At 35.6% G+C, this 59,160-nt stretch overlaps 4 protein-coding genes across 8 annotated transcripts; 3 read left to right on the top strand and 1 right to left on the bottom strand.

Annotated features, from left to right (window-relative positions):
* Positions 1 to 2,104: 2,104 nt before the first annotated feature.
* On the top strand, positions 2,105 to 12,264 carry lpar3 (lysophosphatidic acid receptor 3). Its single transcript, XM_048166212.1, has 3 exons — positions 2,105 to 3,131; positions 3,630 to 4,393; positions 10,901 to 12,264. The coding sequence occupies exons 2-3, from the start codon at positions 3,652 to 3,654 to the stop codon at positions 11,230 to 11,232; spliced, it is 1,074 nt and encodes a 357-aa protein (XP_048022169.1). The 5' UTR covers positions 2,105 to 3,131; positions 3,630 to 3,651; the 3' UTR covers positions 11,233 to 12,264.
* A 3,000-nt stretch (positions 12,265 to 15,264) lies between these two features.
* Positions 15,265 to 34,460, top strand: LOC125252665 (atrial natriuretic peptide receptor 2-like). 4 transcript variants are annotated; one of them, XM_048166153.1, is made up of 24 exons: positions 15,268 to 15,566; positions 17,091 to 17,187; positions 17,687 to 17,819; positions 18,028 to 18,151; positions 19,096 to 19,200; positions 19,303 to 19,405; positions 19,634 to 19,779; positions 21,770 to 21,842; positions 21,992 to 22,136; positions 22,279 to 22,365; positions 22,508 to 22,651; positions 22,751 to 22,872; positions 22,970 to 23,114; positions 23,497 to 23,545; positions 23,640 to 23,750; positions 23,925 to 24,044; positions 25,128 to 25,221; positions 25,515 to 25,602; positions 26,044 to 26,183; positions 26,277 to 26,429; positions 27,649 to 27,747; positions 28,056 to 28,169; positions 31,157 to 31,926; positions 34,405 to 34,460. In XM_048166153.1, the coding sequence occupies exons 1-23, from the start codon at positions 15,528 to 15,530 to the stop codon at positions 31,246 to 31,248; spliced, it is 2,523 nt and encodes an 840-aa protein (XP_048022110.1). In that variant the 5' UTR covers positions 15,268 to 15,527; the 3' UTR covers positions 31,249 to 31,926; positions 34,405 to 34,460. The 4 variants fall into 4 exon arrangements, with proteins under 4 accessions (XP_048022128.1, XP_048022133.1, XP_048022110.1 ...); XM_048166162.1 differs by having other exon boundaries at positions 15,271 to 15,566; positions 28,078 to 28,169; XM_048166171.1 differs by lacking the exons at positions 31,157 to 31,926; positions 34,405 to 34,460 and adding an exon at positions 30,860 to 30,980 and having other exon boundaries at positions 15,265 to 15,566.
* Positions 34,461 to 34,560: 100 nt separating this feature from the next.
* On the top strand, positions 34,561 to 43,089 carry LOC125252683 (afadin- and alpha-actinin-binding protein-like). Of its 2 annotated transcripts, XM_048166192.1 has the most exons (12): positions 34,561 to 34,678; positions 34,966 to 35,112; positions 35,254 to 35,457; positions 36,022 to 36,132; positions 36,252 to 36,387; positions 37,403 to 37,478; positions 39,321 to 39,501; positions 39,869 to 40,004; positions 42,226 to 42,341; positions 42,454 to 42,627; positions 42,719 to 42,830; positions 42,902 to 43,089. In XM_048166192.1, the coding sequence occupies exons 2-12, from the start codon at positions 34,990 to 34,992 to the stop codon at positions 42,961 to 42,963; spliced, it is 1,431 nt and encodes a 476-aa protein (XP_048022149.1). In that variant the 5' UTR covers positions 34,561 to 34,678; positions 34,966 to 34,989; the 3' UTR covers positions 42,964 to 43,089. The 2 variants fall into 2 exon arrangements, with proteins under 2 accessions (XP_048022149.1, XP_048022157.1); XM_048166200.1 differs by lacking the exon at positions 34,561 to 34,678 and having other exon boundaries at positions 34,973 to 35,112; positions 35,297 to 35,457.
* Positions 43,090 to 50,390: 7,301 nt separating this feature from the next.
* On the bottom strand, positions 50,391 to 57,744 carry LOC125252639 (vitellogenin-like). The gene is made up of 28 exons (XM_048166103.1): positions 57,608 to 57,744; positions 57,439 to 57,459; positions 57,177 to 57,328; positions 56,834 to 57,085; positions 56,586 to 56,747; positions 56,352 to 56,500; positions 56,118 to 56,268; positions 55,865 to 56,022; positions 55,611 to 55,776; positions 55,401 to 55,526; positions 55,098 to 55,316; positions 54,786 to 55,003; positions 54,601 to 54,698; positions 54,361 to 54,485; positions 54,173 to 54,274; positions 53,946 to 54,065; positions 53,657 to 53,843; positions 53,465 to 53,567; positions 53,192 to 53,377; positions 52,981 to 53,092; positions 52,685 to 52,874; positions 52,350 to 52,603; positions 51,896 to 51,940; positions 51,551 to 51,628; positions 51,245 to 51,451; positions 50,967 to 51,109; positions 50,745 to 50,883; positions 50,391 to 50,654 (listed from the first exon to the last, which is right to left on the bottom strand). The coding sequence occupies exons 1-28, from the start codon at positions 57,645 to 57,647 to the stop codon at positions 50,511 to 50,513; spliced, it is 4,047 nt and encodes a 1,348-aa protein (XP_048022060.1). The 5' UTR covers positions 57,648 to 57,744; the 3' UTR covers positions 50,391 to 50,510.
* Positions 57,745 to 59,160: the final 1,416 nt, after the last annotated feature.

Genomic DNA, 59,160 nt, shown 5'->3' with positions numbered 1-59,160 from the left:
GTTTACAATAATTTTCAATGGACTGGATGACTAGTTGACTATAAATAATAAATAGATAGTACTTTGATAAATATTAAATGATCAAGTCCAAAATATTGAGCAACAGAGTAAATGGTAACACTTTACAGTGTTACACGTTACATAGTAATAACAGTAAATTATACTCAATTACAAGCAACTAATCCTAAACCAAACCCTAACCCTATAGTAATCAGTGTTTGGGGTAACGCATTAGAAGTTATGTAATCAGATTACTTTTTTAAAAGTAACTAGTAAAGTAAAACATTTACAACAAAATATCTGAGTTACTTTTTCAAACCCAAGTTACTTTTTGTTTTCCTATAGTGATGTAACACTACTTTCCATAAAAAATAACTAAGTAATGCAATTAGTTTCTTTTCTACAGAGTAACACATATTGTAACACATTACATTTGAGTAAGTACATGTTGTCATGTTGTAAATTAATATTACTCAGTACTTAAATTTATAATTACACTGTAATAAGGGCACCCTAAAATAGTGTACCCACGTAAATTAAGTCTTTATCAATGTTTTTTTTTTTTTTCTTCCAAAAAACCAATCAATCAGAAGGGTTTGGTATCGCTTCTTCTTTCTATAAGAAATGAAACTCAACCCCAAACCAGACACGAAATCTGTAATTTACCTGTGGCCTGTTGCATGAAGCTAGTTGAACAAACTGAGTTTCAGAGTAGGTTTGGAGTTGACAAATCCAGATAAATACAACCGGGTTTAGATCAGGATCAACTGTTGCACAACGTTCGGTATAAACTTTCTCTGTCAACTCAGGTTTAATCCAGAGTTTGCATCTCTAAAAAGTGACACGTGCGGCAAACAGCCAATCACACAGACCAAGGAGAATGACAGTTTGATTCACTTCTCGCAAGAGAGCCGCGCAATTCATGTCTCTTCCGAAGATTACACGATTAGTTACTTTCTTATAAAATTTTCCTGATAATTTACTCACCCCCATCTCATCCAAGATGTTCATGTCTTTCTTTCTTCAGTCGAAAAGAAATGAAGGTTTTTGATGAAAACATTCCAGGATTATTCTCCTTATAATGGACTTTAATGGCCTCTAGACGGTTGAAGGTCAAAATTACAGTTTCAGTGCAGCTTCAAAGGACTTTAAATGATATCAGACAAGGAATAGGGGTCTTATCTAGTGAAACGATCAGTCATTTTCAAAAAAAAATTTAAATGTATATGCTTTAAACAAATGATCGCCTTCCAAGTGCTTCCGCACTTTCTTATTCTTCAGAAAGTTTATGCTATATGTCCTACACCTTCCCTATTCTACTTAGGGAAAAAATGGAACTGGCGCTGTGTTCATTCCGTAAGTTGAATAGGGAAGGCGTAGGACATACAGCGTAAGCTTTTTGAAGAATACGGAAAGCAGAACCACGTGCAAGGCGATAATTTGTGTTCATAAAGCATATAAAGTTTTATCTTTTTCGAAAATGACCGATTGTTTCGCTAGATAAGACCCCTATTCCTTGTCTGATATCATTTAAAGTCCTTTGAAGCTGCACTGAAACTGTAATTTTGACCTTCAACCGTTTGGAGTCCATTGAAGTCCATTATAAGGAGAATAATCCTGCAATGTTTTCATCAAAAACCTTCATTTCTTTTCGACTGAAGAAAGAAAGACATGAACATCTTGGATGACATGGGGTCCTTTAATCCTTTAAGAGATCGTCATGCAAAATATGAAAGTAAACACATTTACAAAGCAGGAATAAACAGATTTAGTGAAAATTTGTGAAGGCAGCTGAAAGAAAATATCTGACTATATCAATGCATGTGAATCAAACAAATAGGCCAAATAATTAATATAGTTTCACAAAGAGCTCAAAAGAATACATGTAAGCTTAATCTGTTTAAAAGCTTTATATATTATGCATGAATTATATTTATTTTAATTTAAAAGCAAATTTTAATATTGTCGATTAATATAATAGGCCTAATTATATAAATATGTATTATTCATAGTTTTAATTTATTTTATATAAATATAATGAATAATTAGCAACAAAAGATGAGCAATTTTGTCTCTAAAATGTTTTCACTATAAACTGATTTAATTTGGAGTGAGAGATACAAGGGGAGTGGATCAGATGCATGTCACTTTACTCACAGCTGGTCCAGTTTTGGTTAGCCTTATAGGGTAAGTTACCATAGAAACCCGCTAAAAACCAATCCACCTTCATGAGCCCGAAATAACAGAGTTTGCGCAAACTAATCTTGAACTTATCTGGGTAGAAACTGAAACCAGCTTTGTGCAACAGGCCACCAGTAACCCATGCTGATTCATTTTATTTGACTTTTTATTTATATTTTTATTTATTTTGGTAGACAACAACTTGCTACACAAAAGATTTTACAGTTGCAATCAAGCATAAAGGTGCAACATTCTGAACAATGGCACAAAAATAAAAAAAATTGAGTAGCTGACTATAAATAATCAATAGATAGTATTTTAAAAAGTTCATAAACATTATAAAAGGTATATTTTCTGTTATCTCCATTGTCATTGTGTTTAAATATTAAATTCAACAATTAAAATATTGAGTATCAGAATAAATGAAGTCTTTATCAATGTCACCGAAAGACATTTTCCCAATTTGCATATGTTAAGTGTTGTAGACACTCCTTTTTACCTCACACACCTGAGTAAAATTGCGTAACGTTACGCAATTACGCAATAGAGGCTGAAACAAAATAGTCCACTCATAAACGCGTCATGTACAGACTGATGACATTATGACTTCGTTTGAACTTTAAAAACGATTACACCTTTCCTCTTCAAACATTAACAATGACAATGTTCACGTAATTTCAGAAAACTTCATAATGTTTTATTTACTTTTTACGGACAATTGAAAGCAGCAGCAGCATAGTTTCAGGCAGTGTGCGCTGACCACGCCCACAGTGACAGTCTGTGAGACTCCCGCTCTCCTCCCTAAAACTCTCAAGATCAAACTTCACTGAAGTTCCTTCAGCAGACACTTCACCGAGAGTCGCTTAGTGTTTGTGGAGTCACGCCGGATTTGAGAGATACGTCGAACTTCTAATGGAGAGTGAACTGAGAACCTGACGAGTCTGTCACTGGTAAGAGAGCTTTATCTAGACTAGTACTGCACATTATTGTACGAGTATCTAACATTTGGTCATGCTTTAAGGATATAATGCCACTAAAATTGATTTCACGTGAAATTTTGATTGATTTGATTTGTTTTGGTAGTGTCTTGAGGTGAAACATACATGTAAACTTGAAATTCTCAGGGAAAAAAGTTGAATTGTGAGATGAAAAGTTTCTTACTTAATACTTTTTTTTGTTTTTTATTCCATCAAGCTTACACAGAAAGGGCCATCGTAATCACTTTTATTTGTATTTTATTGAAAAAGTTTGTCTGTCATTATTCAGTTGTGTATATATGAGTGTTTGTTGCATTTTATGTTGTTTATCACATTTTTGTCATGCCATGATGACGCTTTGTCTTTGAATTATGGGTTTTCCTATAAATGACTCATATGAAAAACAAACTGAAATAATTGAAGTGTTATTATATTCCCAGACAATACACTTATTTGTTGTTTTCCTTCCAGTCATAGTTGTTTTGATATAAAGATGGCAAGGAATAACGTTTGCTACCATGACCAGCGCATGGACTTTTTCTACAACAACAGCAACACAACCTCAGATGAATGGGATAAAACGCAGCTCATCCTGGTTCAGTGTGTTGGATCCATCTGCTGTTGCTTCATCCTAGTGGCCAACGCCATGATCATTGCAGCGGTGGTGACAAACAGAAGGTTTCACTATCCCTTCTACTATCTCCTCGCCAATCTCGCCGCCTCAGACTTTCTCGCTGGGATCGCTTACGTGTATCTCATGTTCAATACAGGGAAAATATCTCGTGATCTAACGGTTCAAGCCTACTTCTTTCGGCAGGGTTTGCTGGATGCGAGTCTCTCCGCTTCCCTGACCAACCTCCTAGTGATCGCACTCGAGCGCTACATCTCTATCATGAACTGGAAGGTCCACAGTAACCTCACCAAACGTCGAGTGACCCTGTTGATTGCCCTTGTGTGGGGTATATCGATATTCATGGGGGCCGTGCCTAGTCTGGGCTGGAACTGCGTCTGTAGTCTGGACTTGTGCTCCAAACTGGCTCCCATATTTAGCCGGAGCTACCTAATCTTCTGGTCCATGTCCAACCTGGTGCTCTTTCTCATTATGGTGGGCATATACTTGAGGATATACCTCTATGTGATGAAAAAGACTGCAGTCTTGAAGGCGCACACTTCTGGATCTATAAATCGTAAGAGGACGCCAATCAAACTCATCAAAACTGTGATGACTGTACTAGGTAAGTTCTTGAGATGTTCCTTTAGATTTCAAAAGGGATAGTTCATCCAAAAATGAAAAATTCGGTTACACTTTATTTTAAAGTGTCCTTGTTACAGTGTAATTATATATTTAGGTAGTGAGTAATAATAATTAAATACATGTACTAACAATAGAGTTTGGATTAGGGTTTGCTTTAGGGTTAGTTGCATGTAATTATGCATAATTTATACATAATTTACTTATGTTGTACCAAACCTGTATGACTTTCTTTCTTCTGTGGAACACAAATTTTGGACCTCATTGACTTTTTTTTTCTCACTCTTATAACATGCATCAAAATATCTTCTTTTGCATCTTTCTGCACACTGGTTTGTATTGATGCACTAAAATTTCAGCAATCAAAGATATTTCAGCCAAAACAGAAAAAAAAAAAAAAAAATCAAAATCATTGACTAATTCTCTGATGACTCATTTTGTGCACACAACTTGGATAAGCTACAACAGGTAAGCATGTAAGCAATGTGGACACAATTTACCTTATGCTAGACTAGCAATATGTAAAATGTGCTGAAATATTGAGAGGTGACTCATTGCCAAAGAACTTTACTACAACTGGATTTAATAACCCAAAAACCTAATTTAATTACCCAAACTTTTTTCAGCTAAATCAAACATTTAATTTCAGATTCAGTTTTTTGGTAAAAAAAAAATAAAAAAATTGACAAGTTCTAGAGATGTTCCTTTAGATTTGGTCTGGCGAAAGTGAGAATTTATTTTGAAAGTCAGTGGGGTCCAAATGTGGTTTTGGACCCCAGTGACTTTCATTTTATGGTCAAAACAGTTGAAACATTCATCAAATTATTTTATTTTTTTAATGTTCCACAGAAGAGCAAACTTCATGCCAGTTTGTATTGATGCACTGAAATTTCAGTGCAAATTACAGGAAAAAAAGTTTTTTCCATTTTGGTGGAAATAGTTTGGTAGACCGAAATCATTGCCTGATTCTACAATGATGTAATTTGACAGTGTCAGCATCAATTTTTTGCACAAAGCGAGGATAAGCAAAATATAAAATTTGTTCAGCTGAAATATCCAGAAGCGACTTGTAGCCAAAGAACTTTACTACAATGGGTTTTATTACACCCTGAGAATTAAGAGTTGAACTACCCAACTACCAAAATTTAATTAGCCAAACTTTAGTTTTAAGTTTCCAGCTAAATTAAAAGTTTGGTTTCTATGTTTCATTCTATGTTTCATCACTTCTGGTTTGGAATGACATGATGTTGAGGAAATAACTGAATTTTCATTGGGGAATTATCTATTAGTATAACAATACTACATTAATACAAGCAGCCTGACAAAATGGGAGGTGGATTCATTGCAACATGTTGATTCACCACATGCATTCCAGACTGCAATATGTATCAGAATGTATCATCACTACTCAGTCACTCAAAGTTCAATGGCAATTACAGTAAATGTTGGTTTATAGTTTTCCCACAAGCCTTCACAGTTCTGATGAGTTGTCCAAAGTCCACGCCTTTAGTCTGTAAGCATGATAAACGCTCCCAGACTGCTGAATATGTTAATTTAGCTCACAACAGAGGCCTGAAAGGTCTGAAACATTTCTCAACAAACTCATAACCCACCTAAGTTTGGGTGATGTGGAATAGGGTGGGTAAATGTTTTTGTGAATTTACAGACATGGCAAATATTTAGATTGGAAGGATGTGATCTCATATCCTGTTAACCACGAGCAGAGATCTAGTATACATATACATCTTGCTTTTGAGAGTTGGAGAACTTGATTGAGGAGATGTAAACGAGAAACTGAAGAGTTAACGTACAATGAGACGCAAGTGTTAACAATGAGACACAAAACACGAAACCTCCCACCCTCGCATTAGCTGATTGCTATCAGAAGTTCGAAGGTTGGGTTTCTTTTGCCTTTTGTTTTTCTTTGCCTTTCATTATGAATTACACAATCAAACCAGCTGTTTTGTCTGCACACAGGCTAATGATAAATAAGAGTGCACTTGATAAAGAGAAAGACACTTTTTTGAATTCTAGTTTTTAGAAATGTGCTCTTTGTGTTCATGAAAAAAACTAATAACATTTTCCTTAGACCCTGAATGTGAGTTTACACATTTTAAACATTAATAAAAAAAAAGGTTTTTAAATTGAATTTTACATTTCTTAATTGCTCACCCTAATGTCGTTCCACACCCGTAAGACCTTCGTTTTGTGCGAGAAACTGAACAGTATTTATATAATTTTTTACCTCTAATACACCACTATGTCCAACTGCGTTCAGCACCCGGTTAGTGAGGTCTGATCGCGCTCTGACAACGGCAGTAATGTCTCGCACTCATTGAAGATAAAGCGACAAGAATACTTTTTGTATGCAAAAACAAAACAAAAATAACAACTTTATTCAACAATCTCTTCTCTTCCCGGTTAGTCTCCTACCCTGTTGACATAGTAAGCACAGTGCAGTGCTGGCGTGTTTATATCTGAATGCCGGCTCAGTGTTGGCAGACGCTGTAAATATGAGCAGCACGATGCATGCATGTGATGCTGACGCAGGAGCCGGCCAATACCGAGTCGGCATTCGAACACGGAAGCGCTGCACTGTGTTTACTATGTCAACAGGGTAGGACCATTCTGGACCTCAAAAGATGCAATGACGTTGCTGCCTATGTGTGATTCAAAAACCCTCAGATTTCATCAAAAATATCTTAATTTGTGTTCCAAAGACGAACGAAGGTCTTACGGGTGTGGAACGACATGAGGGTGAGTAATAAATGACAGAAATTTCATTTTTGGGTGAACTAACCCTTTAATCTTTGATTTTTTTTAATGTATTATTTACTTTATGACACCTCCCCACCTACCACCCCCAAAATATCATTATAATTTTTAAATGAAAAATTAAAAACATGCTCTTCTCATAAGAGTCAAGAGTCATTGTATTTTTTGAATAATATATTAATAGATCTGGAAAAAAATAGCACTATGTAATTGACCCAAACATATTGGGTAAGAATTACTGTTTATAGACTGTGTTGAAAACCACCAACTAGACCACCTCCAAAACAGAAAGTTGGTTAATGCTGGTCTAGCTGGTCTTTTTCCAGAAATGATGTTAGACCAATGTACAGCAAAGCTGGCTTTAGACAGGTTTTTAGGAGTATCTCTTACTGCTTCAAGTTGCAGATAGAGCTAAAGTGGAGGAGTCGTCTCTTCCCTGCACAACAGGCTTCCTCCAGGCCTGTATAATTATCTTGCACAAGGTCGCTCTTTACACTGCCTGGCATCTGAATCAAACCACCAGCGCAAGTGGCCTGTGGCCTTGAAGAGAAAGAACATGAATCTCATAGTAGATGCGTGTCTCTCTTTCAAACCAATTGCTCACATGTGTGAGAACCTGATTGTGGTCAGACGAGTTTGCTTTGAAGATATAGAAAATGTGTCTGGGAGACTTTGTATGAAGAAGATACGTGAAGATTCACAGCCCAGTACTCATCAGTTATTTTCTGGAACAAGCTGCAGATAAAAGCAGACGCCTGTTTTTCAGAAGCATGCTACATTCTTGCTTTTGTTGTTTTGTGGCATGTTTTGGAGGTAAAGGTTACATTAATCTGTTTGCAAGACTCCTCTTTTGAAAAGGGAGAAATTCTCTGTTTAAAAGGGAAAAAAGCACACCAGTGAAACACTCTTTCGTTCGTGTAAATATTAACTTCTACATAGCTATATGCTGTGCAAATGTTGACAGATTGAGATGTTTTGTTCTTCAGTTTGTATAGAGAGCAAAATTACAAGAATTACAGGGTAATTTCATGAAAAAAACACGGAACATGAAGCTGCTGTGCAACGTGACTCTGTCACAGCCAGTTACGAAATATTTTATATTTAATGTACAGTTATGAGGAACAGGATTCACAGTGGGAGGGGGAAAGAAAGAATGACTTGATGCGATCATGGCTGGTTACCAAATAAACTCAAATGTAGAGGAGATTTCACACTATACATTTGTAATCCCTTTGTTAGCATTCTTAATTTTAGCATAATTATGACATTGATTTAATACTCGTTTAATTTGTATGCTCAATCTGTATAAATGTTACCATGTAATCTGTCCAAAACAAGGACAGATTACATGGTAACATTTTCCTATGGAGCCCTTGAAGGAACATGGTGATGGAATTTTTCGATGCCCTCGTGCTCCCGCTAAAAACTTTCTTTTAAAACAAATTATATTTATGTTTAATTGTTTATGCCTGAATGGTGTTTCATCTGTAGCAGTGCTGCCATTATAGGGTTCTTCACACACTTTCAAAGTCTTCTTTTAAAATAGTTGTGGCCCCTTTGACATTCTGTGGCCCTGCGGTACCCGGCCCTTTCACCACTGCTGTTCGTTATGCTTGAAAAACATGCCATATAATAAATGCATATATGCAAAGAGTGCTTATAACACTGCACATCTGCAGCAAACATGGTGTGCCGGCCTCCTCCAGATGCTGTTTAATATGATTAAAGAGAAAGAGTGTTCCCTTAAATGGAGAACTTACTAGAAACCACAGAGGAACCCCCATTTGATGAGGTTTTGTCATAACCTCTGCATGTCCTTCTCTAGTAAGCATTACTGGAGCCAAATAAGCACATTTATCACACTTTTAACCTTACAAAAACGTATAATTAAGTATTTGTAATATATTTTTTATCAGTATTTTCCCTGGAAAACAAGGTACTTTAGTTAAACGAAATTAAATAATATTTTTAAAATATATCATGTATGTATATATGTGTGTGTTTTAAGAATGCTTCACTATTTTTACTATTAAAAAAGATAAAATACTGATTTCGAAAATGATTTTTCTCTGAAACAGGAGATAGGTTTCATGAGAAGCTCTTTCATATGAAAACAACCATCTTCTTTGTTCATTTTATTCCGCATGAGTGTTTTTTGATCTTGAAAGACGTGCCGCTACATGTTCTCCACCTGAGATCCGTCCTGTTTGTCTAAGCTTGTTTTGTGGTGCAGGCAGGATTTCATGTTAACCTGAAAAAAAAATTAAGTGGAACTGCGACTAAAGGCAGGTTTGTTGCTGTGAGTCACTATCGAGGCTCACAAAAATGAGTTATTGAACATGTTGGGGCAGAAATGCATTCTCTAAGTGTGGTTAAAAAAAACAATGATTATAATCACTGCAGTTTCTATACAGCAGCGCAAGATGCAATATGTGTTAAAGGTTCATCTTAGGGGTGCAGCAAAGCAATACTTTTTATGAGAAATTGTGGAACCTATGAAAACCTAGTTTGTTTTCATTTCCTTAAAAACAGCACCTTGATGTTTCAAAATACAAGACAAAATAAGAGGGATCATACAAAATGCATGTAATTTTTATTATTTAGTACTGTCCTGAATAAGATATTTTACATAAACAATGTTTATATAAAGTCCACAAGACAAAAAAGTAGCTGAATTTATATATGACCCCATTCAAAAGTTCATGAACCCTTGATTCTTAACACTGTGTGTGGCTACCTGGATGATCCACGACTGTTTTTATGTTTTGTGATGGTTGTTCATGAGTCTCTTGTTTGTCCTGAGCAGTTAAACTGCCCAATATTCCTCAAAGAAATCCTCCAGATCCCAGATATTTTTGTTTTCCAGCATCTTTTGCAGATTTGAACCATTTCCAGCAGTGACTGTATGATTTTGAGATCCATCTTTTCACACTGAGGACAATTGAGGGACTCAAACACAACTACTAAAAAGTTCAAACATTCGCATCAAGATGCATTAAGAGACTGGGGGTAAAAACTTTTGAATTTGAAGATCGAGGTAAATTGTTCTTATTTTGTCTTCTGGCATACATTTAAGTGTCTTCTGTTGCTTCGAAGGGCAGTACTAAATAAAAAAATAAAAAAAAGATATTTAAACAAAATAAGAAAAATTTGGACATCTTTATCCTGTTCAAAAGTTTCACCCATGACTTAATGCATCATGTTTCCTTCTGGAGCATCAGTGAATGTTTGAACCTTTTTTAATAGTTGTGTTTGAGTCCCTCAATTATCCTCAGTGTGAAAAGATGGATCTCGAAATCATACAGTCACTGCTGGAAAGGGTTCAAATATGCATAAGATGCTGGAAAACTAAAGAATCTGCAGGACTTTTTCTGAAGAATTTTGGGCAGTTTAACTGCTCAGGACAAACAAGCGACTCATGAACAACCATCACAAAACAAAAAACCACTCCACCTCCCCAGCTCCACCTGCCTAGATCTGCTACAGGATTTATGTATGCTATTTATGCAGCAGCAGCATATCTTACATGCTCACAGCAACGTGTCTCTGTATTAACAGTAACAAGTCCATACTTGCTCTGTAGCATCAACAGCAGCAGATCTAGTCCATCAAGAAATACATTAACGTTGCCATATTCAATAACATGCTAAAACTATTTTGAGAGTTGTCATGATTGAAATATAAATATAAAAAAAAAAAATGTATGTCTTTTTAGGAGCGTTTGTGATCTGTTGGACCCCTGGACTTGTGGTTCTTCTCCTGGATGGACTCAAGTGTGAAAGATGTGAGGTCCTGAAATTCAAACGCTGGCTGCTGCTCCTCGCCGTCCTCAACTCCGTCATAAACCCGATCATCTACTCCTACAGAGACGAGGAAATGTGGACCACCATCAAGAACTTGATGTGCTGCGTTCGCATCGGGACGAGGCGACAGAGGTCGTCCAAGGCCAACATTCAACGCGGCTCAGGTCGGGAGACGAGCAGCAGCCTGAAAGAGAATACAGCAGAGGACAGCAAGGTCTCCACACAGGAGATGCTGAAGTCTTGAAGGTGGGCCGGACTCGTTTGGATTCCACGATGACCATTTTTAGCAACTCGATGTGCCATTGCTCTGAAATTCTCCCACAGACTGCTCTCAGAGACGAAAAGTTAGACCAGAACTCAATGGGAATTTAATGACAGTACAAAGCAATGCACTTAGACTTGTGCAACTTTTATTGATAGTCACCCACATAGACGCCTCCCTGCAACATGTCCGAGCATGTGCACTACCCACCAGGCCACATCTTCAATAGCAATGCACTTGTAAAGTTTCACTTTACCTCATTAATTCAGCTTTTGACAACCGTTTTTCAGAATCCTCAACAGCTTTCATTAGTACTCTGTACTGGTGTAAAGTCTGTGTGAATCTGTTGATTACTTCCTAAGTTTACTGTACTGTATAAAAGGAGTCCTGTCATTTTTTTTTTTTTAATCTTAAAATGGATGTATGTAATATGTAGATCATATGTAGACATGTTGTAGATATTAATGTAAGCATTTGAGTGATTTCATATGCATTTCAGTCTTCATATGTAAGAATAATGACTTTTTAAAAGTGTGTACTGTATATTGTCGATTACTATCATGATTATGTGGTCCTACATGATTAAGTGGTCAATTATACAAATGTAAATACATAACGGTACTGCTAATTTGTGTTTGTGGTTTCATGTGTAAAAGATAAATATACCTTTTATAGCAAATGTTAAAAGTAAAGTCGTGGTTATATTGGTGTTGTTAAAGTGCTCATTAGAGTCTTTACTCACTGAAGATTCACTTTGAGTGGGATAAAGAAAGTCTTCATCAGTTTCTCTAATTATGAAATAAATTAACAATAATTTGTCATACAGTATTTACTGCAGTTATTAAGATGAATCCAAAAGTAAATGAAATGATAATTTCATTGTGTTCCTGAACTAAAATACAATGATATTTAAAAAAAGCTTGTATGTAATTTATTTTATGTTTATTTTATTCTTGTGTTTTGTGTTATGGAAGTCTGTTTCCACATCAAATTAAAAATAAAAAAATCTCAAAATTGTGATTTTATATCCTACAGTTGAGACAAGCTTTGCTATTGTCAACTAAAACTATTAAAAATCATTTTTGGTTATTGAAATAAAGGCAAATTAAAATAAAATATAAATATTTGATTTAAAAAAAATAATGAAAATGAGAATTTTTGTATTGTCAACTAAATGAACGTGTTAAATATGAAATAAAAATAAAGCTAAATAGAAGTTTCAAAATAAATAACAATCAAAATTATTAAAACAAACTAATTTTAAAATAAAAACTGAAAATATAAAAATAAAAAAGCTAATTCAAAATATCAATACATTTTATAATAGTATATAAATACTACTAAAATAACAGAGATATATATTTTTTTTAATTTCTTTTATTTTTCTTTGTATGTTGAGGTGAAAACAAGCTTCCATAATGAGAACAATTTATTACTGGGTAAAAAAAAGGAAAATAGTAAATTACTCTGCTTAACATTCTTATTGAAGTTCTCATCTTAACAACCACTCCCACTGTGCATTAAGATGATAGGCTGAAATACAAACTGCTAGGTCAGGGGTACAAAATAAACTGGTTTCCTTTCTTAATGCTTTGCAATAGCCAGATTTTCCCCATCTTACGCAATTCTGATGGAACGAGCTGCTACACATTGTCTCACCTGAGCTTCACAATCAAACTTTTAGAGTTGCGCCACAGGCTGATTACAACATGACGAAACAACTGTGCTTCAGTTTGTGAATCCTGGGAAACAAGCTTTTCCTGTTGACACTTGGGCAAAAACGTTCTCAATGACCACCTGCAGGTCCTTTTGAGAGTGTCACGTATTCAAGTATAAACAGGATGGTTTATTCTTCCGGTGTGGGCACTGATTCCATAAAGATAAACCACATCGGGATCATGTCACTTCACTGCCGTAAACAAATGTACACATCGACTATCATAGCGGCTTTTGTTTTAGTGGCTCGTAGCACCCAGTCTGCATCCGAAATTGCATAGTGCCATTTCTGATATTTGAATGCATCATCTCAAAAAATTGTGTGCATTTTTGATCTTAAAGAAAAAGTTCACCCAAAAATTAAAAATCTATCATCAACTAACTTTTTTTTTTCTTTTTTTCCCCCACCCGAACAGTGAAAGTCAGTGGGGTCCAAATAACACTATGGAGTCTAGTTTGGTCAGTCCATTTGAGTCAGATCTTCTGCAGAACATTTCATTCAGAGTTTGCTCTTTTATGCTATTTACAATGAAAATGCAGTTACATGGGTTATTTTAAAATAGATTTTTAGCATGTTTTGAACTTTTGCTTGCTTTTTGAAAACTGCACCATGCGCTAGACTATGTCCCATATTTGAATAATGATCCCAGTATATCCCTTACATATTTTTATATTTTATATGTAAATAATAATACCAATAATGATATTAATAATAATAATAATAATAATAATAATAATTATTATTATTATTTACATAATTTACACTCAAATATGTGGAAAAGTTATTCAAATCTTTAAAATGGTGTATATAAAATACTGTTAAAATGTTTGAGTTGATACATTTTTAAAAATGTTTTTAAAAGAAGTCTTTTATTCTCACCAATTTATTGAATTTTTTTCACCAATTTATTCTCACTGCTAATAATAATAATAATTATTATTATTATTTACTTAATTTACACTCAAATATTTGGAAAAGTTATTCAAATCTTTAAAATGGTGTATATAAAATACTGTTAAAATGTTTGAGTTGATACATTTTTAAAAATGTTTTTAAAAGAAGTCTTTTATTCTCACCAATTTATTGCATTTTTTTCACCAATTTATTCTCACTGCTAATAATAATAATAATTATTATTATTATGTACATAATTTACACTCAAATATTTGGAAAAGTTATTCAAATCTTTAAAATGGTGTATATAAAATACTGTTAAAATGTTTGAGTTGATACATTTTTAAAAATGTTTTTAAAAGAAGTCTTTTATTCTCACCAATTTATTGCATTTTTTTCACCAATTTATTCTCACTGCTAATAATAATAATAATTATTATTATTATTTACTTAATTTACACTCAAATATTTGGAAAAGTTATTCAAATCTTTAAAATGGTGTATATAAAATACTGTTAAAATGTTTGAGTTGATACATTTTTAAAAATGTTTTTAAAAGAAGTCTTTTATTCTCACCAATTTATTGCATTTTTTTCACCAATTTATTCTCACTGCTAATAATAATAATAATTATTATTATTATGTACATAATTTACACTCAAATATTTGGAAAAGTTATTCAAATCTTTAAAATGGTGTATATAAAATACTGTTAAAATGTTTGAGTTGATACATTTTTAAAAATGTTTTTAAAATAAGTCTTTTATTCTCACCAATTTATTGCATTTATTTCACCAATTTATTCTCACTGCATTTATTTAATAAAAAATACTTAATACACAAATACACAAAATATTGTTAAATATTATTATAATTTAAAATAACTGTTTTCTATTTAAATGTATTTTAAGAAGTAATTTATTCCTGTGATGCAAAGCTGAATTTTCAGCATCATTACTCCAGTCTTCAGTGTCACATGATCCTTCAGAAATCATTCTAATATGATGATTTGCTGCTCAAGAAACATTTCTTATTATTATCACTGTTGAAATCAGTTATGCTGCTTAATTTTTTTGTGGAAACCTTAATACAATTTTTTTCAGGGTTCTTTAATGAATAGAATTTTAAAAAGAACAAGCAAATAAAAGTATAAAATATTTACTGTATCTTATTTTGATGAATTTAATTCTTGTTGAATAAAAATATTGTTCTTGACAACATTCTGTATTCTTTCTTTTTCTAACTTTTTTGTTTCTCGATTGTAAACTCTATCCCCTAAAGGTCACAAATTTTGCGAAAATCCCTTTACGCTTTTTAACTGCACTATTTAAATAAAAACAAATTGAAGGGAGTGAACGTGGTTTAAATTTACATCCCACCAGCTGATATTCACACAGTGTAACAGTATCAGACTTCATGTCAAATAATAAGTTGTTGTTGCATTGGTTTTTGCATGCGTGCTGACAACATAACCTAAACTGCAAGTGGTGGCTGAAGGTGAGTTGGATCTCCTTGGGAGAGTGTTTATGATTAGCGTGAGCTCTCCGACTGATTGAATAATTAGGGGCTATTGAAGAAACGAAAGAAAGAGAAATAGAGGACAAGAGGCAGCCCCTTCTTGCCAAGTCAGTCCACACAGTGCATCCAAACTGACAAGCAAGACAACATGGGTCTGTGGGAAACCTGCGCTGTCCTTTTCCTTATGGTAAGTGCACGATTGTGTGGCTTTATAGTATTCTAATGATGCAGGGGAATTATTTGATCACTTTGACAGGTCTTAAAATCTGATGGTGTTTTGTTGTTTAAGATACTATGTTTTATAGCGGTAAAAATGATTGGTGTAATCAGCCAAGAAACTGTCAGTGAATGGACTGGATCAGACAGCGTCATGCTTGGCTTTTGTGGCTTTGTCAGAAACAACTGTGGCCAGAATTAGGCGGTGAAGTACAGACCTGAGAATTCATCAAGAACTGAAATGAAGGATGTATGAGTTATATATGATTTTGCACATCATGGTGTTATAGTTTTTTGAACATATACCATGGTGATACCTCAGAGCTATTGGAAACCACAACACATTCCTTGTGTGTTTGTGCACATTTGGTGAATAAAACTCATTCTGATTCTCTAATATTGAGGTACCTTGGAGTACTATGTAAATATTCTGATTAGGTACATATTAGCAACTGTCTAAAGAAATTATTTTATTTTATTTCATATGGGTTAAAAAGGTATATAACATGCTATGAAATGTGTGACAGTTTTTTTTTTTTTAAATTAAATATGAGTTACAAGATTTAACATGCTCTGAACTGTCATACAAATATAATTTATTTAATTTTATTAAATATGGGTTAAAAGATTTAACATCCTCTGAAATGTGTCATAGAAATGTGTTTTATTTTATTAAATATGGGTTAAAAACATTCTCTAAAATGCATCATAGATACAATTTTATTGTTTTATTTTATTTTAATAAATATAGGTTAAAATATTTAACATGCTCTGAAATATATCATAGATACAAGTTTAACAGGATTTTATTTTATTTTATTTTATTTTATTTTATTTTATTTTATTTTATTTTATTTTATTTTATTTTATTTCCCAGCATATATGTGGTAATTATTAATATTTTAAAGCAATTAAATAACTGGTAACACTTTTTTTTAGCAATGCATGAAATAACAATAAGCAATACTTTTTTTTTTTTTTTTACAGAATTTTGTAAATACAAATACAACAGTTCATTGTTAGTTAGCTCAGCTCCATTAAACAATATTAACAAATCTAACCTTTGATTTTAATAATGTATTAGTAAATGTTGAAATTAATATCAACTAAGATTAATAAATGCTATAAAAGTTAGTTAACCTATTGTTAGTTCTCATTTTTTACCTATAATGTTAACAAATGGAACCTTATTTTAAAGTGTTACCCTAACTATTTTTTTTATTATTATTATTATTTTAATTTTATTATTTTGGTTAAAATAGATATAATATGCTCTGAAATATACATTGAAATTATTTGGCATGCTAACATAGCCGACTTCTAAATGTTGTGTATCGAATTTAACAATATTACATTCAATATTGATACTGCTTGATTTCAGATTGAGGACTAAACAATAAAATCCCACTCAAATGCAGTTGAGCAAGACATTATTCATATGAGTTAGCATATGTTATAGTGGATAAAAACACCAGTGATTATGACATATTTTCAGAATCTGGCCGTTGAAGGATGGCATGACTTGGACAACACTGAATATGACTGCTGGCCTATAGTTGAACCAAATGATTACAACATGATTAGCTGTGGCGGTAAGTGCTTCTTTTAAGATGAGTCTAATTAGCTACACTCAATTGCTTTCATTGTTGTTGGTAATTCCTTAAAGAGACAGTTCACCCACCAAAAATTAAATTTCTCTCATCATCCTAACTTCAATCTAAACCAGTATAACTTGTGTGTTATTCAAAAATATGGTTCAGTTCATGAACAGATCATTCTTTTGATTCAAATCTTTTCAACAAATCAGTGATCCAGTTCACAAAAACCAGCCTGAATGATTCGTTCATGAACGTTTTGATGAACTGTCCATTTAAGAATTGGAGACAAGACCTTAAATGTATAAACCAACAACTTAAAGGAAGTTTCCTAATCATTAGGTCAACAAAATAAGTACCGTTAATTTGAAAGTTGATTAAATTCTGTGTGTATACCTTCTCTTCATACAAGAAGATAAACATTTGCTTTGTTACATCACTTTGATATTTCCATTCTAAGCTTCCTTAAACACTTCACACCCACATGTTTCCACAGGCTTAGAAATGGCTTGGGTTCAACGTCCACCAGAAAAGGTCACAGATGGGGAGGAGTTCAACGTTACCTATTCTGTCACTGCCACAGATTCCTTTTATGAATATGCGGTTAAAAACAAGATTTTCCAGTTTAGGTGAGCGCGACTCACAATGCCAGCCTTCTCAAATGTGCTTCATTATGTTGAGAAAGCCCATTTTACTCCATTGAAGTTTTTTTTTTTATTTTTTTTATCACATTGAACATTGAGGTCTTCTTGAATGTAATATTATGTTCACAATGAACGTAGGAATGTTGGCTCCATGTGACGGTGGTTACACTATACGCTTCACTTTCTCCCACAGTAATGCCTCAGAGGCCAAAAGATTCTGCCTCGAGCATGAATGCCCCTCGAACTGGAACAACGCCAATGAAGACAACTGCTGCGTGTATCATGCTAACATTCACTCCTGTCCTCTTGCGCTCATGGTCAGTGGTCTTGCAATCCTACAGCAAGCGCTCTTTGATTTAGTCACACTGGTGCTGAAGTCTTTGTAATAAAAAGTCGACTAAACATGGCGCATTTTGGCATGATATCAGAGGCCACAAATGATAGTATTGCAGTATGTAGGCCAATTACCATTGCCATAAATGCCCTGTGCCGGTTGCTTGTATGAGCGTTTTGAACCTACCTATGCTTTGGGGGCAAACTAATATTTGGATAGAGTTGGTTTGTATAACATACACAGCAAAATCCCCAGAGTTAAATCAACTCTGATCAGATTACATATGGTCTCTCTCTATATAGTGTTAAAGTAACACTGAAGCAGAGTTAAAGTTAATGAGATAATTAAGTGATTAAGTTATGATTGAGCATTAGTGATGAACACCTGCTGTTAACAAGCATAATCACTGAAGAGAAACACAATAACTACAAAGGACTTCCAGCCACAGCCTTAGATGAAATCAGCTGAAGATAAAAGACATTAAATCTCTCAAGATCTGATTAAACCACTTCACAAACAGCATATTATCTCATTAACTTTAACTCTGCTTCAGTGTTGTTTTAACTCAATATAGAGAGGGACCATTTGATTTAACTCTGGGGATTTTGCTGTGTTTAAACAACAGTAGAAGTCTATAGTAGGTCCATATATTTAGCCATGTAAACGTGTGTGTGTGTGTGTGAGAGAGAGAGAGAGAGAGAGAGAGAGAGAGAGAGAGAAAATGAAGTGCATGAAGGGGCGGGTACTCATCAATGGGAAGTGGGCCAAACTTGATGAGCACTTATTCAGGTTCTACTTAAACTGGTGCCATTAATTTTACACTGTGGTAAGCTGTTATTATAATTTGTGCATGGTGTTTGACAGTCAATATTGCTCCACATCCATTAAACCTTTAAACAGTCAGGGGATTGTATTTTGTCTCTTTAGAGAGGCGGAGGGATTTGTGGTCCCTGGATTCCAGACGATGGCGAAATTGTAACCCACACAGTATCTAAAGCTGGAAAGATGAGCCAACTGCTCTGGACGTCAAAGGTTACAAGCAAAGCTATATAAATATATGAGTTTTTTATTAATAGTTATTATTAAGAGTTTCATATTATTATATGTTATGGGGATTTTAATTATTTTACACAGGTGGTGCTGGTTCATTTAGGAGTTACATCAGTCATTGCTCATATCAAAGTGGGACAGATGCACGCAGCCCTAGAGTCCAAGGTGCTAGTAGTCAGCGCTCAAGGTTAATATAACTTGTTAAACGCTTTAGGCATTTATGGAAATTATGTCTTTAAACAACTGGTACATCAAGGATATAGAAGTTACGTGAACTGCATCTACTATATAAAGCAAAGTGTTTGATTAAGCAAGGTTAATTGTTGACATATTCTAATATGATCCAGGGAAACATTTGAAGGTAATATTTGTGTAGGGATGTTTATGTACACTTTCATTTGTGCATTTGTGTTAGTGTGTGGAGACGGCACCTGTGAGCTGGAGGAGAGCTGTCTGACGTGTCCCGCTGACTGTGGGGTTTGTCCTATGCCTACATCTATCAAAGTGGCCACTGGGCTTCCTGTTGCCTTGTTCTGCAGTGGCTTCTTCCTAACATTGGTGGTGAGAATCCTGGTTCAATGCTTGACAAATATTTGCTTATTTAAAAGACCCAGTCAATATAGCTTTTAGATGAAAATATGGGAAAGAAACTTACACTGAAGGAAGGAATAGATGAAATAGAGATTTAGGGTGGGCTCTTTGACTTGTCCAAGTAAGCAACTAACTAAAACCCCAGTAACATGCTTAAAACCATTCAGAATACATTAGCAATGCCCTAGCAACCACCAACAAGCAAATTTTCACAGGGAAGTACCACTCACATATTTATGAAGCCCCTAAAAGGACATGGTGATGGAACTATGAGATTGGAGAAAAAATATGTGTCAACGGTTTTGCGTTAACTTGCAAATTGTTGCATTCCACTAAGCAATTGTGCGTTATCTCACAAAAAGCAATGTGTTCCCTCAAAATACTTGCAATTGGCTCACAAAGCTCTCACAAAAAGTATTGCGTTTCCTTTCAAGTAACCTCGAGGTCCTGTAAAGTTACATCCTAGTGGGTATGGCTTATGAGGCAGTGGGTCAGGCTGGTGCATCACTGCATACGATGTTGGTGCAGGTGTACCAGGCTGACTTGCTGTAAGATCAGGACTGTAATAAGGCAGTAGACCCTGAGTCAGTGAGGGAACTCCACAGCCACAGATCTGGCTGTCCGTGCCACAAAGCAGATGGCCTGCTCCATTGGCTGTGCGATGCCTTCTATGGTTGCCATGGAGAGACATCTGTGGTTCAACCTCAAGGAAAAAGACAAAGGCTTCCTTCTGGATGCCCCAGTTTCACCCTTGGTCCTATTTGGTGTGATTTGGTGTCATTGATACAGTACGTTTCAGGTGGCCAAGAAGCAATCGGTGGCATTCTGGCAGTTCGTCCCTTGCCTGGGCCAGGGGCCGGTGGAGTCTACGAGCCATCCCCAGCCAGGACCTAGCTCCTTCATGACAAGAAGGGAGGAGAAAAGGGCCAGTGTGGGTGTCTGGATCTGACATGGACAGATCTGAGCAACTGTCATCGGCTAAGAAAAAGAAGTCCTGATGGTCATGGCCACAGGATGTTCAGGGCATGCCCCCTCGGGGAAGAGATTGTGGCACCACTATGTCACGCCTTGTCTCTTCCTCTAACCCCTCTATGGACTGCTCCACTTACCCCACCACCTCTAGTGTTTCCAGGGCTAGATGCCATGGTACAGATGTGGCTGAAGCTACATCTGTACACTTTCCCCCCAATCACTCTGCTCCCAGGGGTTCTAGCCTGAGTCTCTTGTATCCAGTCAGGGGCTTGAGGATTTTTGTTGACTGGTTAGGCTTGTGGTGTAAATCTGATCAATTACGTATGTAAATGAGTATGGCTTCTTCTAAGGCCCTAGCTAAAGGTGCACCATTGTAAGATGTTTGTGCTGCAGCAGGCTGGTCTTCTCTGCACACATTAGTAAAGTTTTACCGTTTGCATACGGATTTAGCCCCAGGATCTTATGTCCTTATGGGGGGTGGTTGGGGGGTGTCTACCTCATTGAAAAGGTATCCTGAAAAAAGTGCCCCTTCAGTATTTTAAGATTACCTTTGGGACGTGCAGTGGACTTTGTCCTTGGGTAACAGAGCCCGTTCTGCCGAAAAGGAGAGTGCGTCTCTTGGGAATTTATTTGCTGTTATGTTAGGCATGTTAAGGTAGGCTGGCCCTTTTCACACACATTCATGGATATTATTATTGAATTGGATTGACCCTAGGCTCGAGTCCTTTGGGTTTATCCCTTCCATGCATTTCAGGTGTTTATTTATGGTCATGGTGATGCAATGACGCTATGTCACCTAACCACGCTGCTGGCCAGGAGAATTGGTGTGTTTCCACACATGCTTCAGACACCGGCTCCTGCTGGAGCGTTCCCATAGTGTCACCGTCATGAGGCATGCATTATTCTGCCTATGTTGTACAATTTGTTACAAATTATATGTATTGTTTTGTCGCATTATGGATTTTTTAAAATATTTTTTTTCCCCTAGTGGCTGCAGTACCAAAAACAGAAAATGTTTTGGGATGAGAGCTGGATTGTCAACTACAATAATATCATATTTGGTAAGAATTTTTAGACTCATCCACTGCCTCTAAATATGTTACTGCCAAATATAAAACATTTTTTCAACATGTTTTCACTGAACATCCTGTTTTGCTCAAATGCATAACATTTTACCTAAATAAAATTGAAACTTATTTTGGTCTTACAGGTAAAGTGTCCTACACAGGTTTTTGTAGCACCACAAGTCTTCAGACAGGAAAGAGGAACTCAAGTGTGAGTAGAGTTACAGATGTGACGGTCTGCACTGCAGTGAACACCATCTTCAAACCACGCTTCATTCAGGCTGGCATCTAGTGAGTGCTTGCCAGTGATACTCTGCCTCTTGGGTATCTCTACTAACAAATTTCCTAAAACTAATGTTTTTTTGTTTGCTTGTTTGTTTTGTTGTATTGTCTTTGTTTTCTTGTTTGTTGTCTTTTTCTTTTTTTTTTGCAGTGATGGAAGGACTGTAGCTGTAAAACACATCCAAAAGAAACACTTCACCCTGACTAAAACAATCAGAAAAGAAGTCAAAGAGGTCAGGTGAGTAGCTGTAGCCACAAATAACATTAACCATACCAATGCATTAAATACATTTGTTAGATTTTATCTAACAACTAAATTAAAATAATATTTATTTTTAACTTTATTTATAAAATGTATTTATTTATTTATTTTTTACCAGGGAGCTTGATCACCCAAACATCTCCAAGTTCATTGGAGGCTGCACTGAAGTTCCTTTCGTGAGCATTATCACAGAGTACTGTCCAAAGGGAAGCCTGGCAGATGTGCTGCTGAATGAGGACATCCCCATCAACTGGGGTTTTCGGTAAATATGTCTTGTGGCGTTGTGGGAAAGATCTTTGGAAGCTCCATGATGGAACTTCAAGGCATAAAATGGAAATAAAATGAAAACTTTTGTCTACAGATTGTCTTTTGCTACCGATATTGCCCGAGGGATGGCGTACCTGCACCAGCACAAAATGTTCCACGGCCGCCTTCATTCACGTAACTGTGTGATTGACGACCGATGGGTCTGCAAAATATCAGGTGCATAATTCTAGATTTTCTATAGGTGCACTTCTTACACTTATTATAACATGTAAAAAATTTATGCAATTATGAATTAAGACATTTAATGATACAGATTACGGGCTGATGGCCTACAGAAAGGAGGACTTTGAGGACATGAGCACCATTTTCCAATGTCAAAACATCTATCACATTTACTGCGCCCCTGAAGTTCTTTTGAGAATCAGCACTAGCTTCACAGCCGCAGCTGATGTGTACAGGTAGAAGAAATTTATTTTTAACCATCCTTTTAAATTGTTTTCATATTTAATGATTTATCGAACAAATACATATTTGGAATATTTTCAAAGTGTGTTTAAAAATCTGCAATATTTAAAAAAGTATGAAAATATTTAATTGTGAGAAACAAATAAATAAATAATAAATAAGTAAAAATTGTAAATAAAAAAGCTATTAATAAATAGCTGTGATGGGGACTATAAAATGCACTGCATAACAGTTATGACCCTGTTTTTTTCTTTGTGCACATGCAAATGCTATATGTTTTAAAGATGCATCCCATAGCCACAATTTGTTCTCAAATAAAACAAAGTTTCTCAGAAGCATGAAATAAACATTTGTCTTTCCTTCCCGTATCTCAAGCTACTCTATTATCTTGGTGGAAATCGCCACTCGCAGTGACCTAATTTCAGTAAGTAGACAAGGATCAGGAAGATTTGGGAGTTTTAGACTTTTTTTGCGTGTGAAAAAGGTGATGATAAGAAGTGCAATTATTGTCACATGAGCAGGAACAGGCAGATTCAGTGAAGCTTGATGTCATGTGGCGCCCATCACTTCCCAAACTGGAGGCTGGGAAATCAGACAATGACTGCCCAGATCCAGATGATTACTGTGAGGTTTGTATTGATGTAATCGATGCATTGCACTTGAATGCTATTTACTTAAGCACACTTCCTTTTTTAGCATGTTTTGTTGAAAACCAGTTACTTCATTGATTTGCTATTGATGAGATATGAGATAACTGTGGATAAATGAAAAGCACTCAGTGTTCTTAGTCAAATTTCACTCAGCTGATAAAGAGATGCTGGTCCCACAATGTCACCATGAGGCCGACGTTTGAGCAGGTGAAAAAGACGCTTGATAAAATGAACCCGCACAAGGTCAGCCCCGTGGATATGATGATGAACCTGGTATGTATCTTGTCCAGTCAAGTCTTTTAAGCTTTATTCCTGTTTTGGTAATTTTTTATTTTATTTGTTCAATTTGTTGTTATTAAAATTGAAAGCACAATAAGAACACAGTATATATATATATATATATATATATATATATATATATATATATATATATATATATATATATATACTAATGAACTAACAATAAGCAATACAATTGTTACAGAATTAATTAATCTTTGTTCATGTTAGTTAATACAAATCCAGTTGTTCATTGTTTGTTCATGTTAGTTCACTGTGCATTAACTAATGTTGACAAATACATGTGATTTTAATAATGTATTAGTAAATGTTGAAATTAACATTACCTAAAATTAATAAATGCTGTAGCAGTATTATTAAAGGGTTAGTTCACCCAAAAAATGAAAATTCTGTCATTAATGACTCACCCTCATGTCGTTCCAAACCTGTAAGACCTTCATTCTTCTTTGACGAACGCATGCGTCGTGCTGCTCAAGTGTACAACGTCGTGCCGGCGTTTGGACGTAAACACTGTGCTTACTGCGTCAACTGCGTAAGAGAATGACAGGGAAGAGAAGAGATTATTCAACAAAGTCATTATTTTTTGCGCACATAATGTATTCTTGTCGCTTCATAACATTAAGGTTGAACCACTGTAGTCACGTGGACTATTTTAACAATATCTTTACTACCTTTCTGGGCCTTGACAGTGGTGGTCTATTGTGGAGTCAGACAGCTCTTGGATTTCATCAAAAATACCTTAATTTGTGTTCTGAAGATGAATGAAGGTCTTACAGGTTTGGAACAACATGAGGGGGAGTACTTAGTGACAGAAATTATTTTAATTTTTGGGTAAACTTACACTTTAATTCTTAGTTTTCTATCTAAAGTGTTAATGAAACCTTATTGTAAAGTGTTAATGAAAGTGTTAATGAAACCTTATTTTAAAGTATATATATATATATATATATATATATATATATATATATATATAGTTTTATTAACTTTTGAATTTGCTTTTATTTTTTATATTTTTGCTTTTCAGTTTAATGTGTTTTTTTTTAATATGTGTTTTAGATGGAAAAGTACAGTAAACATTTGGAAACCATTGTAGCCGAAAGAACACAGGATCTTCTTCAGGAGAAGCAGAAGACTGACCGTTTACTCTACAGTATGGAAGTGTATATGAAATTATAGTATGGGAAAAGTGTCTATGACTGATAAAAGTTAATTATTCATGATCATTTTTCTGACAAAAAAAAAAAAAAAAAACTTTCAAAGAATGAACACATGAACTGTTGGTTAACATAACCAGTTGGTTCCACCTACTGGACATTTACGTACTTACGTGCAGTGACTGTTTTCAGTTTCAGATTTTTTGGTGCATTTATTATTTATTAATAAATATTATTTATTTATATAAATATTTGTTTTATTATTATATTACTATAATGTTTGTGTCAGGCATGTTACCAAAACCAGTAGCCGATGATCTTCGTCAGGGACACACAGCAGAGGCCCAGAGTTACTCCAACGCCACTGTATATTTCAGGCAAGAATGAAAACTATTAATGACCGAAACAATAAGTATTTGCTTTTAAAGAAAAGTGACATTTATATACTACTGTTCAAAAGCTGAGTTTGGTAAGATTTTTTAATGTCTTCTATGCTCATCAAAGCTGCATTTACAGTAAAAACACTAATATTAAGAAATAAAATAACTTTTCTATTTTAACGTTTTTTGTTGTTGTTTTTTTTTAGTTTTTTTTACATGTTGTCAGGACACCATTTATTTGGAATAGCCATTTTTTGTAATTTTTTGCATACTCTTTCCTGTTACTTTTGAAAAATGTAATGCATCCTGTTGAATAAAAGTATTAAATTCTTTAAAACGAAAAACGTACTGATCCCAAACCTTAAACTGATTAGCATATTAAACATTATTATATCATATATTAATGAATATAAATTATTTTGTGTTTCTTTTGGCCAGTGACATAGTGGGCTTCACCCAACTCTCGGGCTCCAGCACTCCTCATCAGGTTGTGGATTTCCTCAACAAGCTTTACACCACATTTGATGACATCATCGACAACTATGATGTGTACAAAGTGGAAACTATAGGAGATGCTTGTGAGTGCGGTTACAGAGATCATGCTTCCTTTGTTTGTCACACTTTTGCATCAATTTGCACAAAAATCAATGACCCTTTGTGGACCCCCCCAGATATGGTAGTCTCAGGAGTACCGAAAGAGAACGGGATCAATCACGCTGGTGAAATCGCCAGCATGGCGCTGGACTTGGTGAGCGTCTGTCATGCATTTAAAATCCCACACAAGCCCACCACACAGCTGAAGATACGGGCTGGCATTCACTCAGGTCAGCATGGCTTCCGTTAATCATCTGTAATTGAACTTAAAGGGTTAGTTCACCCAAAAATGAAAATTCTGTCATTTATTATTTACCTTCATGCCGTTCCACACCCGTAAGACCTTCGTTAATCTTCAGAACACAAATTAAGATATTTTAGTTGAAATCCGATAGCTCTGTGAGGCCTTCATAGGGATACTTTGGTAAAGTTGGTTTTATATTCGCACATTTGGACTTCTGATAAATTCAGACTTTCCAATAAATGTGCAATAAATTAATGTTTGCGAATTTTAAGCAGCGACATGATATTGACAACCAACGATTGTCAACTTACAACATTTTTCACAGTCGATCAAAATAGGCAAGTATTGTTTTAATGGCATATTTACTTGTGAATGTCCACTGAATGTCCAATGTAGTGTGATTAACAAGGCTATTGAATACGGATGTCCTAATGTGCGAATATAAAACCAACCAAGTCATAGGGAGCAATGGACACTTCCTCTCTCAAGATCCATTAATGTACTAAAAACATATTTAAATCGGTTCATGTGAGTACAGTGGTTCAATATTAATATTATAAAGCAACGAGAATATTTTTGGAGCGAAAAAAAAAAAAAACGAAATAACGACTTATTTAGTGATGGCCGATTTCAAAACACTGCTTCAGGAAGCATCGGAGCACAGATGAATCAGTGTGTCGAATCTGCTGTTCGAATCGCCAAAGTCACGTGATTTCAGCCGTTGGCAGTTTGACATGCGATCTGAATCATGATTCGATACTCTGATTCATTTATGCTCCGAATCTTCCTGAAGCAGTGTTTTGAAATCGGCCATCACTAAATAAGTCGTTATTTTGTTTTTTTTGGCGCTCCAAAAATATTCTCGTCGCTTTATAATATTAGTATTGAACCGCTGTACTCACATGAACCGATTTAAATGTTTTTTAGTACCTTTATGGATCTTGAGAGAGGAAATGTCATTGCTCCCTATGAAGGCCTCACGGAGCTATCGGATTTCAACTAAAATATCTTAATTTGTGCTCTGAAGATTAATGAAGGTCTTACGGGTGTGGAACGGCATGAGGGTAAGTAATAAATGACAGAATTTTCATTTTTGGGTGAACTAACCCTTTAACGTCAAGCAGGCTACCATTTTAAACAATTATTATAAACTCTGTCCTTTAGATGAGACAGCATTTTATTTACAGTATTTCATATGTTCTTAGGCCCCGTTGTAGCTGGGGTGGTTGGCACCAAAATGCCACGATACTGCTTATTTGGTGACACTGTAAACACTGCGTCCCGCATGGAGTCCACCAGTGAAGGTATTTGGGCAAAAGCAGCTGTTTACACAGCGTCAATTAGTAACTGATCCTGTCTGACACTTCCGGGCTAATGGAATCTTGTAAATATTTGTCTTTGTGTACTGTTTTATTGGATATAAAGAGATAAAAGTGAATCTTGGCTCAAATATTTTCCTTTCCTAAACTTCTGTGGAAATCATTAAAGCTAAAGCTAACTACTGTGATATTATTATCAAATGTCTCTTGAGTGTCATGGATCATTATAAAACTTTTTGAAAACCATTTTTTGGGCTTGTCATTTCCATCTCACATGCCTTTATGTTTCTTAGTGTTGTTTCATGATGCTTACAGCTTTAAAGATCCAGTGCAGTGGCTCTACAGCAGACCTTCTACACACACTTGGTGGATACATGTTGATATGTCGTGGGTCTCTCAGTGTGAAGGTAAGATGGTCAGATCATTGTTCACAAAGTACTTGTTTGTGTATGCAAAGAAGCCACCCACAGAGCTATTATTTTGTCGTAAATTTAGAGTGGCAAAATATTTCATTCACTCACCCTGGTTGCCTTGGTTAACTCAAAGATTCTTGCAAACTTTGCATACTATAAGCCCCTAAAGGGATATGGCGTTGAAAAAATAAGATGGGAGGGAAAATTATATTATATTATATTTCAGTGCATTTTTTTTGTAAAATAATTGCGTTCTCTTAATAAACTTTAAATTTGTTCGCAAAAAAATTTCATTCTCTCGCAAAACTTCTGCGTTTCCTTTAGAAACTTTGCATTCACTCATAAAACTGTTCTATGTTTTGGCGAACTGGTAGCTAATCGAATGAATTTGTGCGATCTGCTCAGTATGTTTAGGGGTGGGGTTAGCTGTGGACCTTCATACTTTTTTCTAATCACATTTTTGTACGATTCATATTGTACAGTACAAATTAATATGAAACCTTGCAAAAGTTTTGTAAAACCGCGGAAGGTTCTCATGGAACGCAACACTTTTGCAAAAGAACACGATACTTTCTTACTAAAATGCAAAAGTTTTGTGAGAGAACAAAAGTTTTGTAATAGAACGCAAACATTTTGAAAAATAAACAGGTTTGTTGGTGGAACACAATACTTTTGTGAGAGAACACAAAAGTTTTGCAAGAAAACACAAATATTTTGTAAAATGACGCAAAAGTTTCTTGGTGGAACACAATACTTTTGTGAGAGAACGCAAACGTTTTGCAAATGAATGCAAAGTTTCTTGGGGAAACGCAATACTTTTGCGAGATATTGTAAATGTTTTGTGAGCGAATGTCAAATTTCTCAGGGGAATGCAATACATTTGCGAGAGAATGCAAAAGATTTGTGAGGGATAACTCACAAAATATTTCTCTGTGGAAACACAAAAACATTTAAATATTTTTTTTATCCTGTCTCCATGTCCCTTTAGGTGCTTTGTAGCATTCCAGCTTGGTGAGATGATTAATGTGCTGATACAAGAAACTGTATTATTGGATGAAAATAGGGAAAATAATAGCTTAGACAATAACATAGACAATGTCTTTCAAAAATAAGTCTTTCAGCTACAGTTATTAAAAGGATAGTTCACCCAAAAATGAAAATTATCCCATGATCTATTCACCTTCAAACCATCCTAGGTGTATATGACTATCTTTTTCAGATGAACACAATCGGAGTTATATCAAAATATATCCTGGCTCTTCCAAGCATGATAATGGTAGTGAAGGGGCATGAGATTTTGAAGCCCAAAAAGTGCATCCATCCATCGTTAAAATAATCCATACAGCTCCAGGGGGTTAATAAAGGCCTTCTGAAGCGAAGGGATGAGTTTTCGTAAGAAAAATATCTATATTCAAAACTTTATAAAGTAACCATCGATTTACGTCAAAAGAGTAGCCTCTGACGCAACGTAGGATGTAGGTGTATCGTAAGCTTAGACGCCTCTCGCATTTCAAACAAATGCTGTGCAACAAACTCAAGCTCCTCTTCTTTTATATCGAAATCCTCTGATATTTCTCCTTAAAAATTCTTGTTTTAGACTTTATAACTCATGACTGGTGTATCCTCTGCGCTTCTGCATTTGTCAGTACGTCATGCATCAGGTCAGAGGTTATTCTTTTGCCATAAATCCATGTCCATCTGCCAGAAGCTAGTTTTTATAGTTTATAAAGTTTTAAATATGGATATTTTTACAAAAACCCATCGCTTTGCTTCAGAAGGCCTTTATTAAAGGATTAGTTCACTTCTGAATGAAAATTTCCTGATAATTTACTCATCCCCATATCATCCAAGATGTTCATGTCTTTCTTTCTTCAGTCGAAAACAAATTAAGGTTTTTGATGAAAACATTCCAGGATTTTTCTCCATATAGTGGACTTCAATGGTTTGTTGGTCATTTGTGTTTATAAAGCATATACATTTGTTTTTTTCGTTTTTTTTTTAAATGACCAATCGTTTCACTAGATAAGACCCTTATTCCTCGTCTGGTATCGTTTAAAGTCCTACAATGAAACTGTAATTTTTACCATCAACCGTTTGGGCTCCATTGAAGTCCACTATAAGGAGAATAATCCTGGAATGTTTTCATCAAAAACCTTAATTTCTTTTCGACTGACGAAAGAAAGACATGAACATATTGGATGACATGGGGGTGAGTAAATTATCAGGAAATTTTTATTTGAAAGTGGACTAATCCTTTAACCCCCTGGAGTTGTATAGATTACTTTTATGATGGATGAATGTGCTTTTTTGGGCTTCAAAATCTCACGCCCCCTTCACTACTCTTATAAAGCTTGGAAGAGTCGGGATATTTTTAATATAACTCCAACTGTGTTTGTCTGAAAGAAGATGGTTTGAGGGTGAGTAAATCATGGGATCAATTTTATTTATTTATTTATTTTTGGGTGGGGAGAGACTATCTCTTTAAGTATTTTGTCAAAATGATTTGTGTGCTCATTATTTTTTTATATTTATATTATTATATATAATTGCTAATATTGTTTATTAATTTTATGACTAATAATTAATAAATTATTTTAAAATCCTTGTTATAATAATTGATTTTTATTAAAATAATATTTATATTATTTATAATAGTATTGACAAACTTATATGGAATATTATAGAGCCTTCTACCAAATCAATCTTCTATTGATCTTCATTTCCTGAGATGATGTTATGTGGTCCCCAGAGGCTGAACTCAAGACCTCAGCTCAGCTGTGCCTCTCAATTAGGGCTCGACCTCAGCTGGCTTTTGTGTTTTCACTTAAGTGATGTCTGTTCATTATGCACAAGCAAATACACACCTCTGTTCTGTCGCTCTCTCTCCCCTCTTTCTTTCTTTTGTATGATGCCGTCCTTCAGGCCATTGTGTTTAAGATACACTGGAGGAGATTTACTGATTGTTTCTCTTTGTCAAACAGGGCAAAGGCGAAATGACTACTTGGTGGCTGGAGGCCAAAAGAGACCCTTTGTCCCAGGAAGACGAACCTTTGGGTCTTCCTATTCCTGTTAGCAATTAACTTATGTGCTACAGTCATGATAGAAACTTTAACAAATAAATGTTTAGCAGATATGCAAACTTACTTTATTTAAGTGTATATGTATGTGCTAAGATATTCAGAAATGTTGCTGCTGTCATTGTGTATGATATAGTAAAACGTAAGTGTAAAATGTTTTGAAAAAATCCTCTCAAATGAAGAGCAAATGTGTTTGTAGGGACAACATTTCATTATAATATATTTGTGGTTATTTTATCTTCATCATCAGTGCATAATTTGTATTTGAAAATAGATATGCTGAAATAAAATGTGCTTCTTGTCTGATGTAAATGTGCTTATATTTGGTATTGCAATGATAAACTACATTTTGGTAGATTGTTACAATAACTAGCTTATTTTAGTTTTTAGCACCTGCATTGACTGCGGCAAAGTCTATTGGTCGATATTCCGCTGGGGTGCATGAGTTACAGCCAATGACACGCCCTCGTATTCGTTGCATGGCAACGTATTTGCTTGTGACTGTTTTCGTTCAAGGTTGAGCTGTGGAGAACGCGCCTGCATCAATGTACCTCCGTTCCACATTTAGACGCTTTAATACACAGACTTCCCGGGAAAATGTTTCTGTCTGAGCGAATGTCGGGAATTGAAGCTGGCAAGCCTCACGAGTGCTCTTGAATGCCAAAAGATAGGCGGTAAGTGAACCTTTGATGGTTTACAACAGATAGTTCTCGTTTGTTTACCACGACATCTGTATGTATTCCTAAATAGTAAAGATGTCGCTTTTATGTCGTATTATCATCATGTAATTTTGTGTTAATTCAGCGTCCTAATGCAGAAACCTTCTCTTCACCTTAACCTACTTTAGATCTGATCATTTAGGTGTGTAGCCTACTATCCAGTAATACTCATGGATTTCTGTGTTCAGTGTTTTGGTGGATTAACTATATATATTTTTTTTTAACATCTCACTACTAGTGCTTTAGAATAAATGTATAGATATTTTACATAGTTTTATAGCAATTTTGGGTTATCCATGCATGGAAGAGAAAAATGTTGTCTTTGAAAATAATGGAAATTGCTGTAGTGATTGTAGTGAATCAGTATATAATTGGATACTGGTTATTAGGTTTAAAATGAGGACTTGAAAAGGTGATGATGTTGAATCTTGTAGATAGAAAGTAATTGTTTGGTAATTTAAAGGAATAATTTACTTAAATATGACAGTTTTATTATTTTAACTCAAATTGTTGTACACTTTCAAATGGATAATTTTGAAGAATCTTCACCCCACTCTTTTTCACAACAGTTAGTGACCATGTCTTTAAACTTTAAAAAAAAAAAAAAAAAAAAAAAAAACCATAACAGCTCAATATATTTTGTGCAATATATTTTGAGAGTATCATATGTGTCTGCAAGGAAAAGAACAAAATTTAAAGAGATAGTTCACCAAAAATTGAAAATTCTGTCATTTTCTCACAGAATGTGAAATGTTGATAACCAGACAGTTTGCGGTAGCCATCGACTTATAGAGTATTTTTCCCCCCTACTAAGTCAATGGCTACCGTCAACTGTCTGGTTACCAACATTCTTCAAAATATCTTCTTTTGTGTTCAACAAAAGAAACTTATACAGGTTTGGAAAAGCATGAGGGTGAGTGACAAAATTTGATGATAAAATTTCATTTTTGGGTGAACTATCCCTTCAATATTAGCTTTAATATGATGCTTTTCAGTGGATCACCTCACATTGTATGTCACCATCATTGGTTCTCACATTCTTTGTCACTAAATGTTATGACTTTAAACCTGACATTTGACCATACCATAAATTATTTTACTTGAGAAATTTGGTGGATTTTAATTCTTGACCAAAATTTTGGTCTGTTCTGTAGAAAAATCTATTGCTGAGCTTCATAATTCAGACTTTGAATATGGTTAATATACTTAAATATACTTTGAATATGAATAAGTCGTAGACTACATCTAGTGTTTTCATTTTTTTTTAAGCTTGACAAATGTGGTAACAGAACAGAAGTAACGATTCTGAACTGTAAAAAGCCTTCACATGCTTGTAGAAATCTTAAAAATGCTGCTTATGGAAGGTGCATTGCAAGGCATGTCCAAATCCAGTGTTAACTTCACTTCCTGTCTCCTGAGATACCTTCATCTGATCATGCCCTTGATATCCCACAATCCTTTGCATTCCTTTCTGTGATTGTTGAGCTAAAAATAAAAATGGAATCTGAAAGTTGTGGTTGGTGGTCAGTTTGTAAATGTACTTTTTGACCAACGTTTTCAACTTTTCATGTCATTTCTAGCGAGAAATACTAATGATACTATTGTAGTTAAAGGATTAGTTCACTTTTAAATTTAAATTTCCTTATATTTACTCACCCCCCATGTCATCCAAGATGTTCATGTCTTTCTTTCTTCAGTCAAAAAGAAATTAAGGTTTCTGATGAAAACATTCCAGGTTTTTTCTCCATATAGTGGACTTCAATGGAGCCCAAACGGTTGAAGGTCAAAATTACAGTTTCAGTGCAGCTTCAAAACGTTCTACACAATCCCAGACGAGGAATAAGGGTCTTATCTAAACCTTTACTCATTTTCTAAAAAAAATTTAAAATTATATAAGTTTTAACAATAAATGCTCATCTTCAACTAGCTCTCTTCTTCTCTATTAGAATTCCAGCAGTGTAGACACTGCTAAGTGTATTACTGCCCTCCACAGGTTAAAGTTTGAACTAATTGTTATATACTTGCACTAGCATATTGTTTATGACAATTTAGTTCAAACTTTGACCTGAGGAGGGCAGTAATACACTTAGCAGTGTCTATTGCTGGAATTCAAATAGAGAAGAAGAAGAAGAGAGCTAGTTCAAGATGAGCATTTATGGTTAAAACGTATAAAATGTTTAATTTAAAAAAAAAAAAATAATTTTTTTTTTGAAAATTAATGATGGTTTCTCTAGATAAGACCCTTATTTCTCATCTGGGATCATTGTTTTCATCAAAAACCTTAATTTCTTTTCGACTGAAGAAAGAAAGACATGAACATCTTGGATGACATGGGGGTGAGTAAATTATCAGGAAATTTTCATTTGAAAGTGAACTAATCCTTTAATAAATATTTCCTTCATTTTCACCAAAGCTCTTTCTATTTTGCTGTAGATCATTAAACCGTTACTCTGCCTCAGAAGTCTTGTGAGGAACCTTTGTGTGCAAAATAAAAGTCATTGAGGCAACAAGTCAGCTTCCTACGATTTCAGAAGCAGCCAACGTGTAAACTGCAGATTTAAGGTGTGTTCGACCGCTGTGCAGAACGATCGGTGTATGACCTCAAAGTATCTCAAGAGCTATTCGAAAGCATACAGAACTTTATTTACGGTAATTATGACATGGCCTGAACGCAGCGCAGCATACGGGTTTGGAATGACGAAGGCAGGTAAATAATGACAATGGGCGAATTTTTTCTTTTAAAACAAGTGCATTTGGCATATTAAATCTTTAGAACATAGGTATATAAGTATCAGAGATTTCACATTGGTGCTCCAGATAACCAAAGCCTCATGGGAAAAGGAAAAGATTAGGTGACTCAAAATACTGTGGAAAGTTATTTTAAGGATAGGTTCCCCTCCTAACCTCATTTAGAGCAGTGTTCACATTCACTTGTAACCGTAATAGCATGCACAAGTAATCATGAGAGAAATGCACTTTTTTGTTCTTTTCCAGAACATATAAGCATTATTGACTAGAATGTCTCCTTCAAGACTCTACACGGCATCTGTGATGCCTCCTCTGCCTTTAAGTTCTTTCAATGTCTCAAGCAACTTCTGCACGGAAGAGAATATTTCTGAGTGCATGCTGTACATCAATCAGGTAGGTCCTCTTATATTTGTCTCCAGCTTGTCTTGTGGGTTCGAAGAAGAAGAATCTAGACAAGAATAAACTCGAATCTCATATTATAAATGGACTCGCTGGCAATAGCATGAGTACCTCTGCCAAACTTTACATTCACAGGAGTTGTCGTCCCTGTGCTTTCCGCCAATTTTCCGTAACTCAGATGGCATTCGTGATCTGGACGCTGTGGTTGCCCTAAACAACATATATGACTTGCTTCAGCTACACCGTCGAGCTGTTGGAATGATGGAGGAGCTGGAGGTGGAGCAGCTCAAGTCTAGCAGTGACCTCCACTACCAGCATCTCACCAACTCCAGGCTAAAGGTTTGGCTTTTTCATTACAAAAATATATATATATATATATATATATTTTTTTTTATGGAAGTTTGTTTCCACCACAAAATAAAAAATGTAAAAGATAATTTAGCTCACAATTCTCACTTTTTTCTCATAATTGCAAGTTACAAACAAGGAAATAAACTAAAGAAATTTTCCTTGCAATTGCTCATTTAGATCTTGCAATTTGGAATTTTTTCTCGCAATTCTCACTTTTTTTCTAGCAATTGTGAGTTATAAAGTCAGAATTGCGGGATATAAACTTGCAATTAGGACTTTTTTCTCACAATTGCGAGTTTATATCTTGCAATTCGGACTTCTTTTCTTAGAATTGCAAGATATAAACTCACAATTGCAAGTTAAAAGTCCAATTCTGAGGAAAAAAATATATATCTTACAATTTCGACTTTAAAACTCAGAATTGCAATATCATGCCATTCTGAGAAAAAAGTCAGAATTGTGAGATAAAAACTTTTTTATTCAGTGGAAATAAGCTTCCATAGTTTTTTTCAGTTAAACAAACAAACAAAAAAACTTTTTACTGTTTTGTAGGACCAGCTTGAACTTTCGAAAAAGGAAAACATGCGTTTGCATGAGAGAGAGCGCCAGCTGGAAACAAATGTAAAGACATTGCAAAACTGCTTAAAAGATGCAAAAGAAGAGGTATGAAAAATGAATGAGAAAGCTACGAAGTTGGACCTCATGTACTGGTTGTTTTTTGTTCTACAGTGGTGGTGATCCTCAGTCTTTTGTCAAATTAAATATGGCCTATACTTTAATAGGTGCAAAGGCTGCAGGGTATCATTGCAAGTCGTGCCACACAATACAACCATGACATTAAAAGAAGAGAAAGGGAGCACAACAGAGTAAAGGAGCGCCTCAATCAACTACTCATCGCCAAAAAGGAAAATAAACAAGGTAAAATGTATTACTTATATATTAACCAATAATATAAAACACTTTATATTTTTAATAATACATACAATATGTAATTGCGGCAAGCAGGGTGGGGCCAAGAGCCGTGGGAATGGCGTGATTGATAATGAGCGTCACCTGCATGCCACACCGGCTTTGAGTCTCGTAGAGGAGCTCGGAAGGATAAAAAGAGGAGTGATGACAGTGAAGGACAAGAGAGGACCAGGCCTTGACTCTTAATGTTGTGTTTTATTATGTATTTATGCGGCAGTAGTCCATGAGGGGCTGCCGCTTTTGTTTTGATGTTTATGTTATGACGAAAGTTACTTTGGAATGTTAAAAAACACACAACATAAATAGTTCAGGACTGGTCCTCTCTTGTCCTTCACTGTCAGATATACTTGCAGATCTCCTCCATGGATCTCAAGACCACTCATTAGCACTCCGGCCACTCTCTGTTCCCATGGCTTTCGGCCTTGCCCTGCTTGCCACAGTGATACTATACCATTCAAATGTTTGAAGTCGGTGTGTTTTTAATTGTTTTTGAAAGAAATCTTTATGCTCACCAAGGCTGCTTTTATTCGATCAAAAATACAGTGAAAACAGTAATATTGTAAAATATTATCACAATTTAAAATAAAAGTTTTAATCATTTTAATGCAAACCTTACTGAATAAAAGTTAATTTCTTTAAAAAAAACAAACAAACAAAAAACCCCCAAAAAACTTACTGACCCCAAACTTGTGAAAAACTGGTAATGTGTTTTCAAGTAAAATGCATTACATTTAATTGTTGGTTTAAAAAAAACAAACAAAAAACACTTTTATTTAGAAAAAATATGTAAATGCTATGTTTATGCTGAGATACACTAATATGTTCACTCATGACTTAATAGTAAGTTGTTTCAGAATTTTACTTATTAATTACCTTAAAAGTACAGTTCACCCAAACATGATAATAATGTGATTACTTAGTCTTTTGAATACTGAAAAATAAATTTTAAATTGTACTCTGCCAGGAATGGAAGTTTTGAATTATGTTGGAAGGCCAGATGGGAGGAGATGTCTTTGGAAAACTGGAAAAACTGAATCCAGGTAAAAAACAATCATTTGTTTTTTTTGTTGCAGTTTTAATTGTTGTCCATCAGTATAATATGTGACCCTGGACCACAAAACCAGTCATAAGGGTCAATTTTTAATTCATTTTTAATTTTAAATAGAGATGTAATAGAGAAATAGAGATGTATCATCTGAAAGCTGAATAAATAAGCTTTCCATTGACATATGGTTTGTTAGGATAGGCCCATATTTAACTGAGATACAACTATTTGAATATCTGGAATCTGAGGGTGCAAAAAAAAATTTAAATACTGAGAAAATCACCTCTAAAGTTGTCCAAACCCACATGGAAAGAACCTATATGTGGATATATGCGCATATATGAAACCTATATGCAGTGTATATGTACATATATGCTGCATATATGCACATATATGATAATATATATGCTGCATATATGCGCATATATACTGCATATATGCTATATATATGCTGCATATATGCGCATATATACTGCATATATGTGTATATATGCCACATATAGGCAAAATTGAGGTGCATATATGTGCATATACAGGAAATATAGGTCTCCTGTATTGCTTCTTCATATCCATATATATGCCCTATACATACAAGATATGTCTTCTATATAGCTAATGGCAGGATCTGGTCATTTTGTAGCTCATATCTCATTTTTGACTGTCATACATGATGCCTAGCTCATATTTTCTATTATCAAGGCAAAAACTAAGAATTAACGAAAAAAATTATGCAAGAACTTATGTATGTGCGAATGTAGCAGTTATGTATTTAGACAATTATTTTGTGATTCCACTTGCCATGACCATATTTGGGGTTTCCTGCCGCCATGCTGACTTGGGGTGTTGACGCACTTTGCTGCTTCCCAGTCTGCATGAGACATCACAGCGGTAGGTCGCACAAAGTTTTTGCGGTGATTCAATTAAGGCCATGTTTCATGTAACAGCTGAATTCACATGATATATTTGTATGATTGTAATCCAAAACCCCTCTGTGATGTACATTCAGATGTTTCGTTGATTATTTTTCTTTACTTAAGTTACTTTTAATATCTCTCTTTCTCAGCGTTGTGCGTTGCTGCCGCATGCTGTTTGTATGCTGCACAAGTCCTCATATATTGCCATTTGTGTTATACAGAATAAAGTGAGGACCTGATGGCAAGATTTTTCGCAGTCTGTCTTTGATTACGACACAATGCAGAAAACACACCGCTACACGAACACGTGAAATTGGTCCCACATGGAAAAAACCTATATAAACATATATGTTTCAATATAGGTTTGATATAGGTTTTTAATATATGTGACATATATAAAATTGGCCGTTTTCCTATATTATGTGTACATATATGTACATATATGTGTATATATATATGTGTACATATATGTGTGCATATATGTGTACATATATGTGTGCATATATGTGTACATATATGTGTGCATATATGTACATATATGTACATATAATATAGGAAAACGGCCAATTTTATATATGTCACATATATGTAAAACCTATATCAAAACCTATATTGAAACATATATGTTTATATAGGTTTTTTCCATGTGGGAATGAAGTCCCTAGCAACACATATCCACTTATATTTACTTATTTATTACTATTACTATTTACAGTAGGAAATTTACAAAATATCTTCATGGAATATGATCTTTACTTAATATCCTAATGATTTTTGGCATTAAAAAAATCTTTAATTTTGACCCATACGGTGTATTGTTGGCTATTGCTACAAATATACCCGTGCGACTTAAGACTGGTTTTGTGGTCCATATCACATATCATATAAAAGCTTTAGACATTCTTTTTGTTTTGTTTTTTAAGACATGAGGGAGAGATGTACAAAACTCTTCTCAGTGAATTTGATAACCGTCAGAGGGAGCTAATGATGGAAAACATAGAGCTGAAGAAAGTGCTTCAACAAATGAAACGAGAGATGGTGGGGGTTTTAAATTCAAAGAAGACATGCCAGAAGGAAGAGAAACAAAGCAATAATATGGATCAGGTTAGATTGTCATGTCCATAACCATTTTACACTAAACACTTTTCTGTTTTTTCTGTTTTCTGTATTGGTGTTATTTTTATTTTTAAGATATGGCACTGATGAAGAGTTGTGCACTTTATAGCACCTTTTTGCATCTTTTTGTGGCCTCTGTTGAAGTATAATAAACAAACAGTTGGAGAGCCTTTGCTTTATTCGTTGTTTGCAGATCCTTTTTCCTACTTTGATTTTTTCTGTTGAATTTACGCACCCAGTAAGTTTTGTGACGTTGGGCTGTGCATATACATTTCTTTCACCATATTTTAAGGTATTGAAATTTTTAAAAACAACAAAAAAGTATGACTTGATCATATTTCAATTGACTCTGCAGACAAATTCAGATGATGAGGAACCTTTGAAAGGACCTCCTGAGATGTCCTGTGATCATGCTCGGGAGAAACTCACCAACAGCATTCGACAACAGTGGAGGAAACTCAAACATCATGTTGAGAGACTGGACAGTCAAGGTAGAGGATGCTTCTCACAGACTTTTAGTACTAAGGATGTGTTCACACTTGGTAAGTTTGGTTAGATTATAGTAAGCTCTGTTGTGATTGATTTAGTGTGGTTTATTAAAATATGCATGAACGATGCCATCCAAACCCTGGTGCGCACAAAACAAGTAGACTGAGACACCTGAAAAGCTGAGTCAGGGTTCACTTCTAAATGAACTCTGGTGCGGTTCGGCTGAAATATGAACGCAACATGGACCAAAGATATCTAAATTAAAGGTGCCCTAGAATTGAAAATTGAATTTACCTCGGCATAGTTAAATAGAGTTCAGTACATGGAAATGACATACAGTGAGTCTCAAACACCATTGTTTCATTTTTCTTATGTAAATTTGGTTTGTGCAAAAGACCTCTGAAGAACAGGCGAATCTCAACAACCGACTATGACGCAACAGTCGGGATCATTAATATATACGCCCCTAATATTTGCATATGCCAGCCCATGTTCAAGGCATTAGACAAGCCAGTATTAACGTCTGGAGCTGCACAGCCGAATCATCAGACTTTATGCAGGTAAGCAAGCAAGAACAACAGCGAAAAATGGCAGATGGAGCAATAATAACTGACATGATCCATGATAACATGATATTTTTAGTGATATTTGTAAATTGTCTTTCTAAATGTTTCGTTAGCATGTTACTAATGTACTGTTAAATGTGGTTAAAGTTACCATCGTTTATTACTGTATTCACGGAGACCAAAGCCATGTCGTTATTTTCATTATTAAACACTTGCAGTCTGTATAATTCATAAACACAACTTCATTCTTTATAAATCTCTCCAACAGTGTGTAATGTTAGCTTTAGCCCCGTTAGCCACACATAGGCTACTATCAAACTCATTCAGAATCAAATGTAAACATCCAAATAAATACCATACTTGCATGATCTGATGCTGCATGTCGAACACTTTGTAAAGATCCATTTTGAGGGTTGTATTAGCTGTGTGAACTTTGTTTATGCAACATATTATAGAGTCGCGAGCTGGGGGGTGGGGAGCGCGAGCAATTAAAGGGGACGCGCGCTAAATCGCTGAATCTTGTGACAAAGGGTTCTGTGGCACCTTTACCCAAAAATAGCACATGATAAAAAGGACAGAATGCTCAAGCTATCTGGTTTATCTCATCAAAGGAGCTATGTTGCATGTTACAGTTCGGTACAGGCGTCAAAAACTGTCTCCTTGCAGCAGATCTTCATTTGTGTGTAGCGGAGGAATTTCTGGCACTGTTTTGACACTTGTACACATTTTATAAGCTCTTCACGAGTTCTCAGCTGGTAACAGTACCATCATATGTAGGCACATACAAAGAGCACATTAGTCCAGCACACTGCATTGTTGTGGATAAAGTCTTGCAAGTCCTGCATTGTTCGGTAGAGTCTGTCACAAAATATCCGTCATAAAACTTGTTTTTGGATTTGTCTCATATTTGGTGTCAAAAATTATAGTATGAATGAACACTAAGTTTGTAAACAATGTCACGTAACGTCACATTTACCTCAGAAAAACATTCAGTGACCATAAACTTGTTAGTCAGCTGGAAAAATTAACCCTAGAAAGCAACATTCTGATAAATATAGCTATGCACCATTACATATTCATTATAATTTTTAATGTTCTTCAATAATTAATGCATATTTGAATAAATCAGTTACGACAGCCGCAATTTAAATGTTTATATTTAAAAACTAAATGGAGTAGAAATATGATTATGTAATTCTAAAGTTTCTTTATAATTAAAACATCATTGAGTGTAATTTGTAATGTGTTTGTATATAAATAAGTTAATTTAACCTTCAATATTATTATAGTAGTACCAGCTGACTCTCATGTGTAGTTTACAGCATTAGTTGAGAGATTTTTTTTCCTATAGAAAATTTGTATAGTAATCAAATCGAATTGTGAAAATTGTGTCAATACCCAGCCCTAATCATTATAGTTATCATCCTTGGTGAACTTGCCTCAAATGTTTTGGTCTGGACCAAAAGAACCAAGAGAACTGAACTGCTAGTGCAAAACACACCCTAAATCTTACATTTATGTTCATCACTGGCTTTTCTGGTTTCTTTATATTGTGGCTTTATCACCCAATGCACAATAGTTATACACACAAAGCTATTGTAAAATAAATATACAGATGCTGGTATTTTATTTTGTGTTGCAACATCAATGGTACAAGCTGGAGACAGTGAAGAGATGATCGCCAGACAACTCCATGAAGAGGAGATAGAGAGGCTCAAACAAGAAATTCAGCAGTGCAAAGAGTTTATTCAGACTCAACAACAACTTCTGCAAGTAAGTAGAGGCACAGTTTCTTTCAGTCTTTTGATGCTTAAAAGTCACTGATGCTTACAATTACAAGTAAACAAGAAGAACTGCTTTTCTAGACCTTTTTGTTTTTCAACAGCAACAGCTCAACACACCCTGTGATGAGGAGACTGCAGCTGTTCTGAATGATTCCTACATGCTGGAAGAGAAGGAACGCTTGAAAGAAGAGTGGAGAGTGTTTGAAGAACAGAGGAAAAACTTTGAAATGGAAAGGAGAAATTTCACAGAGGCTGCCATCAGACTGGGCCATGAGGTTTTGACTTGTGATCGTTTTTTTTATAGACTTCTGAATTTAGTTCTTAATTCATCTTGATTTAACCATATTGTTCTGTTATTTATTTCAGAGGAAGTCTTTTGAGGATGACCGTGCAACATGGCTCAAACATCAGTTTCTGAACACAACATTTGCAGAGCACATGAAACCACAAAGTCGTACGACTGAAGAATTTTCAAAGCGTGAGTTATACTTCATACTAATTTAATTTATTTTTAAAATAATACTTAAAATTTATTTTCTGATTTTGCAGATTCCGGTCATGAGGAGAAGCTCTTTTCAATTTCTGGTAAAGTCAGTAAATCTCATCTTTAGTCTGTTCACCTATGGAACTGCTTGCAGATGAACCTACATTTTCATATCCAGCACCAGAGGACAGATACTCAGAGCCAATATGAATATGAGTTTGAATGTGAATAAAGTCTGCCAGAATTTAAAGATTTTACAGCATACGACATTGAATATTAAACAGAATTGTGTCAAATTGGGATAAGATTGTCAGAGAGCTGAATCTTCAAGCCTCTGAATTTTTACATTTTGAAAAATAAGCAATGTTTTAAATATGACCTTATTGACTGTTTGAAACATTTTGCATTTTCATTTAGAAATTCCATATAGATTTGTGTTTTGCTATTAATTAACTCTAGTTAACTGTATTATAGCTTTTTATGGTTTCCTTCTTGGTAGTTAGATATTCTTATGCATCAGTGTTGTTACACTTTTTTATTATTTATTTTTAATGTATTTTTTGTTACTGAATATGAAGTGTATTCCCTTCAATCTAAGTGTAAGCAAGATGTATTTGACTAATTTAGATCAATTACTTTATATGGCCATTGTGTTTATTGTGCATTTGCATTTGAACCTAGGTTTTTTTATCTTTTAGAATTTTTGTAGTTAATCGGTGTACTACCTTTATTGTTTACATCACCTCATGATATTTACAAAACCACAAAGTTCTGATTTTTTGTTGCATATGGAAAGTGCTTAAGATTAGTTCACTTTCAAATGAAAATTACCCCAAGCTTTACTCACTTTCAAGCCACCCTAGGTGTATATGACTTTCTTCTTTCTGATAAACACTGTCAGAGATATTTTAATAAATATCCTGATGCATCCGAGCTTTATAATGGCAGTGAACGGGACCCGCGGGTTATGAAGTAAAATATTTAGCTTCTGCCAGACCGCCGTTCGTATTCAGCTTACGAAGAAAGTGTAAAACACTTGCAGTTCAAAAAGCTTACACTACGTCCTACGCCTTCCCTATTCAACTTACGGAAAAAGTGTAACTGATGCGACACCATACTCGTGAGTCCCGTTTATTGCCATGTTAAAGCTCGGATGCCTCAGGATTTTTATTAAAATATCTCCAAGAGTGTTTATCAGAAAGAAGAACTCATATACACTTAGGATGGCTTGAGTAAAGATTGGGCTAATTTTTTATTTAAAGGGAACTAATCCTTTAATATATCATATAGTACTAACATATAGGGACTCATCCTAAAATTAATGTATTTTACATATAAAACATAGAATACTAAAGAATAAGCTTTGTTTATCTAAAATGGTATCTAAAAAGTTTAACTGGAATAATACTCTAGAGTTTAGACAGTGTTTCATAATGCTTTATTCAATATTTATTCAAATAAAGAAAGTACATTATGTAAAAAAGTGGAATAATTACAATTTCATATAAAAGTGAGGTCAATAGCACCTCCTGTTGTCACAGAAGTAAATGCATCGCAAAACGCAAAAAGACCTGGCAATCCTGCTGTATTTGTTCACATGACAACTACTGAGATAGTGGTGCGAGGGAGATTTTTGGACATTGAGGTGTTCATTCAAATCAAAATTCCCCAAAATAATAACCTCCCGTGTTAAGGTAAATCTATGTTATGAATTTTTGCTCTCTAAAATGCATTAGTGTCTACGATTTACAGTTTTTTTTAAATGCTTAAAAAAACCCACTCACTGAAACCATTCAATCATGTACCTAATTTTAAAACCAAGTATGCAAAACTGCAAGCACATTGGGCAAATTCCAAACAGAGGGGACCATCCCTATGCCCTGCTCCCTTTGAAGGGCAGAGCCCTTGAAGGGGACTTTGGAGGGAGCAGGGCACTTGCGTGCCATTATGTAGCTCTTTGGAATGCACTTGGCGAAGGGAGCAATGAAAAACAACGTAATTTCTTCATTATCTTCACCTGGAATGTTCCCATGACAACACAGCACAGTGTTCATCAGCTGATTAGCTGAAATTTCTTATTATTGCTGTTAAGATAGCTGTTGCAAATAAAGATATGTTTATAGATATTTTAAAATATGTTATGTGTTTGAGTGTATTGTTCTCAACTTTAAAACTTGCCGTCTTATCTTAGGACACTGTAGGAAAACACATTTCTAACCTGAAACTTATTTAAACATAACATGACAAAAATGTGTGAAATATTTCAAGAAAAAAAAAAACTTGAATGTCTATGTAAGTTAACTCAAACTCTCCAGCCATCTACCTTTTAAAATGAATGAATCATGAGGATTTGCTGGGTCACATGACCATAAATAATAAAATTATTTCCTCAAAGCGACCATCGCATGTACCCTTCACCAACGGCCTTGTGGAAGGGCCCTTCGTGGAGGGATTCACGGTGCGTTCCAAACGGGATATACTGCCCTCCGAAGGGCACTTCGGAGTGAAAACAATAATGGCCGCCATATTGAAGGGTCGTTCCAAACCGAAGTGCTCAAAACTGGCCACTTCAAAGTGCCCTTCAGAATGAAGGATTTCGAAAGGTACAACTGATGCACACTTTAGGCCCCCATGATCCTTTGCACAGGGAAGTTGTTTGGCATCACATAATGGGTATAGGAGGCTCGAAGTTCGATTTTAAGTTACCTATAAATGTATGTATAGTATTTTTCTACTGTAATATTTATAATACTGTAATATTTAGAGTTAGATTTGGTACATTATTATGGTCAATAATGTAATGTCTTTACAGCTACCTTATTAGTCCATTCAAATGTTTCAAATACATAGACACAATATACATTATATTTAAAGTAAAAGACTTCTTGAAGTGCCCTTCAGGTTTCAAAAATGCTGTTTGGAATTTGCCCATTATCTGCAACTGTAAAACAAACTCACAGTTTATCAAAATGCTAAATACATTTCTCTACATTTGACACAACAATCAAAATTAACAGCTCTTGTGAAACACTTGCATTTAAATGCCAAACTCATTTACTGATTTCTTACACCCAATGATCATGTGTGAAAACATTGGTAACACTTTACAATATGATTTCAGTAGTTAACATTAGTTAACTACTATAGTTAACATGAACTAAGAATGAACTTGAACTGAATATATTAACCCTTTAAGACCTGAAGGCTTTTTTAGAGTTTTTTTTTTCTGAGCAATACACACAAAAGTAAAGACTCATAACTCCAAAACAATAGCAAGGAGAGTCAAAAGGTAGGTATCACTTTTAAATTTTTAATTGTTAAATTTTAAGAAAATATAAATTACATTACATTTGGACATTTTTTCCTGAGAAACAGCTGATAAAAGACAAAAAATATATACATTTTTTTTAAAATAATTTTTCTTTTTTTATTATTTGACATGAAATAACTCAGGAACGCAATAAGATCGGATAAAAATTATTTTTGGTGATGCTCTCCTACATGTGAGCTGCATCTGGTTCAAATTTCGTGGTGATAGCAAAAAAAATTTAGTTTAGTAAAGTTTAGTTTAATAAAATATTATTCATTTTTTCCGCAGCCAGGTGGCGCCAACGGGTGGTAAACGCCGGTTTAGAGGCACTTCTCACCAGTCGTTAGGAGTTTTTCAAAATGGTTAGATGCATTAAAAAGATGAGATTCTAAGCTTAAAAATATCTATTTTGTGTTATTCCACGTTGGAAAACGAACATGGATGGGTCCGGGAACATTGGATACACACTGCATCCCGGAGAGATGAGAGACATGTTTTTAGCCAAGTATGTTAAATCATTCCGTGAGTAAAATCTTGTGATCAACGCATTATATTATATGTAATAGTAATCTGCTTTAAATATTGATGTGCCATTTTCTGTGATCTGTGCATTTTTCATTTAGTTATGAGCACGTGAAATATACATATTTGTATTTAGTTAGCGGCTGTGCTATTTACTTGGGTAAAGTTGGTTTTATATTCGCACATTCGGACATCCGTATTCAATAGCCTTGTTAATCATACTTCATTGGACATTCAGTGGACATTCACAAGTAAATATGCCATTAAAACAATAGAGAATACGAACCGACGTCACGCCTCGTTGCGTGCCGGGGCGGCGCCGCCATTTTGACAGGATCGCCCTCTATTACTTGTACTAAAATTAATACGGATTCTTGCTTACCTTTTGTTTTGTTTCTGCCATTAAGTGGAACGTTAACAATTTTAATGGTATTGTTTGCAGGGAATAGAAGCTATTTTATCGCATTGCATGATCATTTTATTTATTTATTTATTTTTTTCACTGAAGTTTTGTAGAATTTCGTTTACAGTGTTGATCTGTTTACCGTGTCGCACGCTGGACGATCACTGCTGCTTCAGCCATCGTATGAATATCCAAATACACTGCGTTCCAAATTATTATGCAATTGACATATCAGTAAGATTTCAGTACAATAAACATTCAGATTTTAGTTTTTCTAAGAAAATGTTTGTTTGTTTATTTATCCATGTCTTTTTAGACAACTGGTATCAGTCTCAGACAAAATAATTTGCCAGATCTATGGAAACCCTACTTAGAGGTTGTTCCACATTATTAAGCAAGTCACAGTTCTCATGCAATATGGGGAGGAAGAAAGATCTTTCTGAAGATGAAAAGCATGAAATGGTGCAATGTTGTGCAAAAGGCATGAAAACAACTGATACTATGTGAAACTGAATGGAGATTATCAAATTATCATAAGATTTGTGAGTGATTTAGAGCACAGCAGAACTCGGTCAGATAAAGGCTTATTGAGGAAAGTACCTGTCAAAAAAATGTATTGTATTAAAAGGGCAGCTATAAAAAAAGCCAGTGTTGAGCAGCAAACAGGTATTTGAAGCTGCTGGTGTCTCTGGAGTCTTGAGAACCTCACCATGCAGGCTGGCAGTTGTGTGTAAAGATGCATTTTAGGCCCCGTCCATACGGAGACGCGTTTCAGTGAAACCGCACAAATTTTTTATCGGATAGGCGTTTCGTCCACACGGATCCGGCGTTTTCGAAAGGTGAAACCGGTATTTTTTGAAACCGGGTCCCAGAGTGGAAAAATTTGAAAACGCCGGCTTGCCGTTGTCGTGTGGACGGGGCAATCCGTATATTTTCTGAAACGATGATGTCATCACCCCACGTGTCGACCCCTAGTCAGACACGCTAACACCACAAAACAGCACCAACAACAGCAATAGCAGACTCTACATGCTTGCATTCATGCTGCAGAAGCTACTGAACCAAAATAAAGTGTTATTTCTAAGCTTTGCTAAAGTTTGTATTCAGCGCGCAAGGTTTATGCGCATGCTCCAAGTCTTCTTTGCTGCTTTAAGTGCATTTCTGCGGCAGAATTACAGCGCAACGTAATGGTCTAGCATGTATACTACATCGTTTTGAGTCGTTTCAGTGGTTTCGTGTGGACGCAGATATTTTTTGAGACGAGGAAAAAAAAATATCGGTTTAGGGTAAGCTCCGGCTTCGTGTGGACGTAGCCTTAGACACCACTAACCAAACCTAACAAAGAGAAACATTTACAGTGGGTTTAGAAATACATTTTCAAACAGTTTTATTGCTGTGGTGTTTTTGCAGCATGGGATAGTGCATAGTGCATTGTACAATAGTGCATTGTACTATGCACTATCCTCCTTTTTATACCATAGCTGAAAATGGCCAGTTATGAACTCCACATATCTTGCAAAAGTCATTTTAATACCCTCCATCTCACTTCCCAGTATTCCAGCCCAAATCATCACCCACCAGCTCTTTGCTGACGTCGCAGTCTTGTTGGAACATGGTGGCCATTCACCAACCATCCAGAAATCCATCCATTTAGACCATGCATTGTAGTACGGCATTAGTCAGTGAATAAAACTATTTAAAAATGAGTCTTCATGTATTTCTAAACCCACTGTAAATGTTTCTCTTTGTGAGGTTTGGTTTGGAGTGGCTGAAATGCATCTTTACGCACAACTGCCAGCCTGCATGGAGAGCTTCTTGAGACTCCAGAGACACCAGCAGCTTCAAATACCTGTTTGCTGCTCAACACTGGCTTTTTTATAGCTGCCTTTTTAATACAATTAATTTTTTTAACAGGAACTTTCCTAAATAAGCCTTTATCTGACCGAGTTCTGCTGTGCTCTAAATCACTCACAAATCTTATGAAAATTCGATAATCTCAATTCAGTTTCACACAATATTAGTTGTTTTCATGCCTTTTGCACAACATTGCACCATTTCATGCTATTCATCTTCAATAAGATCTTTCTTCCTCTCCATATTGCATGAGAACTGTGACTTGCTTAATAATGTGGAACAACCTCTAAGTAGGGTTTCCATAGATCTGGCAAATTATTTTGTCTGAGATTGATTCCAGTTATCTAAAAAGACATGGATAAATAAACGAACAAACATTTTCTTAGAAAAACTAAAATCTGAATGTTTATTGTACAGAAATCTTACTGATTTGTCTCTTGCATAATAATTTGGAACGCAGTGTAAATCTATGTGATCAACACACTGAGAAACGTCGATTCATTTATTTGTTGGAAACGTTTAAATGATGCTTAAACGAGCAGTCTCTGGTTTTGTATGCAAAAAGAATTTTTGTGCTAATTTGATCACTTAGATCAATAAATAACAATATTTTTTCACTTATTTTGTAAATATATACTGAATTTGCACATTCAGTCAAGTCACCTTTATTTCTATAGCGCTTTATACAATACAGATTGTTTCAAGGCAGCTTCACGATAACAAATTCAATTTCTTCTGTTAGCAGCTCTAACAAGCCTATAGTGTTTATACAGCTTAAGTAAATTCAGTGCTGATTCAGTTCAGGTCAGTAACTAAAGTTCATCAATTGTGCATACACACTGTACATACTGTGGATTTGTGCACATTTACGTGTGAGTGCTATGACAAACTCCTGTGCACTCCAATGCACACTGAACAAGAAAAAGCCACATGTAACATTTTTCACATCTGTTTGAAGTGTATATGGCTAATCATTTGATGGTTTGTGTGTAGAGTTGCTATGCAAAAACACCATTTAATGTTTGCATTTGCAAAAGATGTACTGTATGATGTTTTGCATGTTGTGTGCATGTTTAGTGTAGTTTTCCTGTTCTTGCCATCTTTTGAAAAAATATTTGTTAATCGACTTCATTATGAGGTTATCTGCTTAAGTAAAAATATTATCTAATGACTTAAGCTGAATGTTTTGATGGAAACAAATAGCATTGCATGGTTTGAAGATCCGTAAGAATATATTTTTCAAATATTTCTAATTTATAGTAACCAGTGTCATGACGTTATACAGAAAACCATGCACGTTAATAATTTTTGTAGTCTCTTCCTAAAAGTGTTTTATGAATTTTTTTTGTGATATTATTTAACATAATGTGTTGAATGTTTTAATTATTTGAAGGATATTCAATAACGTAATTTAACAAAAACAATTCTATACTTTACAATGAAATTAAAGCAATTCATACATCAGTAACTTGCAGGGAGTTTATTAGTGTTACTTGCATTTCAACAGTGGTCATTTTCAATTAAACTGTCATAGAACAATCAAGTCCGCTTTCTGCATAATCAATTCCACATCGCTCACATTTTCTTAAGAAAATGTAAAATGTAATTCTTCCTTGATATGTTTTTGGATCCAGGAGAGAATGTCCTCATCAATATGAATGGTAAGAGTTCCATCTGGATTGATGGGAACAGCGACAGGGAGAGGAATAGCCATCCTTGACAGAGTCATCTAGAGCAGCAGAAACAAAAATAAAATAATTAGTTGTATTTTCTTATTATATCACCGTGTGAGTCATAATTTAAAGGAAAAATATTTCACCTCTGGAATCCTAGCAATGACATTCAAGGATCTCTGAGTTGGCAAGGCTGCAGTCAGTTCAATCTCTTTCTCACTGTTTGTTGCTCTTTCAAGTCTAAAGCCTGCCTGGAGAGCCGCCATAGGGATGTGCTTAGACAGCCTAGTTGTGAAGGAATGCACAAAGATTAAACAAGTGCCATTTTTTACACTATTCATTTGTCACTCAGTGTTTCTGAACATTACTTTTTGGCATAGGTGGTGACGATTAGTGGCAGCCTCTCCCATTCCAGCTCTAGACGTGCAGCAGGGAATTCGCCCAGGACACCGGCTTCAGCTTTAGCAGTGACTGCATACTGTTGGCATTCTGGACCCCAAGCAACCTTGGCCTGAAAAAGGACATTTGTGTTCAAAGGATGATATTGATGTCAATTATTTCACTTGAAAAATTTATTTTGATAATTGTTCTAAAAAATAATTTTAATATTTTTTTTTTTAAATCACACAAATCTTTTCGATCTTACAGTGACTTTGTGCTTGCTCAGCAGGGCACCATCAGCACAGATCTTCAGGTTGTCATTTTCAGCGATGGAGGAAATGACGAGCTGCACTCTTGCGGTTGGCTTGTCAAAGTAAGCTGCAAGTTGGTAGCCCAGCAGCTTGTGGTCAACTCTCACAGCACGGGCAATGACAGCAAAAACAGGTGGAAGAGCATTTCCGAGGAACTTAGCCTGAAAACATAAACCATATTCAATTCAAGCAAATTTTAGTTTAAAATGTCATCTTTGGGTTTTAAGTTATGAACAAACAAATGACACTAATTGATTCACCTGTTTCTGGATAGCCTCAAAGCTAGATGCAGCGCTTCCACTGCTTTTTGCCTTTGATGCGCCATGGGGTGCCAAGTACTGCAAGCAATTTAATATAGACATAATAAATATTTGATGATCTAAATCAGGAATTCTCAACTCTGACCTCTAAGGTAGAGTCCTTCCTGTAGAGATTAGCTCCAACCCTGATCAGTCTCATCTGTCTATAACTTTCTAGTAATTCTGAAGACCTTGATTAGCTTGTTCCATTGTGTTTGATTGGGGTTGGAGCTAAACTCTGCAGGAAAGTGGACCTTGAGGGCCAGATTTGAGAACAATATTAATAAAATTAGTTTTAGTAGTTACCCGATCTTTGTGGAACTTCTTGAAAGGCTCCATGATGGTGGCAGTCTGAAATATAAAATTACTCAATGTAAATAAATAAACATTTATGACTACCTAATTTTTTTAAAAAATGTTTTAATGAATGATTCAGTCATTTATCCATAAAAAATTTAATCAGAATTTTTTTAAAAGAAACTCTTGAATGAATGATTCAACTACAAATACATTTTTTAACAGTCACTTGTCGCCACCTACAGATGTATCAATGTAGTAATACAATCCTTATTTGAAGTATCAAGTTACTTTTAAAAGATAATTTGCTCTATTTTGATCGTTATCATAGATAATGTTTAATTCCGAACTCTAAACTTTTATCCCAGTAGCTCTGTGACGATTTAAATTTTTGTTACAGAAAAAAATGATACTATTGGTGAGTTCTACTACCACACCAACATGCTACATTCCATATTCTCACCTCAGACACACGAGAGCTGGACATGGAGGAGCTTGAACTGCTGATGATGCGGCTGCTGCTGCTGCTGCTGCTGCTTTCAGAAGAGACGGGCACATTTTTATCTTCAGTCTCCAGGATTTCCCTCAGTTTCAACAAGAAGGCCTTTCCTTCTGGAGTCTCCTCATCAATGAGGTTGATTCGCTTAAGGAGCCTCTCAGCAGCTCTCGGACCAACTTGGACTTCAAGCTCCAATCTTTCAACTGCAGGACCTTCAGCTAAAGCCAAAATGACAAACACTTAGCATTTAATCTAAAAATACTTTAGTTTAATTAATTTAATCTTCTCTTTAAGAATACCTCTTGACACTGCAGCACGAGCTGAGTGCTGTCCAATTATGTAGAAGAGAGGAGCATTTTTGATAAAAGCAGCGTTGTGAGAGTGCAATTCAATGCACCCCTTGATTTCAATGTATGGGACAGCAAGACAGAGAGTCTTGTGAAATGGAGCAGTAGCTCTCACAGGAGTCTCATCTGGTGTCTCGGAGGACTGGAAAGAAAATTAAGTATTATATTAAGACTTGTCATTTTAAAACTTGAAGAAAATTAATGCTTAGCATACTAACACATATCCATCATGTATGTTCAAATTTTACCAAATAATCAGCAGGAGTCTGGGCATTTTGCACAGCCAACTCCGGTACTAAGGGAACAATCCTCTCAGCGGTGGGATCTTCAATATTTCTGACCACAGCAAGAGTCTCAAAGCTGTAGGAACAAGCAAAAGGTGGGTCATATTTCACTTTCATAAACCCTTTGAACTGATTCAAAATGCTTGCTACACAGGACTGAGTAAGATTGCATTACCTCACAGCAGCAATGTGTTCAGGAAGCTCAACAGACAGAGCCTCCACCTTGTAGTTGCCCTTCAGAATGTCTGCTCTTGCAGCCACTTTTCCAGGGGCAATTGTACGGATCTTTCCTCTCGCCATAACAGCAGCTTGGATCAAGGCAGTATTCACTCCCATCACAGCAAAGGTCTGGAGAGCAACACTGAAATAAGAATAAGGGAGATTGTTTGTAAAACTGTTGTTGTGCATTTTACATCCCATCTTCATGATTGTAGCTGCAAAAGTGTACCTTGGTCTTGCTTCAGCTTGGAGTTGAACATCAGTCTTCTTCAGCTGCTCAAGAGTCATGGTCTCAATCTGCTCAGGGAGAGGAGGTGTAATGGTGGCCTTTACTAGAAGGGTGAACAGAACAACATCAAACTTAGAAGTGACACCCTCATATCCAAGGAACAGATAAAAAATTCTAAGAAAACAAAGGTACCATTGAGGCTTGCAGCAGCAACAGCAGCAGTGTACAAACTGAGCTCCATGGGCAGACCAAGTGCTGTTGGCAAGATACGACGCACTTCAGCTGCAAGCAGGGGTCTGGCGTACTGAAAGGCAATTCCTTCCTGCAAAGCTTTCAGGGCACCCTTCAACAGTTCACGTGGTTTGGGTCCAGTGGCAAGCTGAGAATAGTGTTTATGAGAATTTTAATTCTAATTGTGATAATTATTTGTGAGGCAGATCTCAAAAAAATATAGTAATGAGAGAGGAGATTTAAACAGTACCGGTATTGCTTCTTCAATGACGGTCTTGTCAATGTTTAAATAAGCCACTTCTTGTCCAAATAATTTGATGTAGGCTGAAGCCAGTGGCTGATTGGTTGGCAAGGCCTTCCAGTTTGCAAGCTTGAATAATTAAAACAGAGAAGTTATAGATATGTTTTAATATATATGTTATGCTTGTAATACATAAAAGTACAAAATTATACAATACACTGGACATGAAAACTTACTGCTCTCAGGGTACGCTTAACCTTTGTGATACGATCAACACTTTCATCTGCAGCAGGAGATTGCAGAAGAGCCTCCTGGATTCCTTCAGTTCTCAAACCAATCTGTTTGAAAGAATCAACTAATTGTAGACTGAAAACACTTTAAAACCATGAATCAGATTTTCTTCAAAAGGTCTTGGTTTGCCCACCTCAAGAACATCAGCAGCAGCTCCAGCCAGATAAGCACGTGCTTTAGCTACAACAGCTCTGGGCAGGATGGTGGCGGCATCATTGATCATGTAGGCACTACCAGCAGCTCCAATCATAAGAGGAGCTGCACAGGGACAGAGGTAAGAATACAATTAATGTGATTTATTATATGTGGGGATTATTTTTACATATCTTAAGAAACACACAAAAGACCTCTCTTATGAAATTGCAAAACTCACTATGGTAGAAGTCCAGCTGAAGGGCTCTGCTGAAACGGAAGCTAAGCCTGTCCAGCTTGCGGCTCATGAGCTTGATGGCAACATTAGCTGCACCAGCACTGAAATGGACAACCATGATTACCTCTGGCTTGTGCTTATTTGATGTAATAAAGTAAAATGAATTAGAAATTATTTGTTTTTCTTACACAGCTGCCATATCAGGAGCAGTGATTCTGGTCAAGGACTTGATGTGGGAATAAGCAAAGCTTGCAACATGCAAGTTAGTCTCAGTCTTCAAAGCACCAGCAAGACTTGAGACGAGGGCCACTGAGGGCTTTGTCTCAAACAACACAATACCAGCAACCATCCGCACTTCTGGGTGGAGAGCCCTGTCCAATACAAGTTGCAGGGCCACTGGCTGAACCTAAGGGAGGGAATAAGTTTAGTTTGTTATTGGAGGACAAAGTGCATAATATTTTAAAAGTTTTTTTTTCTTTCCTATGAAGTCTTACACTTACCAGTTTGGGTTCTTTCTTGGCAATGTTCCTCAGGGCCAAGATGGCATCAACCTGGACTCTAAGAGGCAGAGAAGTAGCTGCAGTTCTCAATCCAGGTAGGATCTTCATGATGGGTTTGAGACTAGCAGGGTGACCAGCATTGCCCAGAACTTTCAGAGCCAAAGTGATTTCAGGAATGTCATTCTTGGAAATGGCTTCAGCAGCAAGCTCATGGATGGGCTAATGAGTTTGAGGCACATACATTTAGATAAATATTAAAGATTAAACTCCTAACAGAAATTTTGAAGGGATCGAGGTGTTTACCCTGAGGAGCTCAGCAGGACAAGTGGGAACTGCAACGCAGTGTTTGGCAATCATGGAACCATATCCAAGCATGACGACTTCACGAAGAGCTGGGATTGTGGCGATTTTCTCGTGCAAAGCCAAACTCTGATCAGCAAAATACAGAAATGATTTATTTAATTTAGGTAAGATTTGAAGAACAGCATTTTGAGTATAGTAAGATGTACTCACAGCTGTCAACTGGATGGTGTCCAAATCAGCAGTGACCATTTGCAAAGCAATTACAAGAGCCTGAATGAACTCGGGAATGGTAAGTTCACCAGCCAGGAACTTCTCCTTGATTAATTTCACAATGACTGGTGTGCCAACAGCAGGAAGAGCATCCAGAAGCCAGCGCCTAACAGATTAGTTGTTTAAAATATATTCATAATAAAAAAAATGCCCTTGAATTATATTCCTATTAACTTATTGCTCACAAATTGTACCTGTAAACTGGTTTGTCCTTGAACTGAGCCCAGATGGCTTCAGTATTCTCCAAGGTGGCAGCACGCAGGAGCTGGACGAGCTGAACAAACTTAAGTGGAGCATCATCATGGACCATGGCCACATTGTTGGCAACCAAGTGCTGTAGGACCTCAATAATCTAGAAAGAATAAAGGCAATGATCAGTTGACATCTTTATCATAGAACAAGGGCTTTGACTTGGAGATCATCAAGTTTTTAGGTAATGTATTATACCTGTGCTGGTGCATCACTGATCTTCATGAGTTGAATGGGGGTCTGAAGTAGTTCAGTTGCAAACTCATACTGCAGAGATCCACGGGCCAAATAATCAGCTTTGATTGGAACAACTGGGGTTTTCTCAATCTCAACAAAAGCCAAGGTTTGTCTAAAAATATATATATATATATATTTCTTAGTAATATTTTTAGTTCATATTTTAAGAGAAATCTCACAGACGACTAATCATACTTTGCTTCCATCTGGGCAGCACCATGGATCTCATTGAAGGGTGAAAACTGATGCACTTCCTCAACTGTTGCTTCAGCGATCAGTACACCGGCTGCAGCTGGTTTCATGATGTAGTTGTAAGATGCAGTTTCAATCAGACTCTTCACCCGCTGTTAAAAGAAAGGTATGTGACATTTGACTCTTGGCATTTTCATTATATTGAGTATTTCAATTCTTCCCAGACTTCTTCATTACCTCTGTGCATTCAGCACACTTCTCAGTGTATGCCAAGCCGATGTCCTTCATGATTCTCTCTTGGCAGTGGCTCAGATCCTTGGACTTGGTGACAATAATGTGGTTGGCCTTTGTATCCTCACTGATGACATAGTGGGTCCTGCACACTCCCTGAGCTCCAGCCTTGAAAGACAAGTAAAAAAAATATATATAGATTGCAGAACAAATTATAGAAATAGATCATAAACATACTAGGAGTACTTTTTCACCTCTTGCAGCTCATAGATGTTCTGGGTCTTCTTGAGATTGAGCTGAAGGATGTTGAGGATTCCTCTGTGCAAGTTCAGCACTGTAGGGGAGACTCCTGCAGGGGCGAATACCTTTCCAACCACACCATTAGTATACTCAAACTTGATGGGAATCTGAAGCTGAGCAGCCAGAGCTGAGGTGAGCTTAGTAGCAGGAACAAATGGATCCTTGGGCCAAATGCCAGCATACTCGTGGAGTAGAGGATCCATGAGCTGTAAGGGAACATTTTCATTTAATTGATTGTACGATTCCTTGTAATAGTAGGGGCTAGCTGGGACCTTTTTGTTTTTTAATAGTCATTACCTTCATCAGGAAGGTGTTTTCTGTCACGGCAGTGAGGTGAACCTTGCTGCTGACTTTTATACCTGCTCTGGCCAGACCTTCTTGAGGAAGACCACCCAAGAGCAGAGCCTCATACTTGTACACATAGGTCTTATCAAGGGCAAACTCAGGAACTGAAAATGTACAGTATTTTTGATTTGAGTCAATTGTTAGGGTCATTATCTAAGCAATAAGGCAGTCAAAATTACCAATTAAAATTAATTTGCCAAATCATATTACTTACCAAGGTTTATCTGTTGACTTGCTAAAAGAAATAGAAATAAAATATATATATTATTTTTTAGTAGGTTTTCAAGAGGTTCTAATTTTCTAAACAAGTTTTCCTAAAGCAAAGCAAAGAAAAAAGAGAGAGAGAGAGAAGGAGAAAAATATATAAATATACTTTGACTTACCCACTAGGGCTACAGTCAGGGCAAGCACAACAGCTCTCATGGCTGATGGTTTGTGAAGAGCTCCTCAGAGAAACAGATCTTTTATAGTAGTTTCTTGCTGATCAAGTATTAATTATTAACTTTAACCTTAAATGAGTATCAGATTTTACAAGACTTCAGTCAACTTATTTGAACATAAATATCAGTAGAGGTTAGGTTACCCTGGCCTGTCATCATGTCATTGTTCAGGCCAGTGTCCACAGTGAAATGCTGATCATTTGTCTTTTATATTCAAAAAGGTGATTTTCATATCAATAAAATAATGCTTAAGCAACAAAATTAGAGTTTTTATATATAGATAGCTATGGAAGTAGGTATATTACAATAAACGTATTCAACATTATTGTAAATGTTTATACAAATAATCATTTTAGTTATCAACCCTGGCTTGAAGGCAAAGCTTAGCTATCAGTTTTGGGTTAGGTTACCCTGGCCCTTAGTCTTTAACTTGTTAAAGTCCATATTAGTTTATTCATTTTATTGAATAAATAAAACATCTGATGAAAAAAAACATTGTATGAACTTTGGAACTAGACGTGGAGTGATTTGTGGACAGTTTTATAATTGTTAATACAAGTAATTTTTGTTAAACACATGAAGAAAGCATATTAGCAACCAGAAAAGAAAAACTGCAAAGTATTGAATTCAACAGCAGTATTTAAAGGCCAACAGTGATAGAACCCTGGAAAAATATGTGCAATATTATTCAAATGTAAAATAATATTTTACATTTAAATATTGTAGATAAGATTTTCCATCTTTAGTTATCTAGTGAGATCAGTAGTGATAAACCAACTGTAGTACAGATGTTTCATCAAAAAAAGAGGTCTCCCACTTCCTGTGCTTTTTTTTTTCCAAATTTGAAATATTGAACTCCCTTCAAGGCCAATTAGCTTTTATGTCATCAAGCCTGCTTGTTACTTTACTTTCACAAGTTAAAAGTCAAAGTCAAAGTCTTATGCAGGCCACCAGCGTCATCGTCTTCATGTGCTGTTTGATGTTGCTAGTAAAAGGTGCAGTCAGCTGAGGATCCCTACAAATTCTCATTGCAGTATTTAAATAAATTGCAAGAGAAGTTGCCCATAGGGACATTTTCATGATATGCCAATCATAATTACAGCAAGGGATATGCCTAAAGCACATAAATGCGTGGAAATTATCTTCAAAATGAAAAGCGAATTCTACCGATTAATAGTTTATGAGTTCACACAGTAAAGGTTATGTGTATTTGTCATGCTGTCCAAAGGACAGGGCTCTGATCTCAGAGGCCTAGTCGTTTGTCTTTGTTACTGGCTGATAAACAAAGAGCAGTATGATTTGAGACACCCACCCGGGAGAGCCAGCACTATGAGCAGCTCATAGCACCGGGCAGATGGGCCATACCGGCTGATGAAGGCCATTATTATTGCAACTTAGAATATTAAAGCTGCTGTCTGAAACTTTTTTTGTGTTCAAAATTTACAAAAGTTATATAATGAGAATGTACAACATGAATCCATTTTCCAAACCATGTT

Source organism: Megalobrama amblycephala, linkage group LG2, assembly GCF_018812025.1.
Source record: "Megalobrama amblycephala isolate DHTTF-2021 linkage group LG2, ASM1881202v1, whole genome shotgun sequence".
In the NCBI taxonomy this organism is placed as follows: domain Eukaryota; kingdom Metazoa; phylum Chordata; class Actinopteri; order Cypriniformes; family Xenocyprididae; genus Megalobrama; species Megalobrama amblycephala.
Note: the sequence above shows the minus strand (reverse complement) of the source record. Positions and strands in the feature narration are given on the sequence as shown.

Coding starts and splice junctions, on each gene's coding strand:
- lpar3 (XM_048166212.1), top strand. CDS start 3,652: ATGGCAAGGAATAACGTTTGCTACCATGACCAGCGCATGGACTTTTTC. Junction 4,394..10,900: donor AACTGTGATGACTGTACTAG/GTAAGTTCTTGA, acceptor ATGTCTTTTTAG/GAGCGTTTGTGATCTGTTGG.
- LOC125252665 (XM_048166153.1), top strand. CDS start 15,528: ATGGGTCTGTGGGAAACCTGCGCTGTCCTTTTCCTTATG. Junction 15,567..17,090: donor GCGCTGTCCTTTTCCTTATG/GTAAGTGCACGA, acceptor ACATATTTTCAG/AATCTGGCCGTTGAAGGATG. Junction 19,780..21,769: donor GCTTCTTCCTAACATTGGTG/GTGAGAATCCTG, acceptor TTTTTCCCCTAG/TGGCTGCAGTACCAAAAACA.
- LOC125252683 (XM_048166192.1), top strand. CDS start 34,990: ATGTCTCCTTCAAGACTCTACACGGCATCTGTGATGCCTCCTCTGCCT. Junction 35,113..35,253: donor GCATGCTGTACATCAATCAG/GTAGGTCCTCTT, acceptor TTACATTCACAG/GAGTTGTCGTCCCTGTGCTT. Junction 37,479..39,320: donor ACTGGAAAAACTGAATCCAG/GTAAAAAACAAT, acceptor TTGTTTTTTAAG/ACATGAGGGAGAGATGTACA.
- LOC125252639 (XM_048166103.1), bottom strand. CDS start 57,647: ATGAGAGCTGTTGTGCTTGCCCTGACTGTAGCCCTAGTGG. Junction 56,023..56,117: donor TCAGTGATGCACCAGCACAG/GTATAATACATT, acceptor TATTCTTTCTAG/ATTATTGAGGTCCTACAGCA. Junction 53,378..53,464: donor CAAGCTGAAGCAAGACCAAG/GTACACTTTTGC, acceptor TTCTTATTTCAG/TGTTGCTCTCCAGACCTTTG.